General features: G+C 42.4%; 1 pseudogene; it reads left to right on the top strand.

Moving 5' to 3' along the window:
• The first annotated feature begins 30,860 nt into the window (after positions 1 to 30,860).
• On the top strand, positions 30,861 to 32,227 carry LOC138997718 (autophagy-related protein 13-like; annotated as a pseudogene).
• The last annotated feature ends 39,862 nt before the right edge of the window (positions 32,228 to 72,089 follow it).

Consider the following 72,089-nt stretch of genomic DNA (forward strand, 5'->3'; position numbering starts at 1 on the left):
ATTCTACCAATCCATGAACACAGTATATTCTTGCAGTTGTTTATTTCTTCTTATATCTCTTGTTTCAACATCCTGTAGTTTTCTGAGTACAGATCTTTTGCCTCCTTGGATAAGTTTATTCCTAAGTATCTTAATTTTTTTTTATTGCAGTGGTAAATGGGATTGTTTGTTTAGTTTCTCTTTCTGAGAATTCATTATTGGCGTATAAAAAAAGCCATTGATTTTTGGGTGTTGATTTTGTATCCTGCTACATTGCCAAATTCATTTATTAAATTTTTTGGTGGAGTCTTTAGGGTTTCCTATGTACAATATCATGTCATCTACAAATAATGAGAGTTTTAATTCCTCCTTTCCAATTTGAATGCCTTTTATTGCTTCTTCTTGTCTGATCGCTGTGGTTAGCACTTCCAGTACTATGCTAAATAAGAGTGGTGAAAATGGACATCCCTGTCTTGTTCCTTTTCTTAGAGGAAATGGTTTTAGTTTTTGCCCATTGATATGATGTTGGCTGTAGGTTTGTCATATATGGTCTTTATTATGTTGAGATATTCCCACTTTCCTGAGATTTTTTATCAGAAATGGGTGTTGACTTTTGTTGAATGCTTTTTTTGGGTCTATTGATATGATCATGTGATTTTTGTCTTTCAATTTGTTTACGTGATTTGTGAATATTGTACCAGCCTTTCATTCCTGGAATAAATCCCACTTGATCATGGTGTATGATCTTTTTAATATATTGCTGGATGCGATTTGCTAATATTTTGTTGAGGATTTTAGCATCTGTATTCATCATGAAATTGGCCTCAATTATCTTTCTTTGTAGTGTCTTTATCTGGTTTTGGAATTAGGATACTGCTGGACTCATAAAAAGAGTTTGGAAGTGTTCCTTCCTCTTGGATTTTCTGAAATAGTTTGAGGAGGACAGGTATTAGTTCTTCTTTGAATATTTGGTAAAACTACCCTGTGAAGCCATCTGTACCTGGGATTTTGTTTGCTGGGAGTTTTTTTGTTTGTTTGTTTTTTCTGCTTCTATTTTATCAGTTGTTATTGGCCTATTCAGGTTTTCTGATTCTTCCTGATTCAACTTGTATTTTTCTGGGAGTTTGTCCATTTCATCCACATTGTTCAGCTTGTTGGTATATAGTTAGCTGTTTATAATATTTTCTTACAATTCTTTGTATTTCTGTGGTGTCAGTGGTTACTTATCCACTTTTGTTTCTGACTATATTTATTTGGGTCCTCTCTCTTTGTTTCTTGATGAGTCTGGCTAATGGTTCACCAACGTTGTTTATTCTTTCAAAGAACCAGTTCTTGGATTCATTGATTTTTTGTAGTTTTTTTGTTTGTTTTGTCTGTATTTATTTACTTTTACTCTAATCTTTATTATTTCCTTCCACTTCCTCTGGGCTTTTCTTATTGCTCTCTTTCTAGTTCTTTATGTTTTAGTGTTAAATATTTTATTGGTGATTTTTCTTGTTTTTTGAGGTATGCCTGTGGTGCTATGAACTTCCCTCTCAGGACTGCTTTTGCTGTGTCCCAGAGATTTTGGGTTGTTGGGTGTTCATTTTCATTTGTTTCCAGGAAGTTTTTGATTTCTTTCTTGATCTTGTTGGTAACCTATTCATTGTTTAATAACATGCTATTTAGCCTCCATGTATTTCAATGTTTTTGGTGTTTTTAACTGTAGTTGATTTCTAATTTCATTACACTGTGATCTGGGAAGGTGCTTGAAATGATTTTAGTCTTCTTGAACTTTTAGAGACTTGTTTAGTCTCCTAACATGTGGTCTATCTTTGTGAGTGATCCATGTGCTCTTGAGAAGAATGTATATTCTGTTGATTTGGGGTGTAATGCTCTATAAATGTCAATTAGATCCATCTGATCCAGTGTGTCCTTTATAGTCCCTGTGTCCTTGTTAAGTTTTTGCCTGGAAGATCTATCCAGTGAAGTCAGAGGGGTGTTAAATTCCCCTACTATGACTGTATTGTTGTCGATCTTTCCCTTAAAGTCCTCTGGAAATTTAAAAAAATATATTTGGATGCTCCTATATTGGGTGCATGTATGTTTACCAGGGTTATATCCTCTTGTTGGATCAATCCATTTAGTATTATATTGTAACCTTTGTTGTCTCTTGTAATGGCCTTCATTTTGAAGTCTATTTTGTCAGATATGCATATTGCTACTACAGCTTTTTATTTTCGTTTTCATTTGCAAGGAAAAATTTTTTCTATCCCTTTACTCTCATCCTGTGTGTGACATTTGTTCTGAGGTGAGCCTCTTGTAGACAGCATATAGCTGGGTCATGTTTTTGTATCCATTCAGCCACACTATGCCTTTTGATTGGAGTGTTTAATCCATTTACATTTAGTGTTGTTACTGGTAGATACTTATTTATTGCCATTTTAATTCTGTATGCCTAGGTTTCTCTCTCTGCTTCTTCTTCTCATTACAGCAGTCCCTGTAGCATTTCTTGTACTGCTGGCTTGGTGGTAATGTACTCCTTTCACCTTTTTTTTTTTTGTCCAGAGAGCTCTGTATTTGACCGTATATTTTGAATGATAGCCTTGCTGGATATAGTAATCTTGGTTTCAGATCCTTGCTTTCCATTACCTTGAGTACTTCATGCCATTCCCTTTTGGCTTATAGAGTTTCTGATGAGAAATCAGGTGTCAGCCTTAGGGGAGCTCCTTTGTAGGTAACAGTATGCTTTTCTTTTGCTGCCTTTAAGATTCTCCCTTTGCCTTTAATTTTTGGCATTTTAATTATGATGTGTCTGGGTGTGGCTCTGTTTAGATTCTTTTTGCTTAGGGTTCTCTCTGCCTCCTGAACTTTTGTGACTTTTTCCTTTACCAGGTTAGGGAAGTTTTCTGGCATTATTCCTTAAAACATGTTCTCTATCTCATTCTCTCTCTCTGCCTCTTCTGTCACACCTGCTATTCTAATATTGTTACATTTCACATTGTCCCACATCTCCCTTAAGCTGTCCTCCTGTTTTTTAATTTTTTTTTTGTTCTCTGATTGAGTGATTTTTTTTATCCTGTCTACTAAATCTCTGGTTTGATCCTCAGCTTCCCCTAACCTGCTTCCTTCCAGTGTGTTCTTTACTTGTACTATGTCATTTTTTATTTCTGTTTTCATAGTTACTATACCTTTTCTCATGCTGTTGAGCATTTTTACCATCATTATCTTACTCTGTATCAGATAAATTTCTTATCTCCATTTCATTTATCTCTTCTTCTGGAGAATTCTCTTGTATTTTCATATGAGAGTTGTTTCTTTTTCTCCTCATTTGGGCTGCCTTTTTGGGTTTGTGACTAAGTAGTATATAGAGCTGCTATGCCTCTCAATCTCTAGTGCAGGAAAGTGTCAAATGTTGTTTTTGACTAATTATATCAGGCAGAGACTCAATGACTCTAGAGACCACCTCTGCCTACAGACTGATAAGATTATGCCTAGAATTGCCCTCAGGCAATTGTCCTCAGGTGTGGCGAGGCACTTGCTTCTGCCTGGAGGCTAAGTATTATTTTTAGTCTCTTAAGTGCCCTCAGGAACTCTGCACTGTTGGGCAAGGTATTTTCCAATAGGGTGGGTCAACTGTCTTTCCCTTTATAGCAAATATCTGAGGTCGCCTTTATAGCAAATATAGCAAAGGTCGCCTTTATAGCAAATATCTGTCTGAGAAAGATGACCTCCTAAGCATGAGGGAATGACTCAGCACAGAAAACCGGGGTGTCTGCCTTCTGAGCTCTAACCCCAGAGTCCCTGATCCTGGCTTCTGCTCACACAGCTCCTGTCCACTCTGCCCTCCCTCTCCTGGAGCACAAGATGGTGACTCCACAAGGAATTTTTTGTGTTGGCCCTTTAGGAGGATGTCTGAATTTCCAGCTTGTCTATCCCTGGCAGATAGAAACCCTGCTGCTTCTCACAGCCAGATGTTATTCAACCTTCCCAGTTCTGTTGTTCTCTGCTGGGGTCCCAGCTTGGAGATTCGATCCCAGAGTTCTCAGTGGCAATCCCTCACAGCTGAGATATCTCTCCAGAACTTCAGCTACTATCTGTGGGTGCCTGGCCAGCCCTTTTATACCTCTGCCTCTCTTACCAGTTTCTATGTGGTCTCCATTTTCAGTTCTTGGTTATCAGGGTTCTCTCAAGTAAGTCTTCCATTGCTTACTCAGGCAGTTTTTCTGTATTTTAGTTGTAATTCCTATTTGTTCCTGGGAGCATGTCCGTGCAGCATCTAATTGCTCTGCCACCATTTTTAATGTCTGTTCTATGTCAAGGAAGGTGACTTTAATTTCCATTTTATTCTTTATATTTATGTCCCTCCATTTTCCTCCCCCTCCCCCTCCGCCTTCTCCCCCTTTTTTCCCCTCCTTCTCTCCCTTCTCCTTCTCCTTCTTCTCCTCTTCCTCTTCCTCTTCCTCTTCCTCCTTCTTCTTTTTCCTCCTCCTCCTCTTATTATTCCTCCTCCTCCTCCTCCTCCTCTTCCTTCTTCATGTCAAAGAAGATGCTTTAACATTGCTTGTAAAACTTATACTGTTTTGGTGGCATTGAATTCATTAGATTTTTATTGTTTGGCTTCAAATGTTTCTGTTGAGAAATCAGCTGACAGTCTAATGGGAGCTCCCTTGTAGGTAACTAACTGGTTTTCTATAATTTGGTTGTAATTTTGAAGTGGTTTTGGAAGGAGGGAAGCAGAGTGTTTACTTGTTCTGCCATATTTACTAAAATTCTTATGTATGTTCCTTTATTAAATGATCCCTATTTGTAGTTTGAGAGAAAAGTGACAATTTACAATAATTTATTTCCCATTCATGAATTTGCTGTCTCTATTTTTTGTTTTATTTTGCATCATCTTCTGTAAAGCCTTATTTTTCAGCTAATAAATTGAACATTTCTTGTTTTGTTTTGACTCCTTATAGTTTTTCTTTTACTGTTATGTGTAATCTACATTTAATTAGTCAGATTGCCTTGTAATTATTGGGCAAAACTTGCTGTCTAGATTGCTCTGCAGGATACAGAGGGATAGCCATGTAATACATTGGACCCTGGGTTATAGCATGGGGATGCTTGCTGGAGGATCCCCTAAGAGACAGGATGGCCAGGTAAATGCAAGTATCTCTGTTGTCTGCATGCTCTCATGAACGTTGCTTGGGAGGCATTGTTTTCTAAAGGCTTGCTAGGTTCCTTTGGCTGCTGACATACAGAATTATCAGGTTCAGTTTGAGAGTCCAGGAAACCTTTCTTACATTTCATCTTTAGTTTTAACTCACTTCAATGCACTAGAAGTGCTGGATTTTAATCAGAAAACCTGGAGTCAGGCTCTGGCTCTTATTCCATAGCTTGGTGAGCCACCACTGATGGAGCCTTTGTTTCATTATCTTTAAAACAGGGAGATTGCCGAAGCCGGTTTGGCTCAGTGGATAGAGCGTTGGCCTGCGGACTGAAGGGTCCCGGGTTCGATTCCGGTCAAGGGCATGTACCTGGGTTGCCGGCACGTCCCCGGTGGGGGATGTGCAGGAGGCAGCTGATCGATGTCTCTCTCATCGATGTTTCTAACTCTCTATCTCTCTCCCTTCCTCTCTGTAAAAAATCAATAAAATATATAATTAAAAAAAATAATAAAAAAAAATAAAACAGGGAGATAAAAACTATTTTAACCAACTCATGGAGTTGTTGTAAAATATAAATAGATTGATATTTTTGACATTGCTTTGTAACAATCCTTTCCAATAGAAATAAACATGAGCCCCAAAAGTAATTTCTCTAAGTCACATTAAATAAAATTTGGAGAAATCCAGTGAAATTAATTTCAATGATTTTATTTAATCCAACATAACCAAAACATTATTATTTTAACATACAACCAATATGAAAAAAATTATCAAGGAGGATTTTTCATTTTTTTATCCTAAGTTTATGAAATATAGTGTATTTTATACTTATAGCACATCCCAATTTGGATGCTAAATTTTCATCAAATATACTTGATATGTGTTTAAATGACACAATATTTATAGTTGATTAAGTAGACACATCCCCAAATTTTCCTAAACTTAAAAAAAGCCATTTAGTAACTGATTAAGTATCGGTTTTTAAATTAAAATTAGTTAAAATATAATTAGCTTATAAATTAATTTTCTTAATCACATTAACCACATTTCAAGAGCTCAGTGGCCATATGTGCTGAGGCTGCCTTATTGTGTAGTGCCACTGCCTAAACTGTTGGGTCTACTCACCTGATAGGCCTTAGGAAGGCTCTCAAATCTCACTTTGTTTCACTTTGGGTCTCCACATGAAAGAAACAAATTTCCTTTTCCTTGACTTACAAAAGGACTTCCCAAAGAAAAGCCCCAGCTTTCCCCACAACTGGACAACAGATTGCTTCCATTTCAGTGATCAGAATTTATTTTGACTACGGGTAACGACACATTCTGAGAAGTAAATACATCTCTAAGAGTGGGTGAAAGAGGACCAAAATAGACTGAAATACCTATTTCTGACAGTAATGCAACCTGGAGTACAGGAAACAATTCGCCTAGGGAGCCCCGGAGAGGCCGGATGTAATGTGAGCAGAGGAGGAAGAAGCTCCAGGTGACGCTGTGCAGTGCCAGCAGCCGACTCTGATTCTGGGCCTGGCCAAGTCCAGCATCTCAGCGTGATGCTGGAGCAGCACGGGGCCAGGTTGTTGTGGGTCTGCGAGCAGAAGGGAGTCAGAGCATTGGGCCAATGAGAAAGCACACTGAACCCCAAGCAACTTTTAACTTTTTTTCCCATGAATTCACCCCTGGACTTAAAGTATTTATCTCCTTCTTCTTGTTTGAATCATAGAATAGGAACTTTTTTACAATTTTTCCTTTTCTCTATAGAAGATATTCTCAAAGAACCTACTGCATTCTGTCAGGTTGGACTGTTTCAACAAACATTTATCTTGTTTGTTGCCTATTCAATAAATATCATCTCCTCCGCGGTACCGGGTGCCAGTGGCTGCGCCTGCGCCTGTGGCCCGGGAGAGGGACCAGCCGCTCGCCCCACGGTCCCGGGTGCCTGTGGCTGCAGCCTGGGCAAAGCCGCCCGCCCATAGTCCTCTGGGGCTGCAGCGGCCTGGGTGAAGCCAGCCTGGGTCCTGGGTGCCTGTGGTGGGCCAGAGGAAGGGAAGACCGGGTCCCAGGTGCCAGAGACTGGCTGGAGGAGGGAATCCTGGTTCCTGGGTGCAGGGTGAGGCAGAGGCAGTTAGGGTTGATCAGGCCAGCAGGGGAGCAGTTCAGGGTAATCAGGCAGGCAAGCAGAGGTGGTTAGGGGTGGTCAGGCAGGCAGGCAGAAGAGTTAGGGGCAATCAGGCAGGTAGGCAGGAGAGCAGTTAGGAGCCAGCAGTCCTGGACTGTTAGAGGCAGTCGGATATCCCCCTAGGGGTCCCAGGCTGAGGAAACCCCCAACCCCCCCCCACCATGAATTTTGTGCACCGAGCCTCTAGTATCTTAATAAAATAGTAAGTAAAATAAAAAGTAAGTAACTGATACTCTCTGAAACCTAAGACTAAAAATACTTTCAATCCACAAAAACCATAATGGTCTGGCTGGATCCCTCAGAGTTACATTCAACTTTAAGAATAAATGACTCTGGCTGGTGGGCACATGGTGCTATATACAGATTCTGTAACTTAGAAATCCACACATGAAGCCTATATGCTCATGTTGACCAATGTCGCCCCAATAAAATTTAATAAAGAAATAAAAAAATAAGAATAAATGAGGAGGGTTAGAAGGGAGGAAATACTGAGATAGGAGATTACATATTTGGCTGCTCCAAATAGTCTCAAAGTTTCTAAATAAACTTCATTTGTAGGTTATGAAATATTGGATTTAAAAAGTTTATGGATTTTAAAATTACTTCTTAGTGATTTATCCTCCTTCCCAGGTCCGTGGCGCAGAGACCGGCTCCGTTTCCTCCGGATGAACAGCAGCGGGAGGTTTTGGTTTGGTTTGGTTTTCACTCCCTCATTTGCATATGGCGCTACAATCCCAGGCTCTGGACCAAGGGAGCAAGAGAGGAGACCAGAAGGTTCAAAGGTGCAAAGGAGCCTTTTCTTCGCTTCGTGGACCAAAGTCAGAAGAGGCGGTCTGCTGAATGAAGGTGGACACCCCAGCGGGAGCGGAGCGGGGGGGACCCCCCACCACTGGGGCGGTTGAAGCCCCGGACTGTACAAGTACCTTGTGAAAAAGTTACTGATTATAAAGAGAACGCTGATAAATTACAAAGGGCAAGTGTAACCAACATTGATGTGTCAAGTTAGGTCTTCATATTCAATGGAACATTAAGAATTAGTGGAAAAGATCCAAAATTGTTACTTAGATTTTCAAAATGTAAATAATTATTTTTGAATGAGTAATGCATGCACAGAGGGTAAAACTTTAAAGATTTTTAAAACTTTTATTGGAAATACCTATTGTCTTTTCACATCCCATTAGTTATTGGAATGCAAAGTTCACTTTCTTTTAAAAGCAGGCTCCTCGTGAAATACAAGTTAGCCTGTCCGATGCCAGGCCTGGGACGGAAGGCCAGCCCTCTGCCCTGCGGTGCGGTTCTAGAAGGTGGAATGACACCGGGAGTGAGCAGTGAGCAGGTGAGGGTGACCATGTAACCCATTGCACAGAGCAGGGACCGAGGCCTAGAAATAAGATGCAATTTAGACAATCACTAGAGAAACCCAGTTTGGAAAGCCAGCTAACCCCTCTGCCGTGCACCAGCTGCTTCCCTTCCTCGGCTCCTTGCCCAGGCCATTTCCTTGGACAGGGAGGACCCTGCAGCCCGGGTCGGGGCCGCTCACCGATTGCTCAGCACCTGCCTACAGAGGCAGCAGTGTTTCCCGGCTGAGGCTCAGGGTGGTTTCGGTTTTGGGGGAATCAAGTTCCTGTTGGCGAGCAGCACATTGAGACCTTTGTTCGTTCTCCCAATCACAGACTTGATCTCTGGGTCCCAGGGAGGGGGGTCAGTAATTGAAGAACATGCAAAGTTGCAAACTATTTACTCTTGATAAGAGAATCTAAAAGGAAGTTAACTTTTTACTCATTCTCTCCTGAAAGAATTAAGAAATCTTTTCAAGATCCAGCACCGAGGTTCTTGACAAAGTTTGTTACAATGACCGAATGTGAAGATTTTAAAATCTCTTCCCCCTCTCCCCCAGCAGGAATGGGGCAGCTCTCCCCCTCTCCACTTGCCTAAGCTCTCAGAGGAGCCACCTCCTGCCGCCTCCTCACCTCTGCACTCAGCCTTTCTGTGCCTGCTCCCCTGGCTGAGCTCGGGAAACGAAAACTGAAGCCCAGGTGCAGGCACATCACTGTTCTGCTAAAATAAAAGACTGGAGGGCAGGTGACGAGGTAAGTGCTGGAGCTGGAGCGGTGGAGAAAGGCCCGTTGGCCCTAACTTCTTCCTCCCCAGAGAGGGATGCCAGAGGTGTGGTCCTTATTGTCAGTATTTCTGCTCTGCTCCAGGCAACACATTTATTTTTTCTCCTTTTAATCTTTATTATTGAAAGTATTACATAGGTCCTCCTTTCCCCCCCATTAACCTCTTCCAACCCTCTCCCATCTCCCCCCACCCCACAGGCCCTCACCATCCCAAAGCCTGTGTCCATGGGTTATGCATATGTGCACACAAGTTCATTGGTTGATCTCTTACCCTGCCCACCCTCCCCCGCCTTCCCTCTGAGGTTTGACAGTCTGTTCGATGCTTCTATGTCTCTGGATCTATTTTTGTTCAACAGTTTATGTTGTTCATTAGATTCCACAAATGAGTGAGATCATGTGGTATTTATCTTTCTCTGACTGGCTTATTTCACTTAGCATAATGCTCTCCAGTTCCATCCATGCTGTTGTGAATGGTAAGAGTTCTTTTTTTTTATTTTACAGCAGCATAGTGTTCCATTGTGTAGATGTACCACAGCTTTCCATCCATTCATCTATTGATGGGCACTTGCACTGCTTCCAGATCTTAGCTATTGTAAATTGTGCTGCTATGAATGTAGGGCTGCATACGTCCTTTCTGATGGGTGTTTCAGGTTTCTTAGGATATATTCCTAGAAGTGGGATCACTGGGTCAAATGGCAGATTTATTTTTAATTTTTTGAGGAAACTCCACACTGCTCCACAGAGGCTGCAGCAGTTGCATTCCCACCAGCAGTGACTAGGGTTCCAAGTCAACAAACGACAAGTGCTGGCGAGGATGTGGAGAATGCGGGTCCCTATAGTTCGTGCTCCTGGCCACACATTCCTACAACTCTCGTCCTGCAGTCTGGTTGGAGCCTCTATGATTCCATGAGGCTCTAACTGCCTCGATAATTTAGAGGAGAACTGGGTTCTAGAAGCGGTGCTGTGGGCGATCACAGCCCCGAGCACGCTCACTTTTTAACAGTTCATGCTGAGCTATTTCTCCTCCAAAGGAAGATGGGGCCAGAGCTGTGCTGGCCATGTACCCGCATGTTTGTCTCCACCCCTTTTGGTACCTGTTACTAACCTACTTGGCTCCTCCCACTTTCAGCAAAACAAAGACATGAAAGAAAGCAACCATCAGGGAGGATCATTACTCTCCAGGCTTGCACCCAAGGAAGCATCACCAAAACTACCCGGGCAACATGGCTACGGCACCCCGGAGAGGAAGGCTCTTGGGTACATGCCACGGTGGTTTCTTACAGGGGCAAAGGTATTTGTTATCCAGGGCACTGCCGAGCTTTCTGCTCCCTGGTGTGCAGAGCTAATGCTAAAAGCTAGGACATCCTGGTAACCCTGGCCTGGGCGTAGGGGTGGCCCCATTGCCCCACATACCCACTTGCTATTTGGTCTCAGGTGGTTAACTTAACCTCCTTTCTTTCGTGTGTTACAATTTTATCATTGGATGTAACCTTGTCCAAAAGTCTGTGTCTGGCAACTGTGCCCAGGCCACATAGAACGGCAGAGATGCCCGGGAAGGAGGCTCAGCCCCAGAAGACAGGCGGCTGTCACTGCTCTTATCTCCCGCTTGTCCGAAGAGGCTTAACAGTGGAATCTGCTGTGGAGCAGGACCCTCACACTTGAGGATCAGGGTTACACCAGCCTCTCTTGGTCCCTAAAAGGAGGAGGATTTCTGGCTAATAGCTTGACCAGTTATATGAACCAAAAGCTGTCTTTAAACTTGGCATCTTTTCAGCCAGAAACAAACGTATCATTCATCCTGGACTGCCCTGAAGTGAGTAGAGAATGACTGTAATTTAAGGAGATGGTCCTCAAGTAAAGGAGCCACTTGGTAAATTTCAAGGGCTGCCTTGTTTGGGCTCTGCACCCCCCATCCCCCCTTTAATTTTCTTTTCCAGCCCAGTGTTGTTGGACAGTTTATCGCATTGGGCTCTACCTGGTACAGTTTGCTTCATCCGCAGCAGGGGCTGTGTTGGGGGACTAGCTCAGCGCTGGCAGCGGGCTGGGTCCTGCCAGGGCCTGCGGGCGGGTGGGCGGGCGTCCCGAGCAGTGGATGCAGCGCCCTGTGTGGCTCCGAGCTCCTGGCCCGCTGGGTGGTGCCTGGCCGGGCAGTGTAGCCAGCAAGGTCGAGGGTGGTTTCTGGTATGAAGTCTAAGGCCCATCTCCTCTATCCTTTCGGAGGGCCTCTCTCCACTCCACACTCTTCCCACTGGTGACTGGCCTCACACATCTTGCTGACGGGCATGGCTTGCAGCGGTTCTCAACCTGTGGGTCGCGACCCCTTTGGCAATCGAATGACCCTTTCACAGGGGTCGCCTGAGACCATCCTGCATATCAGATATTTACATTACGATTCATAACAGTAGCAACATTACAGTTATGAAGTAGCAACGAAAACAATTTTATGGTTGGGTCACAACATGAGGAACTGTATTTAAAGGGCCAGAAGGTTGAGAACCACTGGCTTAGGGGGTGGGTAGAGGGGCGGCAGCAGTGAGCGCTGCCTGAGTCGGACTCATCCATCCAGACCACGCAGGAGTGACCGGAAGCCCTGGCGGGGTCCTGAGCCCTGGGCTCTGCCAGGCTGACCCTCCGCCTCTGACGGCTTCTGCAGCAGGACTGCTGGTATATCTTCTTAAAAAAGCTGCGCTGAGAGCCTGCCCAGCTGCTCCGGGCCCTGAGGAGTTCCTCCCACAAAGCGCCCCGGCCAAGTGGATGGCTTCACGCCCAGTTTAAGGGCCAGTTCCGGGGATCGGGCTTGGAGCGCGAGGACTTGGGGAGGCTCCAGCGCCCCGGCGTGACCTGCCACCCCTGACCCAGGAGCCGCAGCCGCCCCAGCCTGTGGTCCAGGGGCTGCCGGCGGCCACCCCAGCGCCCGGTCCCCACCGCCTCCTCCCCGGCAGCCTTCTCCGCCCACCGCTCCTGCTTCCTGCCGCCCTGGCCAGGGCGCGGCCAGCAGCCTCCCCGCTGCGTGGTCGGTCCGCTCCTTGGTCTGTTTGCAGACGTCGCTGTTACTGTGGAGAACTTCCGTCTTGCGGGGTTAGCCCCGGGGCTGGTCCCTCTGGCTCCACAGGCCCTGCTGCAGGTCGGTGGGTTAGATGAAGACAGAGACTGGCCTCCTCGCAGTCCCCCAGGTTGGGCGCCAGGGCAGCGCTGGCAGAGGTTTCTCTCCAGGCCTCTTCCTGGGCGGGCAGAGGCCGCCTCCGGCCGGGCCCTCACGTGGCGTTTCTCTGTGCACAGGCCTCCCTGTGCCTGTCTCTTCTTATAGGGACACCACTCGTGTGGCTGAGGCTCCCAACCTAAACCTTCATCAAGCGATTTCCCAAGGCCCCGTCTCCAGCACAGCCACGCTGGGATCCATAGGCTGGCTTAGGCTCCGGGAGATGCGCGCTGGGAGATGCCAGTCAGTGTGGAGACGTTTGCAGTGTAGATGGTGCGGCCTCTCCCGTGCCGTGACCTCCCGAGCAACGATGTGAGCGCGTCACACACAGGAGGCAGGCGGGCAGGGCGTGTGTTCCCATCCCCGTGAGAGGGGGAAGGAGAGGAGCGGGGTCTCCAGGTTAAGCTCACAGACCTGCCCAGGTGGCCCTCGCAGCAGGTGCAGGATCTGCCAAAGGGACCTGCCCACACCCTCAGGCGCCAGCCAGTTTCATGTTGTTTGATGACTTAAAATGCATTTAAAACAGTTCATTTATCCATTTTTAGTTTATTTTTGTGTACGGTATAAGATGGTGGTCTAGTTCCTTTCCTAACTTCCTTCCTTCCTTCCTAACTTCCTTCCTTCCTCCCTCCCTCCCTCCCTCCCTCCCTCCCTCCCTTCCTTCCTTCCTTCCTTCCTTCCTTCCTTCCTTCCTTCCTTCCTTCCTTCCTTCCTTCCTTCCTTCCTTCTTTTTTGCATGTACCTGTCCAATTTTCCTAACACCATTTATTGAAGAGACTGTCTTGACTCTAATGTATCGTCTTGTCTCCTTTGTCAAATATTAATTGAGAGTAATGGCTTGGGTCGATTTCTGGGGTCTCTGTTCTGTTCCATTGATTTATATGCCCGTTCTTGTGCCAGTACGAGGCTGTTTTGATTACAGTGGCTTTGTAGTATAACTTGATATCTGGTATTGTGATTCCTCCAACTTTATTCTTCTTTCTCAAGATTGCTGTAGCTATTTGGGGTCTTTTTTGGTTCCATATAACTTTTTGGAGTGTTTGTTCTAGGTCTGTGAAATAGCTGTTGGTATTTTAATAGAGATTGCATTGACTCTGTAGATTGCCTTGGGTAGTATGATGTTGATTCTACCAATCCATGAACACAGTATATTCTTCCACTTGTTTGTATCTTCCTCTATCATTTTTTTTTTTTAACACCCTATAGTTTTCAGAGTACAGGCCTTTTACCTCCATGGTTAAGTTTATTCCTAAGTATCTTAAATTTTTTGTTGCGATGGTAAATGGGATTGTTCGGTTAGTTTCTCTTTCTGAGAACTCATTATTAGTGTATAAAAAAGCCATCAATATTGTATCCTGATACATTGCCAAATTCATTCATTATTCTAGTAGTCTTTCAGGGACTTTAGGGTTTTCTATGTACAATATCACATCATCTGTGAATAATGACAGATTTACTTCCTCCTTTCCAATTTCGATGCCTTTTATTTTTCCTTCCTGTCTGATTGCTGTGGCAAGGACTTTCAGTACTATGCTGAATAAGAGTGGTGAAAGCAGACATCCCCGTCTTGTTCGTTCTTAAGGGAAATGGTTTTAGTTTTTGCCCATTGAGTATGCTATTGTCTGTAGGTTTGTCATATTTGGCCGTTATTAGGTTGAGGTGTGGTTTCTCCAGTCCCATTTTTCTGAGAGTTTTTATCAGAAATAGGTGTTGGATTTTGTTGAATGCTTTTTCTGTGTCAATTGATATGATCATTTGAATTTTGTCTTCCAATTTGTTTATGTGATGTATCATGTTTATTGATTTGTGAATATTGTACCATTCTTGCATCCTCAGAATAAGTCTCACTTGGTCATAGTGTGTGATCTTTTTAATGTATTGTTGGATTTGATTTGCTAATAATTTGTTGTTGATTTTAGCATCTATGTTCATCAGGGATAATGGCCTGTAATTCTCTTTTTTTGCAGTGTCTTTATTTGGTTTTGGAATTAGGGTAATGCTGGCCTCATAAAAAGAGCTTGGAAATGTTCCTTCCTCTTGGATTTTTTGGAAAAGTTTGAGGACGATACGTGTTAGTTCTTATTTGAATGTTTGGTAAAACTCCCCTGTGAAGCAATCCAGACCAGGGCTTTTGTTTGCTGCGAGTTTTTTTTTTTAAATTTTTATTTTTTATCACTGCTTCAATTTCATCAGTTGTTTATGTTTAAAGTTTTCTGATTCTTTCTGATTGAGTTTTGGAAGATGGTATTTTTCTAGGAATATGTCCATTTCATCAAGGTTGTTCAGTTTGTTGGAATATAGTCTTTCATAGTACTTTTCTTTCTTTCTTCCTTTCTTTCTTCTTCTTTTTTTTTTTTTTACAATCCTTTGCATTTTTATGGGTCAGTTGTTACTTTGCCTCTTTCATTTCTGATTTTGTTTATTTAGGTTCTCTCTTTTTGTTTCTTGATGAGTCTGGCTAAAAGTTAATCAATCTATTTTATGTTTTCAAAGAACCAGCTCTTGGTTTTATTGATCATTTTGTATTACTTTTTAGTCTCCATGTCATTTATTTCCACTCTTATCTTTATTATTTCCTTCCTTCTACTTTCTGTAGGTTTTTCTTATTGTTGTCTTTCTAATTCTTTAAGTTGTAGGGTTAGATAGTTTATTAGATGTTTTTCTTGTTTTTTTGAGGTAGGCCTATAGGCCTGTGTATTTCCCTCCCAGGACTGCTTTCACTGTGTCCCAGAGGTTTGGGGATGTTATGTTTTCATTTTCATTTGTTTCCAGGAAGTTTTTCATTTCTTTCTTGATCTCTTTGGTAAGCCATTCATTGTTTAAAATTATTCTATTTAGCCTCCATGTGTTTGAATGTTTCTGAGTTTTGTTATTGTAGTTGATTTATAATTTTATGCTATTGTGATCTGAGAAGATGCTTGATGAGATTTCAATCTTCTTTTTTAAAAATATATTTTATTGATTTTTTACAGAGAGGAAGGAAGAGGAATAGAGAGTCAGAAACATCGATGAGAGAGAAACATTGATCAGCTGCCTCCTGCACACCTCCCTCTGGGGATGTGCCCGCAACCACGGTACCTTCCCTTGACCAGAATCGAACCTGGGACCCCTCAGTTCGCAGGCCGACGCTCTATCCACTGAGCCAAACGGGTTAGGGCCAATCTTCTTTTTTTAAATATATTGTATTGATTTCAGAGAGGAAGGGAGAGGGGGAGAGAGAGAAACATCAATGATGAGAATCATTGATCAGCTGCCTCCTGCATGCCCCCTACTGGGGATCAAGCCTGCAACCCAGGCATGTGCCCTTGATCAGAATCTCACCTGGGTCCCTTAGTTCACAGGCCAACACTGTCCACTGAGCCAAACTGGCGAGGGCTGATTTCAATCTTCTTGACCTTGTAGAGACTTAGTTTGTGTCCTAACATGTGCTCTATCTTTGAAAATGTCCCACGTGCACTTGAGGAGAATGTATATTCTGCAGCTTTGGGGTGAAATGTTCTGTAAATATCAACTAATTCTATCTGATCTAGAGTGTCATTTAGGATCACTGTTTTTTTGTTTGGAAGATCTATCCAGTGATATCAGAAAGTGTTAAAGTCCCCTACTACTATAATTGTATTGCTGTCTATTTTCCCTTAAAATCTTCTGGAAGTTATATATATATATAATATATGCTAATTAGACCAAGAGACCTTCTGGATGTCCTTCCAGACAAAGCCATGGTGGTGGGACTGAGGCAGAGGTGATTAGGGGCGATCAGGCCAACAGGGGAGGGCAGTCAGGGGCAAGCAGGCCAGCGGGGGGGGGGGGGGGGAGTTGGGGGTGATCAGGCCAGCGGGGGGGGGGGGCAGATGGGGGCAAGCAGGCTGGCGGGGGGGGAAGTTTGGGGTGAGTAGGCTGGCAGTGGGGGGCATTTGGGGGCAAGTAGGCCAGCAGGGCGGGAACAGATGGGGTCGAGCAGGCTGATGGGCGGCATTAGGGGGCGAGCAGGCTGGCGGGGGGGTATTTGGGGGCAAGCAGGCCAGCAGGTGGAGGCAGTTGGGGGTGATCAGGCTGGTGGGGGGGACAGGTAGAGGCGGTCAGACCAGCAGGGTGGGCAGTTGGGGGTGAGCAGGCCGGTAAGGGGGGCACTTGGGGGTGATCAGGCCAGAAGGGGGGGCAACTGGGGGCAATCAGGCCAGCAGGCAGAATGGTTAGGGGTGATCAGGCAGGCAGGTGAGCGGTTAGGTGCCAGCAGTCCTAGATTCTGAGAGGGATGTCCAACTGCTGGTTTAGGCCCGATCCCTAAACTGACAGTCGGACATCCCCCAAGGGGTCCCAGATTGGAGAGGGTGCAGGCCGGAGCTGGGGACACCTCCCCCTGTGCACGAATTTCATGGACTGGGTCACTAGTGTGCATATAAAGGGGATTCAAAACACCTACTACTTAAGCATTAAAGGGGATTATGGTTTAAATTTAGAGACTAGATCAAACTCATGAGAAATTATCACACAGTAACGAGCAATTTATAGTAAGTTCTAAACAATCACACAAGTCCAATGGTTCTCAAATAATGTGCATCAGAATCAGCCATTAACTTATGAAAGTATAGCTTCTCAGGCTTTATTCCTGGAGATTCTCAGTTTGGGCTTTTGCAACTGGGTCTTTTAACAAGTTCCAAGTCCAATAAAGAATAGTTGGTGAAGTTGGTAATCTGAGAAAGAAGAATATCACTATGGGCTGAGACCTCATGGAAGACCCAACACTGAGGACAAGGGGGAAGAGGCAAGTTCATGGAGCAAAGGCAGACAATCCAGGATTTTAACAGGAGGAAGTATTCATTGGGTAAATGCCTGGAGGGCTGTAGATTAATTCTACCTTGTGAGAGAGGGAAGATAAGACTGGTTTAATTCTTTCAGACAAGGGACTGGATAGAGAAAGTGATGTGTTAGAGAGGCAAATGTTGGTCTTGGATCTTATTTAGACATTCAGCTAATGAAGACCCTTAGGATAAATATGGGGGATGTTGGTGCCTATGTTCTTTTATTTACAAATATATTTTCATTGATTTTAGAGAGGAAGGGAGAGGAAGAGAGAGATAGAAACATCAATGATGACAGAGAATCATTGATTGGCTGCTGCCTGCATGCCCCACACTGGGGATTGAGCCCACAACCCAGGCATGTGTCCTGACTGGGAATCGAACCATGATCTCCAGGTTCATAGGTCATTGCTCAACCACTGAGCCATGCCAGCCAGGCGATGATTATATTCTTTCCCCCTCCTTGTCTGCTTAGAAAGGTATCTGATTCCTAGCACAATGCTCGGTGCACTGTAAACAAAACACTAAGAATAGCCAATTCACTTATGTCCCCCAAAGGAACTCACTCACCCAGAGGAAGCCTGAAAAATGATCATGTAAAATGTTATGCTTTTAAGAAGGTCCCTTATATTTCTCAGAGAGTCAATATTGTCTATTATGTCAGTTCCTATATGCTGTCTTTACTTTAAGCTATTTGTAGTTCTATTTAGTTTAAGCTTAGGCAAAGACACGGCAGCCCAGAAAACTAGAGTCATCAGAGACTCATTTGTTCTTTTCTCTAAATCATCTCTTTTTCATGATACCCACTCAGGACCTGATGGTTTTTCACTTGCATCTCCCTTCCTTCAAAGCCTTTCCAGTTCAAGGTCCTGCTTTTTCCAATGTTTCCACTCATTTTTAAAAAAATATATTTTTATTTATTTCAGAGAGTAAGGAAGAGGGAGAGAGAGATAGAAACATCAATGATGAGAGAGAATCATTGATCGGCTGGCTCCTGCACTTTCCCTACTGGGGATTGAGCCCGCAACCTGGGCATGTGCCCTTGACTAGAATTGAAACCGGGACCCTTTAGTCTGCAGGCTGATGCTCTATCCACTGAGCCAACTAGCTAGGGTCCACTCATGATCTTTTGACAGTATGTTTTTCTCCACTGGTCTTCCTTCCTGTTTCTGTTCTTTTTTGATGGAAGAGGGGAGAATGAGGAATTGGAACAGGAAAAAGAGATGGCCTGTTCTGGCTTCTTGAACTCTCTTGTGTTACTTCTCTCTCAATCTCCTACCATTCTCTGTGCATTCTATACCTTGCACACTCCTGCTAGTTTAATTTTCCTTAAACACCATGCACAGAGTTGTGGGAGAGCTGAGACGGGTGTATGTTGATGCAAAGATAAATGACTGTGCCTTGAAAGATAAAGCTAGAGAATAGGAAGAGGTACTGGGGAAAAGAGGAAGTGCTGAGAAAGTGATGGTAAACCCTGATAACAACAACAATAACAACAACAAAAACAGCACTAACAATAACAACTACTATGTGTTAAGTTCCTGATATGTGCCAGGCAGCGTAGTAACAGGTCACTTAATATTCACAATGCTCTTTTGTCTGTTGGTTATTTCATCACTTGTAAAAGAGGGATAGTAAGACTCAAAGAGGTTACACATATATCTCAAGGTCATACTGCTGGTATGAGGTACAGCTAGAATTTAAACTTTATCTTTTTTTACTGCATCATGGAGAAGTAAGCAGGATTTTTAATAAAAAAGATTTAAGCTCAAGATAGTATATTTTTAAGAGAAAATTTCCAAGATATGAGTATTTTAAAATCTAGATAATTTTACATATCCATATATTCACACATACATATATGCACAAATACACAAATCAAGAGTAAAAGTTATATATTTAGTTCAGTAATATTCTTTTACTTTACCTGATAATCTCAGAGTTGGAAGGAGCCACAGGATTCTGTAAGTCCAATGGCAGGAATTTCTCTCCAATATTCCTTATTCTACCTCTTCTCAGATATTTTCAGAGAAAGGGGAACTTGCCACCACAGAGACAGTCTGTTCCATTGTTGGACAGCTAAGACTTCTATGTAATTCCTTCTTTTAGGGTGCTCTTGAGAATGATCTCAGAGTTGTCCAACTATTCCTGCTTTCATAAGTCACACAAAATACATCAAATATTTGTTTCACAGGACAGCTCTTTGTGTGTATGTGTTGTTAAGAATTTTCACACACACAGACATACAAATGCATACCCCCCATACATTCTCATGCACTCACACATGCACACACAGAGCCTTAAAGGCTCCTCTTTTCCAGCTAAAACAACCCTAACTCCTGCCATTATGACTCATCCTATATAATAAAGAGCTAATATGCAATGGTTGTCACGCCCTCATGACATCATGCCATAACACTCAGACACTCAACAATGGAGAAAGAGGAATGGGGACCAGCCAGGCACAAATGAGCTTGCAAGAGAGGAATGGGGCCCAGCCAGGCTGCGGCCTGGGAGAGGGACAAGCCACCCACCCCATGGTCCTGGGCACCAGCGGCTGTGCCTGTGCCTGTGGCCCGGGAGAGGGACAAGCCGCATGCCCTGTGGTCCCAGACACCTGTGGCTGGGGCTGCGGCCTGGGAGAGGGACAAGCCGCACACCCTGTGGTCCCTGGCACCAGCACCTGCGCCTGTGGCCCAGGAGAGGGACAAGTCACCCACCCTGCAGTCCCAGGCGCCTGTGGCTGTGGCCAGGGCAAAGCTGCCTGTCCAAGGTCCCCTGCGGCTGTGGCCGGCCTGGGCAAAGCTGGCCCAGGTCCCGGGTGCCTGCAACTAGCCAGAGGAGGGAATCCTGGGTCCCGGGTGTGGGGCGAGGCAGAGGCAGTTAGGGGTGATCAGGCCAGCAGGGGAGCCGTTAGGGGCGATCAGGCAGGTAGGCAGAGGGGTTAGAGGTGATCAGGCAGGCAGGCAGGCAGGCAGGCAAGTGCTTAGGAGCCAGGAGTCCCAGATTGCGAGAGGCAGTCGGACATCCCCCAAGGGTTCCCAGATTGGAGAGGGTGCAGGCTGGGCTGAGGGACTGCTCCCCCGTCATGCATGAGTTTCATGCACCAGGCCTTTAGTATGATATAATTTTCATTTTGTTTATCATCCTTTTGACCAAACTTGGGCATAAAATTCAGTATAGAACTCAAAGATATGGTCAGACCAGTACACCTAGAGAGAGACTTTTCTTTTATTACTAAGCACCATGCTTTTGTTAAGACAGCCTAGGGTACATTAGCATTTTGTAAGCCAGTGATACTGTTGATGCATATTGTGCTTGCAGTCAGACAAGACCTAAAGGCTCTCAACCTAAGTTAAGGATTTAGAAGTAACCTTTTTTTTAAAATATATTTTATTGATTTTTTTACAGAGAGAAAGGGAGAGGGATAGAGAGTTAGAAACATTGATGAGAGAGAAACATCGATCAGCCGCCTCCTGCACATCTCCCACTGGGGATGTGCCCGCAACCCAGGCACATGCCCCTGACCAGAATCGAACCCAGCACCCCTCAGTTCCCAGGCTGATGCTCTATCCACTGAGCCAAACCGGTTTCGGCTAGAAGTAATCCTTTTGAATTTAATCTTGTTATTGCTCTACTGGCAAGAACTTTCTTGTTTGTGATTCTTTTATTAATGCATTTTCTCCCTAGCTTTGTGTAATCTGAAATTTTTGGTAAGAATATTTTAAGGTTTGTTCATAATATATTGTTGAATATAATTAATAAGTTTAACATTTTATAATATGATCTTGTTTTATTTACAATTCTTATTAGTTGTACAAAAATGATTCTGGAGATGTACTAAAATGTTAACCATCCTTATCTTGAAAATATCATATGACATATAATTTTTGATAGTTGGTTATATATTTTTTCTGGTTTAATGAATGAATTTATTTTTTATTGGAGTTCTTCTACTTGAACAGACTGGCATATTCCACATGTTTTCATTTTGAATATATGATGTCTTTATTATGTTTTAATTGCCATGTGTGTTGTGACTCTTTAATTTTATTCAAAACTCCTTGAGGGCAGGGGAATTGTCCCTCAGGGCAGCTGGCACAATACTGCATTGATTGCTTTCCCTTTAAATTAATTTGTCCTTCATCCAGTGCTTAGGTCATGGGCTTTATATGACTTTATCTCTTGTTCAGATCAGTATCTTAAAATGATGAGAGCATGATATTTTATCTATGGCCTACATTTAAATAAATTTGGCTGATTCATTTAATCCTGTATAATAAAAGCCTCTGTGCAAATCAACTGAATGGCCAAATGGCCGGTTGCTATGATGCGCACTGACCACCAGGGGGCAGGCACTCAATGGAGGAGCTGCCCCCAGCCCACAGATCTCAGGCCAGCCAAGGCAGGTGTGAGCGGGGCAGTTGACTCAAAGAAGGAGGCGACTGGCTGCCGCGGCTGGAGGTGGGGCCGGTGAGTGGGTGGCGTCAGGCTGGCCAAGGCGTGTGAGCAGGGGGCCCTGATCACCCACCGATCGCCCCACAGATTGGTCCTGTTTGCCAGCCAGGCCTAGGGACTTTACCTGTGCATGAATTTCCATACACCGGGCTTCTAGTGGTAAATAATTATTCCTCAATCTAGCCAATTATTTTGATTTACTATGGTTGGTTATTTACTATGTTGGATAATTGTACAATGTAAGCATAAATATAGCATAAATAATTGAAAAATGTTGGCGAGAGAGGAATGTTGGTGAGCCCTTCAAGTAATGAATTATTTATTTTTTTAAAATATATTTTATTGATTTTTTACAGAGAGGAAGGGAGAGAGAGAGAGAGTTAGAAACATCGATGAGAGAGAAACATCGACCAGCTGCCTCCTGCACACCTCCTACTGGGGATGTGCCTGCAACCCAGGTACATGCCCTTGACCGGAATCGAACCTGGGACCTTTCAGTCTGCAGGCCGACCCTCTATCCACTGAGCCAAACCGGTTTCGGCAAGTAATGAATTATTGAGACCAACACTATATTAAAAGTTTCTACAAAAGAAGATAGAGACATGACTCATGACTTCAAGGTGCTTTCAGCATAGTTGGGGATAAGACTCTACAGAACAAAAGAATGTCAGGGTGCACTTTGGGATGTTGGTTGGTGTTTGATACGTCTCAAGATTATTACATTTCTCTCTTCTGTAGAGCATTTGGTTAAGGAGGTCTGGGAATGGGTTCTGGTTCCTCCAATTGTAAACATTGAAACATAAACTGAAATACACATAAAAGCTACTCATATAAAGTTTTCATACATATTCCACATCTTTGTTTTACAAAGATGTAGAAACTACAGATTTTCTATAAGGTAGAAACACTTCATCATAGTCAGGTAATCTTCCCTAACCCCATCTGCCTTGTCTGACATGGTGTGTTCACCTGTGTCTGAGGCTCACAGCTTTTTCTCCCACCTTGTCCAGTGCTCCCTGATGGCCCATTCATCTGAGGTTTTTGGGAAACATGGGCCCAGCAGGCCCTTTGACTTACAGTGTCCTCATGCAGATCACAGGGAAACTGTTTGTGATAAAGCTTTGTGTGCTAACCAAGGGCAAAGACCATGAGGAGTTACTACAAGATTATTACATCTCCTTGTGATTAACTTTTAGCCCACTTGTTGTATCCACTGCTTCACTCTTAAAGATAAGGGGTTTTTTTTAAAAAAAAAAAATGCTGTTTTCTTCTTCATTTCTATCAATTGTTTTCATTCCCGGAAAGCCTAATCTTTCCTACAAAACATGATATTCTCTCTCTCTCTCTCTCTCTCTCTCTCTCTCTCTCTCTTCCCTCCCTCCTTCCATTCCTTTCTCTTGGATTATTTTATCATTCTATTTAATTCTCCAAGCAACAAAGTAAAAAAAAAATTACCTTTTCTTTAAAGATAAAAAATCTAAAACTGAAAGAGAAGAAGAATTTTTCTCAAGGTGACACAGCTAATGAGGGATTTAAGGAAAAATATTTTCACTCCAAAGTGAAACTCAATTCCTTGACAAAACAAGTACTAGACCTTCATGTATGTGTCTCTAGGACCTTGTATAGGTCTTAGCATGGGATGGTCACCAGTGCATTTTCTTTTAATTGATTCTTATATTGGATCCTGGAAGCCTGAGTTGGAGAGCCTCGGGGGTCATCTAAGACCTTGTACCAAAAAGGCAGGAGCCAACCTGCTAACCTGGAAGGTGGGTCTCAGAGACGTCCTTCCCAAGCTCCACTTGTTTCTCCCCATCCCCACACAGTCCTTTCCATGCGGTTCAAATCAGAGAGCATGTCTATTTGTCTTTTAAATAACTTAAATTTTTTCCTTTAAGTAAAATTAATGTACCTTCATTGTGAGAAATGTAAAAAATCAACTTAGTAAAGAGAAAAATTAAAAAGTACACATGATTCCACTAATGATATAATCACTGTTATCTCTACTTTTTCTTCCAGTGTTTCCTCTATGGAAATATTTTTAAACAAAAAATGCAATTATGTCGTACAAACTTTTATAACCAATTTTCACTAAAAACATATTGTAAACATCTTGCAATGCCAATGGTAATAGATGACTATCACCTTCAATAACTCAGTAGCTTTGCCTGTGCTGGATGGATGGGCAGGTAGATTATCATTCATCAGCTGCAGATTTACATTTAGATGACAACTCAAACGGTTTCTTGATGATGTCATTCATGCAGATATTTGCTAGCAGGAATCATTCAATCATTAAGTTTGTTTCACTTAAATCTAAACCATGCTATACATCCACAATGGACCATAGAGGAAGACATTATTTTTTTTTTGTGTGCAAATAACACATTAAATTTGACACATTATAGCAACAAGATGTATCTATTGGTTCAGAAAGTACAATTTCAAATGTGAACCATTACTCAGAATTAATTTAAGATGACTTATTAATTAATTCAGTTCCAATGGAGATAGCTTCTCATATATGGAAATGGGTTTTTACCCAAGAAAAATAATATCAAAACAGTAATATAATCTTATGATTAATAAACTGTAATGGAAATAATGTATTCATTTATTAATTTTATTTATTACTAGGAGCCCAGTGCACAAATTCATGCACATTGAGAGGAAATTAATTAGAAGAAATATTTTAATATCACTAGTCACCCTTTCTCTATACTAGAAGTGTCCACCAAATTCACGATTGATGATGACAGATGGAAACACACACGTGCGATTGGCACCAGCGAGAGCTTTATGTATATAGATAAACTTGCTTAATTAGACCTGCTTTCTGATTTAGCTAAACTTTTCCCAGCTCAGTGAAGCACCCCAACTTCTCTTTCAGGTAATTGTCAGAAACACAGCAGTAAATGCCAGCATGAAGCAGATTATTATTGTAGATCACCCAGGGAGAACAAAGGGTAAATATTTAACTGCAGCAGTGTTTGACTATATTCTGCACAGTGAGAAAACCTGAAGTCATTTTCAAGGTCCACCATTTCTTACTTCTTTGCAGTCGGGTCAAGTTTCTAAACTTTCTAAATCTCTGTTTTCCAGTTAATGAAAAGAAAATAGGATTCTACTGAGTCTCCTATATACTTACTCCAGGACTTCTGTGAGGATCAAATGAGATGAAGCACATGACAACGCTTCACAGACATTTGGTTAAACTGTAAAATGTTTGCACCTGGCTATAAAGCAAGTCATGTTCCTGGGCTGAAGAAACTCCAAGGAGGCTAGTCGCTAGGGAGAGGAAGCTGGTCGTTGCTACGTGATGTCATTACCCAGCACCCACAGCCACCATTTCTGGGCTGGGCTGGGCTGTGGGCTGCATTTTGCACCATGAGGTCTTGGCAGTTTGGCTGCGATTTGATGAGCTATTGCTCCAGGGTGGTGGCAGGGCCTGTGTCCCACTTGGGAGAAGCTGAATGTTGCTTTGTGGGCGCTATGTCCTCAGTGCTGTTTCTTTGTAAATGGCCAGTGCATGTCATGGCAGCTCCTGTGTTGAGCATCTGCCCCTTGGTGGTCAGTGGGCATCATAGTGACTGGTCGGACAGTCAGAGGGACACTTAGCATATTAGCCTTTTATATATAGATATTTTCTTCCTATATCTTTTGGGGAAAATGAGAAAATCATTTTCTACCTTAATTTTTGTGTATCAGTAAGAGTATAACTGGAAAAACAAACAAAAAGAGTGTAATACACAGAGCTAGTTATAAAAAGCTAGCCAGTTTGGCTTAGTGGGTAGAGCATGGGCCTGCAGAGTGAAGGGTCTCAGGTTCGATCCCAGTCAAGGGCGTATGCCCAAGTTTTGGGTTTGGTCCCCATTGGGGGGTGTGCAGGAGGCAGCCAATCAATGATTCTTTCTCATCATTCATGTTTCTATCTCTCTCTCCCTCTCCCTTCCTCTCTGAAGTTATATATATATATATATATATATATATATATATATATATATATATGTATTTAAAGAGATGAAACCAGGCAAAGGGAGGAGGAAATAACCCAGAAATTATTTATTACAGAAATAAACTATGGCAGAGAATAAAAATGAAGGAGCTGGCATTTCCAGAGTGCAGAGCACACTACACTGACTGCTGAGCTAGTTAGGGAAGGTATTGTGTACAGTGCAGTTACCATGGGAGAGGGTGACACTGAGCAGATACTGTAGCCCTGGGTGGACCACCCCACAGATGGTGACCTCGTGTAGAGGGCACCACATGGTCACCACTAGAAACATCAAGGAATGATCACTGTCACATGTGCTGGGAACTTCTCTCCACTTCTAACTTCTGATCTTCTACGAATGCCTCCTAATGTACAGAATTAATTTAGAAGGTAGCTGACATAGAAATTTGAACAGACTATAGAAGGATGGGTGTGAGCGTGACAGAAAATAGATAAATAACTAACCCATGGGGAAGACATCAGTATCTTCCTACCTCTTGGTGACAAAAAGACAGCTTCATGGCAAGACAAGAGCTCTGTTTCTGATTTCATTCGAGCCCTTGCAGTCCCACTTGGAACTCCGGAGGAACGGCAAGGGGCGGCATAGTGACCATCGAAAATGCCTTCCCCTCTCATACCCTGCATCAGCTGCATGAGAGAGGCAGGCACCCTGTTGTTTGGTTCTGTAGAGACGGGTGCAGGTGCTCTCTGCCATTAGTTGTGTCTAAGACAGAGAAAGGCTGGCAAGGCACAACATTGGGCAGCTGAAGGCTCTAGCTCCAGGCAACAAGCTTTGATTTCTTCCATTGCCCTAACCCAGTGGTCAGCAAACTGCGGCTCGTGAGCCACATGGGGCTCTTTGGCCCCTTGAGTGTGGCTCTTCCACAAAATACCGACTTCTGCCCATGGGCCATGAAGTTTCAATTGCACTGTACATGCGCGCCCGCACATGGTATTTTGTGGAAGAGCCACACTCAAGGGGCCAAAGAGCCGCATGTGGCTCGCGAGCCGCAGTTTGCCAACCACTGCTCCCATCCTCCTGTTCCCAGCCTCCTGAGATAGACCTGAAGCGAGCAATTCCAGGCCTGAGCTTGGGCAAAGCATAGAGCTTTGAGAGGAGGTTACTAGGCCCCAGACTTATGACCTTAACTTCTGAGTCCTCCTCTTCCACCATGATCCATACCCCACCCCCCAGAGCAACAATGACATTGAGTCTTAATGTAACTGTTCTGAATAACAAGGGTCCCAAGACAATCACACGTAATTCTCCTTACACAGCAAACTAGATGGGTTGTGGGGGTGGAGGGGGAGTGTGTCACAGACTTTGGTCCAAGCTGAGATGTCTATAAACTGAGCACTGGAAAGGGAGTAGGAAAACAAAAAAGAAACTTAGCTGTTCTCTTAGTTCTGAAATCTCATACATGGCTTTTGAGAGAATAAGTTACTGCAGATGCCTCAATTCATCTGTGTTATCATTTGGTGCATTCTGAGGGCCTACGATATGCCATTTATTCTTCTAGGGCCAGGGCACGCAGCGATGAACATTCACTGCAGAAAAAGCTCCATCACAAGCAAAGGCCTTCCTCCCTGCACTCCTGTGGATGCCCTCCCTGTGGTTTCTCCAAGCCCTTGAATACCTTATGATATAAAGGCAATTCCATTCTACAAATAGATATACTGAGACCTAGAGAGAATCATTGACTTCACAAGCTCACACTGGGAATTAAACACTCTATCAGAATGAGAACCCCGAGCGTTAGGCTCCTTTCTCCTCATTCTCTTACTCCACATCCCAGGTGTGTGGAACTGGGTACCAGAGTGTGGTCAAAAGGGTCTTTGATGGTGACCCAGTGGCTAGCACCGTTGACCTTGTACCATTGACTTGATGTCATTGGAATGAGCTATCCCCATTTACACAGCTGATGTCCCTGGAAGTCCATGAGGACAGACACCTGTGGGCATCACAATCCCTTCAGGCTGCATCTCCCAGTTTAGGGCCACTCTCTGGTTAGCTGAGGAGAGGTCTGCAGGTAGCTCTGCCTGGGAAAAACTGCAGGTTTGATAGGGAGTATATCCCAATGGGCAGAGACAACTGGCCGCTGTAGCACCAACAAAGGCTTGCCCTTTTTGTAGGGAGAGAACCAGTAGGGAATTCCTGTTATCATTGTGACCCTTTTCTTTGGGTCATGTGGTTACTGTAATTTGTCCAAGACAATTCTGGGCTGAGCTGTTTCTCAGAATGCAATCACTCAATATCTGGGACACCTTCAGAGGTCAGAGGAAGACTGTTGGTTTAAAATGGGCTTTCTCGACATATGAAAACATGCTCAAAGTCACTAATCATCCGAGAGATGCAAATTGAAATGACAATGAGGTACCATCTCACACCTGTCAGAATGGCTACCATCAACAAATCAATCAACGACAAGTGCTGACTAGGATGCAGAGAAAAAGGAACCTTCTTGCTCTGCTGGTGGAATTGCAGACTGCTGTAACCACTGTAGAAAACAGTATGGAGTTTCCTCAAAAAGTTAAAAATGGAACTCCCATTTGACCCAGTAATCCCACTTCCAGGAATATATCCCAAGAAATCAGAAGCACCAATAAGGAAGGATATATGCACCCCTATGTTCATAGCAGCACAATTTACAATAGCTAAGATTTGGAAACAGCCTAAGTCTCCATCAGCAGATGAGTGGATTAGAAAATTGTGGTACATCTACACGATGGAATAATATGCCACTGTAAAAAAGAAGGAACTCCTACCATTTGCAAAAGCATGCTGGACCTGGAGAGTGTTATGCCAAGAGAAATAAGCCCGTTGGAGAAAGGTAAATATTACATGATCTCACTCATTTGTGGGATATAATGAAGAACATAAGCTGATGAACAAAAATAAAACCAGAGGAAAAAAATATTTTAGAATATAATAGAACTAATCCTGTTATTTGCAGATTTTTATAGTTTCCTACAACTTTTGTGATATTATACTATGTTAGTACAGTAGTTTTGGTAATATTATTATATTTAAAATTTTTTTCTTGAAATATTAATGTTTATTTCAAGAAAAAAAATTTGATTTACATTAAACAAAAGAATATTTATTAAAAAAATACCGAAAAAAACCCCAAACAACAACAACAAATAAAATGGGCTCTCTCACTCTAAGCTGGCCTGGGACCTCATGGATTTCTACCCCATAATAATGGTAGGCCTGTCATTGGTGGGGTCCTGGGCAAATGACAGAACCTGGGAGCTCAACTTTAGGACTTCTCATGATTGCCCACTGAGGAGATGTTAAAGAAATGGTAGGGCTGGCCATCATGACTCTTTTCTTTAAAACATTAAAGCATATTGCTTGTAAGAATACTGAGGTTGTTGGCCACCCTGTTTGGATGCACCCTCAAAAAAATCTATCCTGAAGTTGGGTGGGCACATGGGTGTCTTGTACGACAGAGCTCCTTTATTGTGAACAGGTGTTGCATATCCAGCTGTTCTGTTAGCCAGGCCTGACTCCGTCAGCAAGTGCCACCAGGGCCAGTTGAGTCCAGGGCTTGGGGCAGGCAGCAGCACGGGCAGCCACCCTGGCAAGGGTCTCATGCCCTCTGGAAGCTCACGCCTCTTTGCAGAGAGCTCAGAAATGAATAAATAAATGGTGGAGTAAAGGGACAAATTAATCTTGCTCCTGATGAGAAAATATGCTCTGGCTTATGACAACTTTACTGAAAGACTCTGAGATTTGTCTACTGCTAAGACATTCTCTGATAACCTTCCTTTTTCAAATGATCACAATGGGAAGGAGGGAGCACTGAACCACAAAATCCATAGGAATTCAGAGAAGGGAAAAAGCATTATGTTGAAACTTTAAAAATATGTGGGACTTGAAGGAAATGTTTATTTTAGATGGCAAAAAGATTGGGAGAAGTTATTCCAGGCAGGAAGAACAACAATAAAAAAGGCATGGAAGAAAAAACATGCTAATGTGAAGGGTAAGAGATCAGGTTGACCAAAGCATTTAGTGTTGCTGGAAACCAAGAGAACAAAGGTTGTGTAGGAGATGTTTCTGATGAGTGGTGGATCTTTAAGTTAGATTCGGGTCATTTATTTTAGTGTCTTTAGTGCCTTGCCCAGACTCTGACACAGAATAAGCATTTAACAACTGTTTAATTACTGAGTGAATAAATACATGAGTGGATGAATGAATGCATGAATGAATTGGGTCTGGAAGAATAGTAATGCTATTGACCAAAATGGAAAGTTTAGACATGATAAATTATAGGTAATGGTAGAAAGTTCAAACAGAGATTTACTATAGGAAGTTATCTGGAATTAAGAAGATGTGACTAGCCCTGGCCAGGTGGCCTAGCTGGGTGAAGCATTGTCCCATGCATCAAAAGGTTGTGGGTTTGATCCCTGGTCAGGACACATAGGTAGGTTGCAGGTTTGATCCCCCACTGGGGCGCATATAGGAGACAACAAATATCTCTCTCTCTCTCTCTCTCTCTCTCAAAAATAAATAAATAAATAAATAAATAAATAAATAAATAAATAAATATGAAAACAAATACTAACATTGGTGGTGCCCGGAAGCGGCAGGCCGAAGGGCTTAAAGCAGGAGTGATCGCTTGAGTTGTGAGGAGAGTTAAAGAGCTCCGGCTGATATGTGTGTGCGATGACTCGCTCAGTCTTAAGAGCAAATACCTGGGGGTCTTCGATCCACGAGCCTCCTGAGGGGTGAACTGTCTGTCTGCGACCCTGGCTGTCACTGCTGCTCCAGAGTGCAGAACCCTCAGCCTAGAGGTGCAGCTGGCTGGCCCCAGGTTCCTGCCTCTGTAAGAGAGCCTTGAGCCACTCTTTGTGTTGCAGCTTCGCAGGTGAGGGTGACTGTTGACTAGTGAAAAAAGGGACCCAGCGTTCACAACTATCTTCTTACTGGCAGTGGAACGACCTTAGGAAACCTGTGATCCGTTCTCATTAAATAAATCTCTGGATTCCCATAGGCAATGGAAACTGATCTCAATTCCCTCAATTCCCAGGACAGAAAGGACCTGGACAAGTTCATTAAGTTTTTTGTCCTCAAGACTGTTCAAGTGATTGTCCAGGCTCAACTTGGCAGGAAGATTTGTACTCGTTCATCTTCATCCCCAGTGGGTTCAGATTGGTTCAATTTAGCAATCAAAGACATTCCAGAGGTTACACATGAAGCAAGGAAGGCACTGACAGGGCAATTTGGTGTCTTGAAATGAATGAAAAGTGTGATAAAGAAATAAAAGTTTCCTACACTGTATACAACAGACTGTTGTTGCTGCTGAAGTCTCTCCTGGCTATAACGAGGGTGACACCGGCTTATAGACTCTCCAGGAAACAAGGTCATGAATATGTCATATTATACAGGATATATTTTGGTGAAGTTCAGCTGAATGGCTTAGGAGAAGGTTTCCAGACAGTTCATGTGGGGACAGTGGGCACCCCCATGGGCACCATCACTCTTTCTTGTGCTTACAGAATTAACTTGGCATTCATGTCCACAAGGCAATTTGAGAGGACCCCACCTATCATGGGGATTATCATTGATCACTTTGTGGACTGTCCCTATCCCAGCTCCTCGCCCATGCACCCCTGCAATTACAGAACCGCTGGTGAGGACACTGGAGTAACGTATCCTTCTGTGGAAGATTCTCAAGAAGTGTGTACCACCTCTTTCTCCACCTCACCTCCATCGCAGCTAATGGTTCCAGGGAAGGAAGGTGGGGTACCTCTTACTCCCTACCAGCCTGCTCATGGTACCCGGGCTGATCAGGAGAGATTGGCAACCTACACCCCTTCTGACGGGGCCCACTGTGCTACCACACCTTCTAGCAGCGAGGACACTGAAACTGTATTGAACAGTAGTGAGGGACAGGCCTCTCCCCATGATGTCCTGGAGACCATCTTTGCCAGAAAAGTGGAGGCTTTTGTCAACAAACCCATCAACCAGGTGACACTGATGAGTTTGGACATACCCTTTGCCATGTTTGCTCCCAAGAATTTAGAACTGGAAGATGCTGATCCCATGGTGAATCCTCCAGAGACTGAATCTCCTCTCCAGGGCAGCCTACCCTCTGATGGCTCCAGTGGTGGCAGCAGTGGCAATACCCATAAAGACTTTGTCATGATTGACTTCAACCTGGCTTTTTCTAAAGACGATATTCTTCCAATGGACTTGGGGACCTTCTATTGTGAATTTCAGAACCCCCCTCAGCTGAACAGCCTCCCCATAGATATCAGGGCACAGTCTAAGGCTGAGAACTTGGACTCACTACCAGAGAAACTGGCTGTGCACAAGAAGAACGTTTGAGAATTTGATGCCTTTGTGGAAACTCTGCAGTAAAAGTTAGTGTCCTCAAGTACCAGCAGCTTCCCCTTTTTGTGGTCCCAGGAGACAGAGAGCCTCCCATTCATCAGCTGTTCCCATTCCTTGTCCTGCTCCAAGCCAGGTGGAGGGGAGGCTGGTTTCCCCCGTGGGGACCCAGAAGTCCCTGCTCTTGCCCCTCCTAGAGATTTCATGGCAGCAGTCAGGCCCTGTGAGAGCATTTGAGAGGACTCATCCTCTGGCCTTGGATATGGGGAGACTCTTTGTAACAAAAGGGCCCTCTGCAGGTAGAGCCTGCTGCTTCTGTTCACAAAGGCGGCCCTCTCGTTCTTCCCACAACTGGCCCCTTGCCTGTTACCATTACCACCAACCATTTGACATTCCAGCTGGTGGCCCAGAGATTGGTGTGGAGGCAGAGAGAGGAAGGAGACAGTGCTGGGAGGAAGGAAGGGCTCAGGCTCTGTGTAGTCCCCTTTGGTTCTGGTATCTTCCTCTCTTCCTCCCTCTGCCCCTGTACTTTTGGCAATATGACAGGCCTTCTGCCCTAGATGAGAACTCGAAAGTCAGCCATTCCCACTCTTGAAGGTTGTGCCAGCCCCACCCTCACAGGGGGTCTGAGCAGCCCTGGCGGCTGCCTGTGCTCAGCTCCTCAGCTACATGGAAATCAAATCCTGTGTCTCTAGGGTTAGAGTCACAGAAGTTCTCTTCTCTTCCCTCCTCTGTTGCTGCTCCTTGGTTCTAGAATAGGGTAAATATTTATTACTTTCAGAGAAGCCAGATATTTTATAGAGAAATTATGTTTGAGGTTAGATGTTTTCAGTTGGGGAAGGTGAAGGGCCTCTTCCTGGGGCAGGGGCTGTTCCTGGAGGTTCCCCAGATTCCAGGTTGCTGCTCTGGGGGTCTTCCTTCCCACATATGGAAGGTGGGAGCCAAGAACAGGGCTGGTGAGGGCAACAGACCTCCCAGACTTGCCGCATTTGCACTGACAATAGGCTTTACCTTGGACACCTACATGTTCCCGGCAAGAGCCTGGATCTCTCATGGCACCTGAGGTAACTGGCTTTGTTCTGGCAGCCAAGGAAGCCATGTATGCTGTATGTGGTGACCCCTGGAGTCATGCCCAAGGGCATTATATGTTCCCACTGGTGGGCCTGGGGAAGTCCAGACAGGCCCCTCCTGGGGTACTTACTTCTGTTCCTCAGGGCTGTGTTATGGGCCCTTTTCCTCCTTTCACCTGGGCCTGGCCACCACCCTCCTTTAATCCCATCATCTGTACCCTGTCCTGAGGTTTTCTGGTTCCTTGTTGAGAAACTAAAGCTGGCACATGATTGACTTAACCCTTCGGGTATTGTTATTTGGGTAAGTCAAGTAAGTGCCTGGCCTCACCCTCCTAGGCTGTCCCTCTCCCAGCCTAACTGGTTGTCTTGGCCGTGGAAACCTAGGCTGCCCCTTTCCTCCTGACCCACCAGGGGTATTCATTGGCAGCAGCTGGAGCACATGACCCTCAGTTGCTTGTAGTAAATGCATGCGATATTGTTTCCATTGATGAAGCTGACCTCTGAGGGCTTGAGTGGGCGCTGATGCTGTCTCCGTTAGGCTGAGCCCTGCTCCTGTGCATATGTTCTCTGCCACAAAGAAATGTTCCCAGCAGTGGTGTCCAACTGGCCCTCCTATCTTTGGGCCAGAGCACACCCAGGGCCTGCTAAACCAATTCACAGCCCAGTGGATTATCCTCATGGCCTCAGTGCTGAGAAGGGTGGAGGCCCATTGCCAGTTATCTGTTGCCTTCCTCCTCACCCGCCCCCCTCCCCAACCCGCCCCAATGTCTCAGTCACTGCCCTTTTGAGGCCAAGTGTAGAAGGTCCTGAGTGCACAGACTGAGTAGAAGCCTTTGGCCTTGATGTCCTAATTGTTGGCCTGTGCAGGCAGCAACCTTTCTTCAGGACCCCATCAGTGAGAGGCCAAGGTATCTGAGCCCTGACTTGGAGCTGAGCTAGGGAGAAGCAAAGCAATGGTCAAGGCTGGCCTTTTCCCCTCAGCTCTGTACAATGAAAGGTGTAAGCCTAGACTGACTTCTGCAGCACTGGGGGGCGGGGCTGGGACCAGCCATCTGTCTCCAAGGGGCAGAGTCCCTCCCTCCTCCAGTCTACCTGGTTTGTATATACTGAGTTAGACTCTAAAATGTGTTCAGATTTCCAATAAATTCTTTTCTATACTTTAAAATAAATAAATAAATAAATGAATATCCTCAGGTGTGAATTTTAGAAAAGTGTGTCTAGATGTGGAGATTTATGAATCATTATTACAATGGTAACTAGAGACATGAGTCTGGATAAGCTCTTGAGGACAGTTAATGTAAAAATTGAAAAGCAGAGGCAAGGACTAAGCAGTGGGATTTGTGCCTAAGGGAGTGGTAGGGAAAGAAGACAGAGTAGAAACCATAACATTTAGAGAACAAGGAAAGTAATGTAAAAAAAACCTCAATACAGAGAATTTTTTCTTTTGAAGTGGGAGGAATGGCTGTGGCAAAGTTCAGAGACTGAGTAGGTGGAAAAGGTGGGTTCTCATTCCCTAGGTAGCCAAGGGAAGTACAGGTAGAGGGAGAAGCCAGGCAGGGTATAGCTGCAGAGCATTCTGACGGAGAACCCCCAAGACAGACAGAGAGAGGACAGGACCTTGTCGGATGGGGCCAGAGAGATTGTTCTGAGTAAGGGAATGATCTGCAAACTTGAAGTTTGAAAACCCATGGACGATCTTTTAGGGCCAGGGGTGGGATGCAGTCTCCTCAATCAGAGAAGCTGACCAGGAGCAAAGGAATAGAGAAATGCAGAAGCAACTCATACTTGGGGTTCAGGTTATAAATTAGGCTGAGACCAGAACTGAGAATATCACATTCAGAAGATCTTTGAGGATGAATCTCTCAGCTATAATTTAAGTAGCCAAGTCAATTAAGGGAGAACTCAAAAGACAACAACTAGAAAGAAAATCACTAAAAAGTTTTTCAATTTAAAAAGGAAGCCAGGACTTTTATTTGATGGATCGTTGACTACAAAAACCCTGAAGGATTTTTGAAACCTTTGGTTATCAATGGTTTTCCCTGTGATGGTGGTCATCTTGAGAGAAAGCAGGAGAGAAGGGTGCCAAGGAGACCACACCCTGAGTCACTCCTAGCGTTAGAGTGGAAAGCACCTGAGGATAGAGGTTTGTTTCAAAAAAAGAGGAAAGAGACAGTTGAGAATTTTTGAGGCTGAAGAAAGTAAGAAAGGGATGAAGATAGGCAGGCAGGGAGGTAGGAAGGACGGCTGTGTAGGGACCAGTTCAGGATCCTGAAGGTTGAGCCTCGGACCTTGCATACAGAGAATGTGGTTCGCAGTGCGGTTTCCTCAGAGTTTTGAAGTCCCATAGATCCAGAGTCAAATTCTGCCCTTTCTGCTCACCAGTTGTGCTCCTTGGACAGATTATGTAATCCTCAGTTTCTCACGTATAAAATGACTTAAGAACAATAAAACCAACAACAAAAATAAAATAATCTACCCCTTAGAGTTCTTGTGAGAATTAAATAAAATAATGCACCTATTATAGAACTTAACATTCAATAAATGGTAGTTTCTTAACAAGACTATCTTAACTCTTTGGACCCCAATGGTCCTGTTGGATAAACAGACCCTGGACACGGGAACATCTCTGTGCCAGGTGGTAGAAGGGCATGTCGCTTGTTTTCCAGAAGGATGGGCAACCTATGGGGTGCCATTTAAAGCCAAGACACTCAAATGAGACCCAAAGGAAAGAAATCTGCTAATGAGTCCATTAAGATAAAGAGGTAAGAATGTCAGCTTCGGACCATCTGTCTTGTTCTGGCAGCTCATGCTGTTTAAACCCCATCCCCTCAGCCTCATCCAAAACTTGCCAACGCCATTGATTGGTGCTACTCTGAGTGGGCATACATTATCCCAAGTGTCAACTCGTCACTGTTTGCTTAGCTTACATGAAATCACAGCTACACAAAAGTCAATGTGTGAAATCTTTGTATCAACGTGTATGAAATAAAAAGGTTCTTGCTGGCAGGTGCAGGTTTTTAGACAGATTAAAACTGACAAACTGGCATGGTTCACGAGGAAGGCAATGATCAGGTCCAGGGTTGTCCCAGGTTTTGGAAATGGCATGCTGAGGAAAGAAATGCGTTGCTGCCAGTGGGTAAAGAGAGGCTTGTTTATAACAAAGGGCTTGGGTGTACACAAATACTGATAGCTTCTTCTGAAGAGCTCATTTGTTTATAGCGGGGTTAGCTTGGTGTCTTTTCCCCTGGGAACCAAGACAAATAAAGGGTTAATGATTTGAGCAAGGTCGCAGTGGCTAGTGGCAGTGCCAGGACAGAAGGGAGGAGCTTGGACCCACTTCTCCCAATCACCGGAACACTCTGATGCTCAGATGGAGAGGCACTCACCTTTTGCCCTCTGAACAACTTCTCACTCCAAGAAATGATGGAGGGAGCTCTCCCTGTGCGATAGTCACACGCCTCTGACTGGATTCTACAGAAGACTGATCAGGGCAGAAATCGGCAAGTTTTGCACAACACTGTTCTGTACTTAAATCTGGAAGACACTCTTGCAATGGACAAAATAGCTTTTACTTAAGGCACACCTTCAATACAGATAATGGTTAATTTAATAAAGAAGAAAAAGCCACTTCTATTTATGACATACAATTGCATTACATGTACATATATACAAAGCACCTACCACTCCATAACTGTGGCCAAATCTTCTTTTAATTTTGACTCCTCAAGCCTCACAGCATAATTATGGACCATCTGCTTGCAGCACTCTTAGATTGTATATGCTTCAAGAATGCAAATTCTTGTTTTTTAAATAGTAGCCAAGAAAGGTAAATATCCTACTGCTGAAAAAAAAAAATAATCCACTCCAAACAACTGAAAAACCATCGATACCACATGTGTGCAAAAACCTAAGAGAAGTCATCTTTGGCAAATATGGAAGATGAAATAGTGGAAAGAGGCTGAGAACTAAAATCAGACTTGAGTTTGAATCTTGCCCCTACAACTCATTGGTGTGAGATTTAAAAAATAATTTTCTACAACTTTTTCTGATCCTGTAAAATTAGAGTAAGACTGTTTTGTGAGGATTCGTTGAGAAAAGGATTATGAAAGGTCTCACATTTTGCCTCAAACATAATAGAATCTCAATGCAGGTTTGTTCTCCTTTGGGTCATCCATCATTAAGAATAATTATCTGCATCTCCACCTCTATCCATTAGAGGGGATATCATAGGAATACTATGATCAGACTTTATTATTTGGTTTTAAATAGATGCACAAATATTTTCCAGTTCTAAATCCTTCACTTCTCACAGCAATGGAGATCCAACCAAATAAACAAATTAGATCTTTGTTACCATTTGGCCAGGATTCATGAGTATGCCTATGGGTTGATACACCATAGAATCTTCTATTGGCCCCTTTTGTTCCGGTGTTCTATTGCTGCTTATCTGAATCACCCCAAAACTTAAAACAACAATCATCTATTTTAATCACAAATTTGCAGTTTGGGTAGGGCTCAGTCTGGAAGGCTCATCACTGCTCCATGAGACATCATCTGGAGCAGGTCAACTGGGGGCTGAAGAATCTACTTCCAAGAAGACTCACTCACATGGCCAGTAAGTTGATGTTTGACTTTGGCAGACAGCTTAGCTGATGGCTCAAGACCTCAGGTTTTCTCCACATGGGCCTCTCTATGTGGTCTAGTCTTTCTTACAACACAATGATTGGCTTTCAAGCACAAACCTCCTGAGAAAGAGAGAACCAGGTAGAAATGATGTCGCTTTTTAAGATCCAGCCTTAGAAGCTGCAGTGTCACTTCTCTCATATTCTATCAGTAGAGGCAGTCACCAAGTTCTGCCCAGTTTCATGGGGAGGGGTGAGAGACTCTATTTCTGGGGAGTGACAAGTTTCTGAAAGGGTACCTGGGATAGGAAATATTGTTTTGGCTATTTTTTGGAAAAACTCTCCCCTACTCTTTTCCCAGTTCTTTTGATTCTCATCCTGGTTCAAATATTTATTACTAACTTGGACTCTTCTGCTCCTTTCTATTTGCTTTTTCATTTAGTCTTTCCTTACTCTCTTCTATATTGAATTCCACTGTAAGAGTAGGAAGGAAAATCCGGATTATTCCATACCTTACCCCTTTATAAAAACTTCTTTAACTGGAGTCAGTTGGACCTAGGCTCAAATCACAGTTCTGCCAATAAACTTCACATTTGTAAAATGTGCTCAGCAATTCTTAACTTGCAGAGTAGCTATGAGAATGAAATGATACAATATAGGTAAAGTGATTGGACCAGAGTGGATTTTAAATGGATGTGATTTTCTTTCTCTATTTTTCAATAAAGTAGCTTATTTTAGCATCTGTTTTTGAGGACTGTCCTTCCAAAGCATGTTATGAACTTCATTCTCCAGAGTCTGCAAACTGCAGTGGTTGGTAAACTGCAGCTCGCGAGCCACATGTGGCTCTTTGGCCCCTTGAGGGTGGCTCTTCCACAAAATACCAGCTCTTCCACAAAATACTGACTTCTGCACATGGGCCACGAAGTTTCAATCACACTGTGTGTGAGCACCTGCACGTGGTATTTTGTTGAAGAGCCACACTCAAGGGGCCAAAGAGGCTCATGTGGCTTGCGAGCCGCGGTTTGCTGACCATGGCTCCAGAAAAACACTTTCCACCACATTGCTAGTATTCCCAGCAGGTACAACATGCAGGGCAATCTCACCTGTGAATGCGTGGCTTCATTTCACTAACCACAGAAACCCACATGGTGAGTTGGTGTCACCAATCCATATGGTGGATTTTCTACAATCTTTCAGTCTTAATTTAAATTATGTGTAGCCAAGTTGGCTCAGTGGTTGAGTGTTGACCTACGAACCAGGCGGTCATGGTTAGATTTCTGGTCAAGGCACATGCCCAGGTTGTGGGGCTTGCAGTAGGCAGACGATCAATGATTCTTTCTCATTATTGATATTTCTATCTCTATCCCCTGGTCCCTGCCTCTCTGAAATTATATATATATATATAAATTGTGTGTAATATATGCATAGAAATGCATCCTTCATTACATTCCTTTGGAGATATTGTGCACTGTGGTTGTATTCCACAAATTCACACTGGACAAGGCAGATGTCAAAAGCAATGTTGCCACAATCACTAAGAGCATCCAGTAATTTCCCTCTCAGTCTCCTTACTCTGTTATAAGTCTGTTATAGGTCTCCAATCAATTAGGGCATTTTTGTTATTTTTTAACACTTTACCTAATCATTTCACTTATTAATTCCATTAAATGTATACCTTTCAAATTAGATATCCATTTAGCAGATGCTTTATTTAATCAATCAATAAGAACTTCCAAGAATTGCATTCTACCTATTTCCAATAATTTGTAGAGTCTTGGGGAGGTCATCTATGTCAGAAGCAGCAGATCTATGGCAAGTAAGCCAAGTAATTAGAATTAACCACTTAAGAAGTTATACACACTAAGAATAGCTCAACATTATAGCATGCTCAATTTTCAATGGAGTTATATTGAAGCTATTTTTATTCTAAGATAAAATTTGCTTTAATGCTGATATAGCCCCACGTCACCTGTAAGCTACTTGCCTGCAGCTTCTCTAATGACATTCTGCTATTTCATTGTTATGCAAGTGTTTAAAAATCTGAAAGTCCATGGAGACAGATAGCTTGGTCATCCACATTTAAAGATTGATGTAGCTATGCTTACAAAAGCCTGAGGGTAGAGAAAGAATTCCCTCTCTTATCCACTTCACAAAGCTTCAATTATAGTTTAAATTTCTATTCTACTTTTATTTTTTCCATAAAACCTTTCCTAATTTAACTCCATTCAGGTTCATTGTTTTATTCATTCCATAATATGAATAGCTACCATTTAAATATTTATTTAGGTTTTCCTGTCAAATCCCGTGCTGTGCATTTTGCATTAACTACCTATTTACTCCTTACTCCAGAAAAACAAACAACTAAATAAAATGGAGGTGCACAATCTATCAGATACAGAGTTTAAAACATGGTTATAAGGATGATCAAGGAACTTAGGGGAAGAATAGATAAATTCAGTGAGAACTTTAACAAAAAGATAGTAAGCATTATAAAGAACATAGAAACCATAAAAAATAACCAGTGAAAAATGAAAAATAAAATAACTAAAATAAAAAATACACTAAAAATAATCAACAGCAGATTAGATGAAGCAGAGGATCAGTGACTTAAAAACAAGGTAGTAGAAAACACCTAATCAGAACAACCACAACAAAAAAAGAGAATTAAAAAATTATGATAATTTAAGGGATAACTGGAACAATTTCAAGTGTAACAAAAGCCACATCGTAGGGGTACCAGAAGGAAAATAGAGAGAGCAAGGGTGAGAGAACTATTTGAAGAAATAATGACAGAAAATTTTCCCGCTCTGCTTCTCAATGTCCTGGTAATCACTGCAAGCCCCTCGGAGAGAAAGCTGCCCTCGAGTTCCGACCGATGCCAGAAAGTGCTGCTTCTCCCGTATGAGTCTGGGTCCCTAGAGACTCGCCTGGACTGGAGCTTAGAGCCTGAGACTCCCTCCCGATTGAAAACGACAACCGTGCCCTCAGCTGCCAGCCCGCTCCGCATGCACCTTCGCACCTTAGTATTTTACTTCTGCACCACACCTCCTCTGAGTCTCGCAGATCCAAGAACAGCAGCCTCCTTATCACCACATCCTCTGCCTGAGGAACAGCAGCTGTACGTGAAGCCTCCCCCCACCAGCCAGAAGAGCCACCTCAACTGTGAACAGCACCCACCAGAGGAGCTGCTGCCAACTGAGGAGCAGCTGCTACCACAACCGCCCGAGGAGCAACCACATCCCAAGGAGGCACTGCCACCCAGGGAGCAGCCACTGAACAACTCAACATCTAGATATGTCAGTGAGATCAAACATGGGTAGGCAAAAAAACCCTGAAAGGAAAGAAAAGGAGGACTCTCCAGAAAAGCAGCTAAGTGATACAGAGGCATGCAACATGACAGAAAAAGAATTCAGAATAAGGGTCCTAGAGTGCATAAACCGGATGGAGGAAAAAATCAACAACTTATGCAAGAAGCAAGAAGAAACAGATGTAAAAATCAACTACTTATGCAAGAAGCAAGAAGAAACAGATGAAAAAATCGATAACTTATGTAAGACCCAAGAAGAAATGAAGAACAATATAGCTGCAATAAAAAACACCATTGAAAGCATCAACAGTAGACTAGGAGAAGCAGAGGACCGAATTAGTGAATTAGAAGACAAGGAAGCAAAACACACCAAATCTGAACTGCAATTGGAGAAAAAAATTAAAAGACAGGAGGAGAGCCTAAGGGAGCTTTGGGACAACATGAAACGAAACAACATATGAATAATAGGGGTTCCAGAACAACAGAAAGAGGAACAAGGATATCAAAACCTACTCAAAGAAATAATATCAGAAAACTTCCCTGAGGTGGGGAAGAAAAAAGTCACACAAACACAGAGAGTCCGAAACAAGGTGAACCTGAAAAGACCCACACCAAGACACATCATAATTACCATGGCAAATGTTCAGGACAAAGAGAGAATCTTACAGGCTGCAAGGGAGAGACAGAAAGTTACATACAAGGGATCTCCCATTAGATTATCAAATGATTTCTCAACAGAAACACATCAGGCCAGAAAAGAATGGACGGAAATTTACAAAGTGATGCAAAGCAAAGGACTGAATCCAAGAATATTCTATCCAGCAAGGCTATCATTCAAAATTGAAGGGGAAATAAGAAGCTTCACAGACAAAAAAAGGCTAAGGGAGTTTATCACCACCAAGCCAGCCATGCAAGAAATGCTAAAGGGACTGGTGTAAAAAGAAGAAACAAAAAGCTCAGAAAGAAAACAGCCACACAAAAAAAGAAATGGCTACAACCAAGTACCTTTCAATAATAACTTTAAATGTAAACGGACTAAATGTTCCAACCAAAAGACATCGAGTGGCTGAATGGATAAAAAAACATGACCCATACATTTGCTGTCTACAAGAGACCCACCTCATTAGAAGGGACTCACACAGACTGAAAGTGAAAGGATGGAAAAATATCTTTCAGACAAATGGAAAGGAAAAGAAACCTGGGTAGCAATACTTATATCAGACAAAATAGACCTCAAAGTGAAGGCCATAACAAGAGATAAGGAAGGCCACTTCATAATACTAAAGGGATCAATACAACAAGAAGATATAACCCTGACAAACATATATGCACCCAATGCAGGAGCACCTAATACATAAAAAAACTCCTGGAAGATATCAAAGGAGAGAACGATAACAATACAATCATAGTAGGGGACTTTAATACACCACTGACATCACTGGATAAATCCTCTAGACAAACAATCAGCAAAGAAACAGCAATCCTAAATGACTCACTAGATCAGATGGACTTAATTGACATCTTCAGAACACTTCACCCCAAAGCCACGGAATATACATTCCACTCAATTGCTCATGGGACAGATTCAAAAATAGACCACATATTCGGTCACAAAAAAGTCTCCCCAAATTCAAGAAGATTGAAATCATACCAAGCATCATCTCAACCATGATGGCATAATATTAGAAATAAACTACAATAAAAACAACCTAAAATACTCAAATACTTGGAAGCTGAATAGCATGTTATTAAATATTGATTAGGTTACCAATGAGATCAAAGAAGAAATTAAAAGCCTCCTGGAAACTAATGACAATGAAAACACAACAATCCATAACCTATGGGACCCAATAAAAGCAGTCCTGAGAGGGAAGTTTATAGCTCTACAGGCCTATCTCAAAAAACAAGAAAAAATGGTAGTAAATCATCTGACTCTACAACTCAAAGAATTAGAAAGAGAGCAACAAGAAAACCCCAGAGTGAGCAGAAGGAAGGAGATAATAAAGATTAGAGCAGAAATAAATGACATAGAGACCAAAAAAAAAAAAAAATAGAGAAAAATCAATGAAACCAAGAGCTGGTTCTTTGAAAGAATAAACAAGATTGACACACCTCTAGCCAGGCTCACGAAGAAGCAGAGAGAGGACCCAAATAAACCAAATCAGAAACGATAGAGGCGAAATAACAACAGACCCCAGAGAAATACAAATTATTGTTAAAAAATACTATGGACAGCTCTACTCCAACAAACTAGACAACCTGGAGGAAATGAACAAATTCCTAGAAAAATACAACATTCCAAAACTCAATCGGGGAGAATCTAAAAATCTCAATAGGCCAATAACTATGAAAGAAATTGAAGCAGTAATCAAAAAGCTTCCAGAAAACAAAAGCCCAGGACCAGACGGCTTTACAGGGGAGTTTTACCAAACATTCAAGGAAGAACTAAAACCTATCCTCCTCAGACTACTACAAAAAACTCAAGAGGAAGGAACACGTCCAAGCTCATTCTACGAAGCCAGCATCACCCTAATACCAAAACCAGGTAAAGACAACACAAAGAAAGAGAATTACAGGCCAATTTCCCTCATGAACATAGATGCCAAAATCCTCAACAAAATGTTAGCAAATCAGATCCAGCAGTACATCAGAAAGATCATACACCATGACCAAGTAGGATTAATCCCAGGGATGCAAGGATGGTACAATATCCGCAAATCAATAAACGTGATACATCACATAAACAAATTGAAAGAAAAAAACCACATGGTCATATAAATTGATGCCGAAAAAACATTTGACAAAATCCAACACCCTTTCTTGATAAAAACTCTCAGCAAGGTGGGAGTAGAAGGATCATACCTCAACATAATAAAAGCCATATATGACAGGCCCACAGCCAACATCATACTCAATGGACAAAAACTAATACCATTTCCCCTAAGAACAGGCACAAGACAGGGATGCCAACTCTCACCACTCCTGTTCTACATAGTACTGGAAGTACTAGCTGTTGCAATCAGACAAGAAGAAGAAGTAAAAGGCATCCAAATTGGAAAAGAAGAAGTAAAACTGTCCTTATTTGCAGATGTTATGACACTGTACATAGAGAACCCTAAAGACTCCATCAAAAAATTATTAGACTTAATAAATGAATTCGGCAATGTAGCAGGATACAAAATTAATGCCAAGAAATCTTTGGCACTTCTTTACACCAATAGTGAACTTACAGAAAGTGAGACTAAAAAAGCTATCCCATTTACCATAGCACCAAAAAAATTAAGCTACCTAGGAATAAACTTAATTAAAGAGGTAAAAGACCTCTACTCAGAAAACTTCAGGACATTGAAAAAAGAGATAGAGGAAGACATAAACAGATGGAAGAACATACCATGTTCATGGATTGGTAGAATCAACATCATTAAAATGTCCATACTACCCAAAGCAATCTATAAATTCAACGCACTTCCCATTAAAATATCAACGGCATACTTCACAGATCTAGAACGAACTCTCCAAAACATCTGGAATAAAAAAAGACCCTGAATAGCTGCAGCAATCCTGAGAAAGAACAAAGTAGGTGGGATCTCAATGCCAGATATCAAGCTGTATTACAAAGCCACTGTTCTCAAAAATGCCTGGTACTGGCACAAGAACAGATATATAGATCAATGGAATAGAATAGAGAGCCCAGAAATCGACCCGAACCAATATGCTCAATTAATATTTGACAAAGGAGGCAAGAACATACAATGGAGCCAAGATAGTCTCTTCAATAAATGGTGTTGGGAAAATTGGACAGATATATGCAAGAAAATGAAACTAGACCACCAACTTACACCATACACAAAAATAAACTCAAAATGGATAAAGGACTTAAATGTATGACAGGAAACCATAAAAATTCTAGAAGAATCCAAAGGCAACAAAATCTCAGACATATGCTGAAGCAATTTCTTCACTGATACAGCTCCTAGGGCACTTGAAACTAAAGAGAAAATGAACAAATGGGACTACATCAAAATAAAAAGCTTCTGCACAGCTAAAGAAACTATCAACAAAACAACAAGAAAACCCACTGTGTGGGAAAACATATTTGCCAATGTCATATCTGATAAGGGCCTAATCTCCAAAATTTATAGGGAACTCATACAACTTAACAAAAGGAAGATAAACAATCCAATAAAAAAATGAGCAAAGGATCTAAATAGACACCTTTCAAAAGAGGACATTCAGAAAGCCAAGAGACATATGAAAACATGCTCAAAGTCACTAATCATCCGAGAGATGCAAATCAAAACAACAATGAGGTACCATCTCACACCTGTCAGAATGGCTATCATCAACAAATCAACAAAGGACAAGTGCTGGAGAGGATGTGGAGAAAAAGGAACACTCGTGCACTGCTGGTGGGAATGCAGACTGGTGCAGCCACTATGGAAGACAGTATGGAGTTTCCTCAAAAAGCTGGAAATGGAACTCCCGTTTGACCCTGTGATCCCACTTCTAGGAATATATCCCAAGAAACCAGAAACACCAATCAGAAAGGATATATGCACCCATATGTTCATAGCAGCACAATTCACCATAGCTAAGATCTGGAAACAGCCTAAGTGCCCATCAGTAGATGAATGGATTAGAAAACTGTGGTACATCTACACGATGGAATACTATGCTGCTGTAAAAAAGAAGGAACTCCTACCATTTGCAACGGCATGGATGGAACTGGAGAGCATTATGCTAAGTGAAATAAGCCAGTCAATGAAAGAAAAATACCACATGATCTCACTCATTCATGGATAATAAAGACCATTATAAACTTATGAACAATAATAGATACAGAGGCAGAGCTGCCTCAAACAGATTGTCAAACTGCAGTGGGAAGGCCGGGGAGGGTTGGGGGGCAGGAGGGAGGGGGGTAAGAGATCAATCGAAGGACTTGTATGCATGCATATAAGCATAACCAATGGACTTAAGACACTGGGGGGTAGGGGAGGCCAGGGGATTGTCAATGGTGGGGGGGAAAAAAGGACACATATGTAATACCCTTTGTAATACTTTAAGCAATAAATAAGTAAGTAAGTAAGTAAATAAATAAATAAATAAAAAATCAAGTTAAAGAAAATTTTCCCTAGCTGGAGAAGAAAATGGACTTACAAAATCAGGAAGAACAAAGAGTGCCAAACAAGATGAACTCACAAAGGCCCACACCATGACACATTATAATAAAATTGGCAAAGGTAAAGCGCACACACACACACACACATACACACAGTCTTTAAAGAAGCAAGAGAAAAAAAAATAGTTACTTACAAGGAAGCTCCCATAAGATTGTCAGCTGATTTATTAAAAAAAATAAAAAAAAATAAAATTGCCAAACAGAGAAAAAAGGCATAAAATATTCAGAGTATTGAAAAAAAAACCTACAAATATGATTACTATAACTGTGAGGTTATCATTTAAAATAGAAGGAGAAATAAAGAGGTTTCCAGACAAGAAAAACTAAATACCATTACCACCGAATCATTATTAAAGAAATGTTAAAGACACGTCTTTAAAAAGAAGAATGGGGGGGAAAAGAACATAAATATAAATAATAAAATGGCAATCACTATGTATCTACCAATAATCACTTTTAATGTAAATGGTTTAAATGCTCCAATCAGAAAATATAAGATACCTGAATAAATAAGAAAACAAGACCAATACATATGCTGTCTACAAGAAATCTACATCAGAATGAAAAACACACAGAGACTGAAAGTAAAGAAATGTAAAAATGATATTTAATGCAAATGTAAATGAAATAAAGTAAAAGCTGAGGTAGCAATGCCTTGTATTGGACATAATTTCAAAACAGAGACTATAAGAGAAAATGAAGAACATTTCATAATGATGAAGGAATCAATCCAACAAGACAATATAACCCTTATAAAGAGTTATTCACCCATGATAGAAGCAGTTATAAGAAAGTATTATGAAAAATTATATGCCAAAAATTTGAAAATCTGGAAGAAATGGATAAAATTCTTAGAAATATGCAATCTTCTAAGACTGAGTGAAAAAGAAACAGAAAGTCTGAACAGACCAATTACTACTAAAAAAATTGAATCAGTAAAACAAACAAAAAAGTGCCAAAAAAATAAAAGGTTCTGGATTGGATGGCTTCATAGGTGAATTTTATTAAACATTGAAAGTAGAATTCAGATTTATTTATTTAAAATTATTTTTAAAAATTCAAAAGGAGGAAAGGCACCCAATCTCATTTTATGAGGCTAGTGTTACCTTTATTCAAAAACCAAATATGTTATAACAATATATAGGCCAATACACCTAATAAACATACATGCAAAAATGCTAAAATATTAAAAAATCAAATTCAGAAATATATTAAAAATATTACATACCATTCTCAAGAGAGATTTATTCCAGGGATGTGAGATTGGTTCAATATTCCCAAGCAATTAATGTGATGCACCACATAAACTAAATGCAGAGCAAGCTGGTCCACATCAGCATGTAGCAGTTTAAAATTGGGAGGGATACCCAATCACAGTGGCTCAGTGGTTGCGTGTCAACCTATGAATGAGGAGGTCACAGTTTAATTCCCAGTCAGGGCACATGCCCAGGTTGCAGGCTTGATCCCCAATAGGGGACATGTATGAGGCACCTGGTCAATGATTCTCTCTCATTGATGTTTCTATCTCTCTCTCCCTCTCCCTTCCTCTCTAAAGTCATTAAAATATATTTTAAAAATATTTTTAGGATATCTCAGTTGGGGTGGTCCTCTCTAAAAAGTGAGGGGCTCCAGCCCTATACCAGGCCCCCAGCCCAGGGTATCAGTGCCAGAGAAAAAGCCCCCATAACTTCTGACTGTAAAAACTAGCAAAGATTATGGCTGAGTGAGACAGAGGGCTGCTGGAGTACCAGGCAATTCCTCTTACAGGGCCTGTACGTGCACTTACTTGCACTCACCCCCTTTAAGCTCCAGCATTGGGCAGCAGCTTGAAAGGCACTGGGGATATACAGAGAGGAACTGAATTTTCTGGAGTCAGGGTGAGAGCTGGAAGGGCAGCTTTCTTGCAGACAGAAGTGCTTGAAGAGCATTGTTTTCTTCCTGAGCCCTCCAGCAGACTGGTATCATATCTGAGTTTCTATCAACCTGGCTATCATTGTTCAACCCACCATGGTGATTTCATGAGACCTCGCTCACCACACTGTTTCTATGGGCTCTTCCATAAAAATGGCCTGTTTTGGCTCATGTTTCAGACTTTTCTAAAATCTCTCAAACAAGCAGAATATAACCTGGCATGCCCTTTACCTCTCACTAAGTGGCCCCAGGCCCAGCATTAGTGGCAGCCAGCCTTGGTTTGCAGCTTAACCTTTCCTGTGCAAATCCAAGCCCAGCGCAAATAGTAGCTATCTGAAGACTGCTTTGTAGCTCAGGCCAGGTGGCCCTGGGCAGGACACAGGTAATGGCTGAACTTGGTCTGCAGCTCCCAGGAAGCCTCAGAGCCAGTACACCAGTGGACAGCTTCAGAACACATTGACCACCTCCACAGTGACACACTCAAGGGAAGAACTCAATGGACACTGGAGCCCCAATGAAGTAAATCCTGCTCTGTGGAGTGGGCCCTTGTACAGCTGATCCTTCACAATGGTTGGAAGATAGTGGTGGGTGGTCACAGCCAGTCCTTGCAGCTGATCAGCTGACCAACAGCAATCAAGGCTCAATGACAACAGGAAGGTGGACACAGCTGGCATGGAGGGGCACACTTGGAGGGCTCAGTTTGAGTGAATGGGGGAAGCTGTGCCACTGGACCCTGCAGGACACCTACTACTTTAGCCCACTTGACCAAGCTTGGCGATGTAGTAGCTTGGCCTAATACATAGAAACAAACACAGGGAGGCAGCCAAAATCAGGAGACAAAGAAACATGTCCCAAATGAAAGAACAAAACTCTAGAAAAGAACTAAACAAAATGGAGATAAGCAATCTATCAGATACAGTTTAAAACACTGGTTATAAGGATACTTAATAAACTTCAGGGAAGAATAGATGAAATTAGTGAGAACTTCAACAGTATGAAATATACATAAAAATATATATAAAAAAGCATTTAGAAATGAACAATACACTAACTGAAATGAAGATTAATTTACAGGAATCAACAGTAGATAAAATAAAGCTGATAATCAAATCAGTGATTTGGAATATAAGGAAGCAAAAAAACACCTAATAAGAACAGCAAAAATAAAAGATATCCAAAAAATGAGGGTAGTGAATGCAGCCTCTGGAACAGCTTCAAGCATACATTAACTTCAGTGTAGTACCTGAAGGAGAAGAGAGAGTGAGCAAAAAATGAAAAAAAAAAAAAAAAAACTTTTTGAGAAAAAAAGAAAAGTCAGAAAACTTCCCTAACCTGGTGAGGTAATAGACTTAAAAGTCAAGAGAGTGTAGGCAGTATCAAACAAGATGAACCCAAAGAGGCCCACACCAAGGCATGTCATAATTAGAATGCCAAAAATTAAAGACAAAGAATCTTAAGAGCAGCAAGAGAAAAGCAATGAGTTACCTACAAGGGAGCTCTCATTAGACTGTCAGCTAATTTTTCAACAGGAACTTTGCAGGACAGAAGGGATTAGGACAAAATATTCAAAATGATGAAAAGTAAAGACATACAACCAAAATTACTCTACCTAGCAAGGCTATCATTTGGAATCAAAGGCTATGTAAAGAGATGCACAGACAAGAAAAGACAAATGTGTTCATCACCACCAAACCAGAATTACATAAAATGTTAATGTGTCTGTTTTAAGAAGAAGGAAAAAAAAGGTAAAAAATATGAACAATAAAGTAGAAATAAATACATATCTACCAAAAATTGAATCCAACAAAATAAAAAGAAAACAGGTACAATAGAAACAGACTCATAGATACAGAGAACATTTTGATAGTTGCCAGATGGGAGGAGGTATACAGGGGTGGGTAAAATAGGTGAAGGGATTAACAAGTACATATTGGTAGTTACAGAATAGTCATGGGAATGTAAAGTAAAGCATAGGGAATATACTCAATAATATTCTAATAACTTTATGAAATCATATGGGTACAAGATTTATCAGGATGATCACTTAGTAAGTTATACACTGTCTAATTAATTGGGTGTACATCTGAAACTAATATAATATTGTATGTCGACTGCAATTAAAAAATAAAAAATATTCTTAAAAATAAATGTTTATGTCTCTTGAAAAGGTAAAAGTAAAAAATAAAAAGAAATGGAAACAAAAGTAAATAAAAAAGTTAAAAATCTTTTCTATGTATTAGCAGTAACCATCCTATATAATAAAAGCCTAATATGCTAAGTGTCCAGTCGGCCAGTCGACCATTCAACCAATCAAAGCATAATATGCTAATGATATACTAAGGCTGCTCAACAACTTGCTATGATGTGCACTGATCACCAGGGGGCAGACGCTCCAACTGGTAGGTTAGCTTGCTGCTGGGGCCTGGCTGATTTGGATTGAGTGAGGTATGCTGGACACGACCTGGAGCCCTCCTGTGGTCCCTCCCCAGCTGGTCAACCTCCCTTGTCCCTCCCCAGTCCCAAACATGCACTGGTGGGTCCCTCAGCCTGGCCTGCGCCCTCTCACAATCTGGGACCCCTCAGAGGATGTCTGAGATCCGGTTTCAGCTCAATAGCAGAATGGCCAGTCACTATGACACACACTGACCACCAGGGGGAAGACGCTCAATTCAGGAGCTGCCCCCTGGTGGTCAGTGTGTTCCCACAGGGGGAATGCCACTCAGCCAGAAGCCGGGCTCATGGCTGGTGAGTGCAGCGGTGGTGGTGGGAGCTTCTCACTTGTCCACAGCAGTCAGACATCCCCCGAGGGCTTCTTGACTACAAGAGGGCGCAGGCCGGGCTGAGGGACCCCCCCCAAGTGCACAAATTTTGTGCACCAGGCCTCTAATTAAATATATAAATAAATCCTATGGGAAACTAGTTATGTACTTCCAGTCTCAAAATTCTACTAAATGACAGAAAAAATGCCCACCTAAGGGATATCATTTTAATGTAAAAATATCCAGGATAGAAAATAAGAGATGATTTTATAATATTCCAGAAAGAATGAAGGGGCCACCAACATACGATTTGGAATTTGAATGGCATCAGACCTTAACAGCAACATTGGAAGGTATAAGAATATAGAGCAGTGCTTTTAAAATTCCAATAGAAAAATGTCTCCAGAAATTCCCTTCTAGTTGCTAGATGGGATGCTGCCTGATTCATGAATCTTTTAATAAAGCCAATTAAATCTTTAAATTAAAAAAAGAAAAATATCTCCAAATTGAATGCTAGCCTCAGTTCAACTATCAATCAAGTATGAAGCAACAATAAAGATTATTCAGTCATTGTTGTTCCTGAAAAAAATGTTCCTTTTGCTCACTTATAAAAGCAAGCTTAACAGAGTGCTTCAGCATAAAGAAAGAGCCAGAACAAAGAGATCCCAGTGGACAGAAGTGAAAGGAATCCCCAATACGATGGTGAAGGGAATCCAGAGATGGTAGCCTAGAGAACAAATAGAACAGAGAGATGGTGGGCTCCAGAGGAATTTCTCTAAAGGGGGAGAATTATAACTAACATTAACTACCTGAATATATATATATATATATATTCCTCAAAAAAACTTTGTAAAGCCCTAGCTGGTTGGCTCAGATGACAGATTGTGGACTGAAGGGTTCCCGGTTTGATTCCTGTCAAGGGCACATGCCCAGGTTGCAAGTTCAATCACCAATAGGGGGCGTGCAGGAGGCAGCCAACCAGTGATTCTCTCTCATCCTTGATGTTTCTATCTCTCTCTCCCTCTCCCATCCTCTCTGAAACGAATAAAAATATTTTAAAAAAATGTTTACAAAACAACCATTTGCAAAAAAGCCATCATTATTTTCATTTTATACAGATGACACTGAAGCTCAGAGGTGAGTGAACTTGTCTAGTGTCATATTGCATGTGTTAGACCTGGAGCTGAAAATGAGGTCTGTGTGTCTTTTTTTTTCCCCCCAATCTTTAATTTCTTTATTGATTAAGGTATTACATATGTGACCTCATTCCCTCCATAAACCCTCCCCCCACTCATGCCCTCACCCCCCTGTTGTCTGTGTCCATTGGCTGGGCTTATATGCATGCATACAAGTCCTTTGGTTGATCTCTTTGAAGTTTATTTTTTTTATCATTTCTTTTTCTTTTTTTATTTTAATCTTTATTGTCAAAAGCATAGGTCCTCCTTTTTCCCCCATTAACCTCTTCCAGCCCCTCCCCCCTACCCTCCCAGGCCCTCACCACCCCATTGTCTGTGTCCACGGGTTATGAATATATGCATACAGATTCATTAGTTGATCTCTTCCCACTCACCCTCCCCTGCCTTCCCTCTGAGTTTCAACAGTCTGTTCATGCTTATATGACTCTGGGTCTATTTTTGATCATCAGTGTATTTGGTTCATTAGATTCCACATATGAGTGAGATCATGTGATATTTATCTTTCTCCAACTGGCTTATTTCACTCAGCATAATGCTCTCCAGGTCAATCCATGCTGTTACAAATGGTAGGAGTTCTTTTTTTATTACCATATAGTATTCCATTGTGTAGATGTACCATATCCACTCATCTGCTGATGGCCACTGAGGCTGTTTCCAAGGTTCAGCCATTGTAAATTGCGCTGCCATGAACATAGGGCTGCATATATTCTTTCTGATGAGTGTTTCGGGTTTCTTAGAGTTTCTTATGCCTGTGATATTGCTGGAGCCTTACAAAGACATCAATATGAATGAATTTTCAACAATTTTGAAGATTTATTAACAGCTAACACAATGCTCAATAAAGTGTGGTGTAGCCATAGAGCTAGAAAAATGTGAAGGTCCATTCACTCTCTTATTAATTCAACAAACCTTGGAATGCTTACTATTTATTTAGCATGTTGCTGAACATAGAAGGTATAACTCTTCTTCAAAGACTAATTATCTGGTCAGGATCCCCTGTTCAGAATTGCATGTCAGCCAATCTGACACAAGTTTTAATGAATCACATGTTTTAATCATAACATTTGTCCAACTTCCAAATAGCTAGTCAAATACAGGATACATTTACTAATGGGGGCCCCCTGCTTTGCACAATTCTAGACACTTGTGGTGTCGTTTGAGGTTCATTTTTCTTTTCACTTAACATCTCATTGCTTACTCCACTGAGAGTCTTGTTACAGGTATTCAGAAAACCTTTGGAATATATCTTTTTAAAGTTAAAGAGTACAATAGTTATGGGGGGAATGAGGTCCAGGGTATGTTCTTCCATCTGTTTATGTCTTCCTCTATCTCTTTTTTCAGTGTCCCTTAGTTTTTCTCATATAGGTCTTTTACCTCCTTAGTTAAATATCTACACTAATAAAAGAGAAACATGGTAATTGGCTTACGACCGCTACCCTTTTCATTGGCTAATCAGTGAGTATATGCAAATTAACTGTCAGCCAAGATGGCGGCCGGCAGCCAGGCCGGAATCAGCGGAGCCAAGAGGCCTCCCGGCCTGGGATCAGCGGAGCCGAGAGGCCTCCCGGCCACCTGAATCAGCGGAGCCGAGAGGCCTCCCGGCCCCGGGATCAATGGAGCCGAGAGGCCTCCCGGCCCCGGGATCAATGGAGCCGAGAGGCTTCCCGCCCCGGGATCAATGGAGCCGAGAGGCCTCCCGGCCCCGGGATCAATGGAGCCGAGAGGCCTCCCGGCCACCTGGATCAGCGGAGCCGAGAGGCCTCCCAGCCCCGGGATCAGAGGAGCCGAGAGGCCTCCCGGCCCCGGGATCAATGGAGCCGAGAGGCTTCCCGCCCCGGGATCAATGGAGCCGAGAGGCCTCCCGGCCCCGGGATCAATGGAGCCGAGAGGCCTCCCGGCCACCTGGATCAGCGGAGCCGAGAGGCCTCCCAGCCCCGGGATCAGAGGAGCCGAGAGGCCTCCCGGCCCCGGGATCAATGGAGCCGAGAGGCTTCCCGCCCCGGGATCAATGGAGCCGAGAGGCCTCCCGGCCCCGGGATCAATGGAGCCGAGAGGCCTCCCGGCCCCGGGATCGGCGGAGCCGAGAGGCCTCCCGGCCACCTGAATCGGCGGAGCCGAGAGGCCTCCCGGCCCCGGATCGGCGGAGCCGAGAGGCCTCCCGGCCCCGGGATCAGCGGAGCCGAGAGGCCTCCAGGCCCCGGGATCAATGGAGCCGAGAGGCCTCCCGCCCCGGGATCAGCGGAGCCGAGAGGCCTCCCGCCCCGGGATCAGCGGAGCCGAGAGGCCTCCTGGCTACCTGGATCAGCGGAGCCGAGAGGCCTCCCGCCCCGGGATCAGCAGAGCCTGATGGAAGCCCTGTGTGTTTATGCACCCTGGGGGTGCAGAGGTCCTGTCCTAGGCAGAGGCCTATGGCGAAAATTTCGACTCTGAGAAGCAGCCTATGGGCTGGAAGGCGGCTCCTCTGACCTCAGTGCTGGAGAAGACCATTAAGCAGAAAACTAAAGAAACCGATTTTACATCATTTCCCAGGTGGAGAACAGTTGGCATGTAAGCCCCTGACCAGTGCCCAGCCTCTCCTCTGTCAGTCTATCTCACTCTTAGGTACCATGTTCTTTGTTCTGTCTTAACTGCAACTCATTTTTAAACTAGATTGCTTTTAAAAGAAGACTAAATAAAGTTTCCCTTAAGTTATTTAGGTGGTGCTGGGGCTGCTGGGGCTGCTGGGGGCCTGATAGAAGACACAAATACACAATGGGGGGCCTGTACCCAGCAGCCCCAAGGCCCGCCACCTTGGTGCTGGGGCTGCTGGGGGTATCAGAGACACAAACCTGCAGGCCCGGCACCCAGCAGACCCAAGGCCTTTGTGGCAGAACTAAGGAGCAGCAAGCCAAGCCGTAGGAAGCAGCAAGCAGGTGGGCAGTAACAAGGGAGGGGTCCCGGACTGCAAGAGGGCACATGCTGGGCTAAGGGACCCCCCACCCATCCCCAGTGCACGAATTTCGTGCACCGGGCCTCTAGTCCTATATAATAAAAGCTTAATATACAAATTTTCCCCTCAGGCGGGAGTTCGACCACTCGCTATTATGTGTGCTGACCACCAGGGGGCGGTGCAGAACATGGCAGGTATAGGCGATGCAGCACTGGCAGTGGTGGCAGTGGAGGTGCTGTGGGCCCCGATGTGCCGAAATGAGAGTGGGACAGCGGCGGGATGGTGGAGCAGGTGAGCAGGCGGTGCCAGTCCAAGGTGGGTGCTGGCGGGGACCCCGATTGATTGTGCCACCACCGCCCTGCTCCCAGGCCCTGAGGGAGCCGGGTTGGGGGCTGGCCCTAATTGATCACCCTGCAGACGACGACCAGTGGCAGTGGCAGGGGGCAAGGCCAGTGAGTGGGCAGCACCAGGCCAAGGTGGGGGTGCCAGGTGGGGCTGTGGGGCTGTGAGGCTGGGGTCATGAGCTGGGGCTGTGAGGCTGGGGGCACGAGCTAGGGCCCGATCTCCACAGGCCACCCCAAGGGACCCCATCTGTGCACAAATATTGTGCACCTGGCCTCTAGTATTATAATTTTTTAAATTTATTTTTTCCATCACCTTTAATCCCCTAAATGCCCTCTTCTACCTCCATCCATCTCCCCCCACCACAACCATCCCTGTCCATAGTTCTCTCTTTTTATTCTTTTTTCTCACTCAACTCCTCCAACCCCATCCCTTCCTCAGAGCTGTCTGCTCTCTGTAAGTCTGTCTCTATTTTGCTTGGTAGTTCAGTTTGTTCATTAAATTCCACATATGAGTGAAATTATATGGTACTTGTCTTTCACCTAGCACACTATTCTCCAGGTCCATCCATGCTGTCCCAAAAGGTAAAATTTTCTTCCTTTGTACAGCTGAGTAGTAATTCTATTGTGTAACTGTACCATAGCTTCTTTATCCACTCATCTACTGATATACAAAAAGAAACTAAAATAAAATAAAACAAACATAAAAATATGATTAGTTAGATTAGGAGGAAGTCATGTCCAATATGACTGAAGTCCTTACAAAAAGTGGACACTTGGACATAGACACATGTACAGGGAGAGCACCATGGAAGAGGAAGGCAGAGATCAGTGTGATGTATCTACATACCCCCACCTTCCCCTACCTTCCCTCTGAGGTTTGACAGTCTTATCATTGCTTCTCTGTCTCTGGATCTATCCCTTTTCATCTGCCTATGTTGTTCACTATATTCCACAAATGAGTGAGATCATGTGGTATTTATCTTTCTCTAACTGGCTTATTTCACTTAACATAATGCTCTCCAGTTCCATCCATGCTGTTGCAAATGGTAAGAACGCCTTCTTTTTTACCACACCGTATTCCATTGTGTAGATGTACCACCATTTTTTAATCCACTCATCTGCTGATGGGCACGTAGGCTGTTTCCAGATCTTAGCTATGGTGAATTGTGCTGCTATGAACATCTGGGTGCATATGTCCTTTCTGATTGGTGTTTCTAGCTTCTTGGGATATATTCCTAGAAGTGGGATCACTGGGTCAAATGGGAGTTCCATTTTTAGTTTTTTGAGGAAACTTCATACTGTTCTCCACAGTGGCTGTACCAGTCGGCATTCCCACCAGCAGTGCAAAAGGCTTCCTTTTTCTCCACATCCTCTCCAACACTTGTTTGTTGATTTTTTGATGATAGCCATTCTGACAGGTGTGAGATGATACTGCATTGTCGTTTTGATTTGCATCTCTCGTATAATTAGTGACTTTGAGCACGTTTTCATATGTCTTTCCGCCTTCTGTATGTCCTCTTTTGAAAAGTGTCTATTTAAGTCCATTGCCCATTTTTTGATTGGATTGTTTATCTTCCTTTTGTTAAGTTGTATGAGTTCCCTGTAAATGCTGGAGATTAAACCCTTACTGGTGATAACATTAGCAAATATGTTCTTCCATGCAGTGGGCTTTCTTATTGTTTTGTTGATGGTTTCCTGTGCTGTGCAAAAGCTTTTTATTTTGATGTAGTTCCATTTGTTTATTTTCTCTCTAGTTTCCATTGCCCTAGGAGCATTATCAGAGAAGAAATTCCTTTGGCATATGTTTGGAATTTTGCTGCCTATAGATTCCTCTAGTATTTTTATGGTTTCCCGTCTTTCGTTTAAGTCCTTTATCCATTTTGAGTTTATTTTTGTGTATGGTGTAAGTTGGTGGTCTAGTATCATCTTTTTGCATGTATCTGTCCAATTTTCCCAACAACATTTTTTGAAGAGACTGTCTTGACTCCATTGTATGCTTTTGCCTCCTTTGTCAAATATTTATTGGGCATAGTGGTTTGAGTCGATTTCTGGGTTCTCTATTCTATTCCATTGATCTATATGTCTGTTCTTGTGCCAGTACCAAGCTGTTTTAAGAACAGTGGCTTTGTAATAGAGCTTGATATCTGGTATTGAGATCCCACCTACTTTGTTCTTCTTTCTCAGGAATGCTGCAGCTATTTAAGGTCTTTTTTTTTATTCCAGATGAATTTTTGGAATGTTCGTTCTAGATCTGTGAAATATGCTGTTGGTATTTTAATTTATTTTATTTTTATTTTTTTAAATTAAATCTTTATTGTTTAGATTACATTTGTTCCTCTTCCCCCCCCCCCATAACTCCCTTCCTCCCAGTTCCCACCCTACCCTCCTCCCTCACTCCCCACCCACTGTCCTCATCCATAGGTGCACGATTTTTGTCCAGTCTCTTCCCGCATCTCCCACTCCCCTTTCCCCCCCAAGAATAGTCAGTCCATTCCCTTTCTATGTCCCTGATTCATTATAATCACCAGTTCATTCTGTACATCAGATTATTTATTCACTTGATTCTTAGATTCACTTGTTGATAGATGCATGTTAGTTGTTCATAATTTGTATCTTTACCTTTTTCTTCTTCCTCTTCTTAAAGGATACCTTTCAGCATTTCGTATAATACTGGTTTAGTGGTGATGAACTCCTTTAGCTTTTCCTTATCTGTGAAGCTCTTTATCTGACCTTCAATTCTGAATGATAGCTTTGCTGGATAAAGTAATATTGGTTGTAGGTCTTCGCTATTCATCACTTTGAATATTTCTTGCCATTCCCTTCTGGCCTGCATAGTTTCTGCTGAGAAATCAGCTGACAGTCGTATGGGTATTCCCTTGTAGGTAATTGATTCTCTTTCTCTTGCTGCTTTTAAGATTCTCTCTTTGTCTTTTGCTCTTGGCATTTTAATTATGATGTGTCTTGGTGTGGTTCTCTTTGGATTCCTTTTGTTTGGGGTTCTCTGTGCTTCTTGGACCTGTAAGTCCATTTCTTTCACCAGGTGGGGGAAGTTTTCTGCCATTATTTCTTGAAATAGGTTTTCAATATCTTGCTGTCTCTCATCTTCTGGTACCCCTATAATTCTGATGTTGGTGCCTTTGAAACTGTCCCAGAGGCTCCTTACACTATCTTCGTATTTTCGGATTCTTTTTTCATTTTGCTTTTCCGGTTGGGTGTTTTTTGCTTCTTCACATTTCGAATCTTTGACTTGATTCTTGCGCTCCTCTGGTCTGCTGTTGGGTGTTTGTATAATATTCTTTATTTCAGTCAGTGTATGCTTAATTTCTAGTTGGTACTTTATCACAACATTGAGGGTCTCATTAGATTTCTTGAGGCTCTCATCAAGTTTATCGGCAGTTTCTAGCAAATTATTGAAAGCCCTCAAAAGTGCGTTTTTTAGCTCTATATCCTCCATTTCTGTCATGTTTTTTTGTCTCCGCAATTTTTATGCTTTCTTGGTGCACCCCCTTGTGGTCTTTGTGCACAGTCTTGTTGTAGTTAAGCCTTAATTGTTGTCAGTAAAGATACAAATTATTGCTGATACAATTGTTGTCAGTAAATTGACCTCCAGGCTAACTGGCTATGAGTCAGCTGTGTCTTCAGTGGGAGAGCTTCTGTGCTGAATCTCTAGGGTGGTGCTTATCTAGCCTTTGTCTGAGGCTATCTGGCAAATGCCTCTGTGCAGGGCTTCAGTGGGGCGGGTCCCAGGGGATCTACAGGGCAGGTGGAGCGAGCAGTTATGGCTGCTCTCAGTTCCGTCCCCAGCTGCTCTGCAACCGCTGCAAACCTTGGAGAGAAAGCTGCCTTCCCGCTTCTCCCGTTTGAGTTTGGGTCCCTAGAGACTCGCCTGGATCTGGAGCTCAGAGTCTGAAACTCCCTCCTGATTGAAAACAACAACCGGGCCCTCTGCCGCCGGCCCACTCCACATGCACTCTGCACCTTAGTATTTCACCTCCGCACTGCGCCTCCTCTGAGTCTCGGTATGGATTTCTCTCTTCTTCTAGTTGTAGAATCTCTCCTCAGCCAGCCTTCCTGTGGTTCTGGGTGATGTCCGTTCCGTCTTTTAGTTGTATTTTTGAAGTGGTTGTTCGAGGCAGCAAACTCCAGCGTTAACCTATGCCGCCATCTGTGTTCTCGCAGTTGGTATTTTAATGGGGATTGCATTGAATCTATAGATTATTGCTTTGGGTAGTATGGATATTTTGATGATGTTGACTCTACCAATCCATGAACAGGGTATGTTCTTCCATCTGTTTATGTCTTCCTCTATCCCTTTTTTCAGTGTCCTGTAGTTTTTCTCATATAGGTCTTTTACCTCCTTAGTTAAGTTTGTTCCTAGGTATCTTAATTTTTTTGATGCAATGGTAAGTGGGATTGCTTTTTTAGTTTCACTTTCTGTAAGTTCACTATTGGTGTAAATAAATGCCATAGATTTCTTGGCATTAATTTTGTATCCTGCTACATTGCCAAATTCTTTTATTGTCTAATAATTTTTTGATGTAGTCTTTAGGGTTCTCTATGTACAGTATCATAACATCTGCAAATAAGGACAGTTTTACTTCTTCTTTTCCAATTTGGATGCCTTTTATTTCTTCTTCTTGTTTAATTGCAATAGCTAATACTTCCAGTACTATGTCAAACAGGAGTGGTGAGAGTTGGCATCCCTGTCTTGTGCCTGTTCTTAGGGGAAATGGTTTTAGTTTTTGTCCATTGAGTATGATGTTGGCTGTGGGTTTGTCATATATGGCTTTTATTATGTTGAGGTATGATCCTTCTACTCCCACCTTGCTGAGAGTTTTTATCAAGAAAGGGTGTTGGATTTTGTCAAATGTTTTTTTGGCATCAATTGATATGACTATGTGATTTTTATCTCTCAATTTGTTTATGTGATGTATCATGTTTATTGATTTGCGGATATTGTACCATCCTTGCATCCCTGGGATAAATCCTACTTGGTCATGGTGTATGATCTTTCTGATGTATTGCTGGATCCAATTTTCTAGAATTTTGTTGAGTATTTTGGCATCTATGTTCATGAGGGATATTGGCTTATAATTATCTTTCATAGTGTTGTCTTTATCTGGTTTTGGTATCAGGGTGATGCTGTCTTCATAGAATGAGCTTGGAAGTGTTCCTTCCTCTTGAAGTTTTTGGAATAGTCTGAGGAGGATAGGTTTTAGTTCTTCCTTGAATGTTTGGTAAAACTTCCCTGTGAAGCCATCTGGCCACGGGCTTTTGTTTGCTGGGAGCTTTTTGATGACTGCTTCAATTTCTTCCATAGTTATTGGCCTATTGAGATTTTTAGAATCTTCCTGATTGAGTTTTAGAAGGTTGTATTTTTCTAGGGATATGTCCATTTCCTCCAGGTCGTCTAGTTTGTTGGAGTAGAGTTGTTCATAGTATTTTTTAACAATCCTTTGAATTTCTGTGGGGTCTGTTGTTATTTCGCCTCTTTCATTTCTGATTTTGTTTATTTGGGTCCTCTCTCTTTGCTTCTGGGTGAGCCTGGCTAGAGGTTCGTCAATCTTGTTTATCCTTTCAAAGAACCAGCTCTTGGTTTCATTGATCTTTTGTATTGTTTTTTTGGTCTCTATGTCATTTATTTCTGCTCTGATCTTTACTATCTCCTTCCTTCTGCTTACTCTGGGCTTATCTTGCTGCTCTCTTTCTAATTCTTTGAGTTGTAGAGTTAGATGATTTACTATCATTGTTTCTTGTTTTTTGAGGTAGGCCTGTAGATCTATAAACTTCCCTCTCAGGATTGCTTTCATTGTGTCCCATAAATTTTGGCTTGTTGTGTTTTTATTGTCATTAGTTTCCAGGATGTTTTTAATTTCTTCTTTGATCTCATTGGTAACCCAATCATTATTTAATAGCACGCTATTCAGCTTCCAAGTGTTTGAGTTTGTTTGGATTGTTTTTATTGTAGTTTATTTATAATATTATGCCATTGTGGTCTGAGAAGATGCTTGGTATGATTTCAATCTTCTTGAATTTGGGGAGACTTTGCTTGTGACCCAATATGTGGTCTATTTTTGAAAATGTCCCATGTGCACTTGAGAAGAACGTATATTCTGTGGCTTTGGGGTGAAATGTTCTGAAAATTTCAATTAAGTTCATCTGATCTAGTGAGTCATTTAGGATTGCTGTTTCTTTGCTGAATTTTTGTCTAGAAAATTTATCCAATGATGTCAGTGGTGTGTTTAAGTCCCCTACTATGATTGTATTGTTGTCAATCTCTCCCTTGATATCTTCCAGGAGTTTTTTTTTTTATGTATTTGGGTGCTCCTGCATTGGGTGCATATATGTTTGTCAGGGTTATATCCTCTTGTTGTATCGATCCTGTTAGTATTATGAAGTAGCCTTCCTTATGTCTTGTTATGGCCTTCACTTTGAGGTCTATTTTTTCAGATATAAGTATTGCTACCTCAGCTTTTTTTTCATTTCCATTTGCCTGAAAGATATTTTTCCATCCTTTCACTTTCAGTCTGTGTGAGTCCCTTCTAATGAGGTGGGTCTCTTGTAGACAGCAAATGTATGGGTCATGTTTTTTTATCCATTCAGCCACTTGATGTCTTTTGATTGGAGCATTTAGTCCATTTACGTTTAAAGTTATTATTGAGAGGTACTTGTTTGTAGTCATTTCTATTTTTGTGCCTGTGTTCTTTCTTACTGTTTTATTTCTTCTTTTTATAGCATTCCCTTTAGCATTTCTTGCATTGCTGGGTTGGTAGTGATAAACTCCCTTAGCCTTTTTTTGTCTGTGAAACTCCTGATTTCACCTTCAATTTTGATTGATAGTCTTGATGGATAGAGTATTCTTGGATTCAGACCTTTGCTTTGCAACACTTTGTATACCTCCTTTCATTCTCTTCTAGCTTGATGTGTTTCTGTTGAGAAATAATTTGATAATCTGATGGGGGATCCTTTGTAGGTAACTCTCTGTCTCTCTCTTGCAGCCTTTAAGATTCTCTCTTTGTTATGAAGATTTGCCATTGTAATTAAGACGTGTCTTGGTGTGGGTCTTTTGAGATTCATCTTGCTTAGGACTCTCTGTACTTGTGTAACTTTTTTCTTCCCCATATCTGGGAAGTTTTCTGTCATTATTTCTTCAAATAGATTTTCTAATCCTTGCTGCTCTTCTTGACCTTCTGGCAGCCCTATTATGCATATGTTACTTCATTTCATGTTGTCCCAAAGCTCCCTCAGGCTCTCCTCCTGCTTTTTAATTTTTTTCTCCAGTTGCTTTTCAGATTGAGCGTGTTTCTCTACGTTATCTTCTAACTCACTAATTCGGTCCTCTGCTTCTTCTAGTCTACTGTTGAAACCTCCCATAGTGTTTTTGATTGTAGCTATATCACTTTTCATTTCTTCCTGATTCTTCCATATGTTTTTGATTTTCTCATTCATCCAGTGAATGAATTGTACAACCATTACTCTGAATTCTTTTTCTGTCATGTTGCATGCTTCAATTTCACTAATTTCAGTTCTTGGCAACTCCTCATTTTCTTTCCTCTGGGGGTTGTGTCGTCTCCCCATTTTGACTATCACCAGAAGGTTCAAACGTCAAGTTGCGTGGGCGTGGGCTGTGTGCAGTGGGAGCTTCACACCACCCTAGTGTCACTGAAGAGCTCTGACACTAAGATGTGTGACTGTCCTGGGTTGGTGGGAACCAGGCTCACCCAGAGGCAGTGTTACCAGCACTCAGTGTGGTCTCGTGTGCGCACCTAGAATCAGGGACCTTGCTTGCACCACGCTGACACAGAGACCCCCCTGGGGTGTGTTGAAAATCAGAGCCCCCTAGCGTGTGCCAGCAGTCAGAGTTCCCCAAGAATCCAGTATCTCAGCCTCGCACTGAGATTCAGGGTCCCTGTGTGTGCATGCACCAAGAATTGGAGTCAGTGGCTCTTAGTGTGAATGCACTGGGAATCAGTGATCCCAGGTGCACATGATAAGAAAGAGTCAAGTCACTGGTGCTTAGTGCTGCCTCCCACCTGGAGAACTGGGGTACCGGTCAGCTTGGGGGACTTCAGTGAGCGCTTGCCCAGAATCAAAGTCAGGTGGCACTACCGCCCTGCATGGGCTTCGGGTTTGGTTGCCTGATTGCCTTGCAGGGAACAAATTCCCAGTGTCTGAACACTCCTAGGCTCAAGTTCCTGCAGAGGTGCTGCGGGGAACAGATTCCCAGTGTCTGCAAGTTCTCAGGCTCAAATTCCTGCAGCGGCTCATGCTGTGCGAGGGGCGGGTCTATCAGTTACTATGGCGCTGCCCTTGAGCCTGTGGGGAGAGGGATGGGCTCTGTTACTCAGAGAAATCTGCTGCTGGGATGTCTGGATTCTTGGTGTCTGTGAGTCTGTAGCTGTGGTTGCAGGTCTCTATCCCCAGTGGCTGCAGGGTCCTAGTTTGCGTCTGAGACCAGACTGGGTAGTGTTGAGGCCAGGATCCTAGTCTCAAGCAGCTCTGTTTCTCAAGATGGCATGGCCTTTGTGCCTGCGCTGGCCGCCCAGGAGTGTCGCGCTGGGAGTGGGGCTCCGCCGTCTAAGACTGCCCAGTTTGGCAGCCCCTTGGAAGACCTGCAGAATCTAACTGTCCCTAGCTCATACACACACACACCACACACGTCCACACACTCTATTGCTCCTTCGATCTCTCACACTCTCTCCCTCCCTACCTTCCTGCCAGTCGCCATCTTCCCTAGACCAGGTCTGTGTGTCTTTAAGGCCCCCTCTCCTTGACCACCTCTAAGTCAGGGTGTGGCTTTCCTGCTGTTCACCCCACCACTAGGTCCACAGTTCTTGTGATTGAAGTCTTTACATGTGTTCACAGGTTGTAATGAATCTTTATGCTCATTTCTTTCTGTAGTGGCCTTTCTGCTCCTTGGATGAAGAATTGTGAAAGCAGGAAGTATTTGGTCGATGGCCCAGGCTTTATTTACTCCACAGGAAGCACCTCTGGGTAGCGCAGTGTGGAATTGACACAACGTGATTTGAGGGCTAACTCTTGTCTTCCCCCCTTCTTATCTGTGCAAACGTTGGTCGAACCAATCTTGCTGAATCCTTATCCTCACTTTTAAAATGATGGTTGGTTTTCCTAGAGTGGAAGTTATGCAAGTACACGCGTGTAAAGCACATAAATATGTACAGCACTTGCATGCCGCCCTTGAAGCTTCTGCAGAGACTGGTTGTCCGAGGGTGGGGAGTCACCTCTGCTAATGAGTCCTGGGAGAACAGGCCCCAGGTAAGCATCTGACAGACTGCAAGGTCACTCCTCCCCGGACCCTCGGGTTCAGACCTGGATTCCTGCTGGGGCAGGGAACCAACCAAAAAATGCCGGAGCTGCTCCTTCCCTGAACAATGGGAACATGGAATGGTGTGACTGGCGAGGGGCCAGACAGCTGTTCTTCTAGTCCTTGGAGGATAGCAATGGTCTCCCATTGCAAGGAGAGATTTAAGTTAACCCTGAAGCATTTCCTGAGTATAGGCACTGCGAGACGCTGGAATGTAAGGTTAAGGAAAGACAAGCTGGAATGTCCTTTCTTTTTTTTAAATGCTGAAAAAGATCAACAACAACAAAAAATAAACAACCTATTTGAATGTTAGGTTGCTTAAAGGCAGAAGAACGGGTTAGCTTCTTTCAGACCCAGGAGTTAATATTCAGAAAAGAGATCTGCTGCTCGTCTCATCTCACCTTGCATAATAGAAATTTCTTTTCTCTGCTCCTGAGAAGGCACAGCTGCACTACAGCCTCTTAATCACCCCCTCACCTCTCCTCTTCCCCAAACATCTGGTCCAGCTATCAACACTGTTTCATGGGTGGGCTCACTTCTTGTCCTGGGGGTTCTTCAGGAAGCACAATTCTCAAAAGCAAGAGCCTCACATGTAAGAAAGCTTCAAAAGTGCAAATGCACCAGAGAATGCACATGCGTGTGCTGCAGGAGCCTCCTTCACGAGCTTGACTTCACAGAGAGCACTGAACTGCGGTTTTAATTTGCAATGACCAAGTTAAGCTTTCCATCAATCAATCAGCAACCAGCAAATACAAGTTTTCTTTTTTCAGCTAGATTCACAAAAGCCTTTCTCTGTGTTATCTCCTTCCTGCCAACAGAGAGTACACGTAATCAAAAGTCATTGGGAAATGCTCCAAACAAAATGGAAACAACTTTTGAAAGGTGCAACATGTGTGAGCTCTGGCCCACCCCAAATCATGAACCTTCAGAATCATAGGAGTCGCCAACACAATGGTGAAGGGCATGCCATTTCTCTACACAATCTGCTAAGAATGTCAAGGAAATATGAAACCCCACAAAGTAACTTGCAAGTCTACCTCATTATTTTTCAGTGTTTTTAACCCTCTCAGTGTCTCTGAGGCACTAAATTTGTTCAGGTGGATGATGACAACAATGTGTATTTCTACAATTTAACTGAAAATTCTCAGCTTCCAAGGCTTGACACTCCCCCACCCCCAATCTAGATTGAAGTAATTGTTTTAGTCCATGGACAAATGCCATTCGCTTGGCCCTCAAAAGTAACATTAAAGCAGGGATTCTTAACTGGCCTCTATGGAGGATTCAGGAGTTTTTGAACCTATTCAAATTATGTCCAAAATATCACGTCTATATGTACTTTTCTGGAGGAGATAGTCTAAAACACGGGTCCTCAAGCTTTTTAAACAGGGGGCCAGTTCACTGTCCCTCAGACCGTTGGAGGGCCGGACTATAGTTTAAAAAAAAAAACTATGAACAAATTCCTATGCACACAGCAGCGACAAAAACACCCGACGGGCAGGATAAATGTTTTCGGCGAGCCGCATGTGGCCCGCGGGCCGTAGTTTGAGGACCCCTGGAAAGCTTTCTTCATATTCTCATGGAAGTTTGTGATTGCAAATTCTAAAGAACAACTGCATTTAAGCAAACTCTCTTCAATCATTTTCCCCCTCCCCCAGATCTTCCCTGCCACAGGCCACATAGGTCTCTTGTCCTCAGCTGCTGAGGAATCTTTCCTTTGTGGCAGGGCAGCATCAGAGCAGCAGCAGCAGCAGCAGCAGCAGCAGCATTGTCAGCAGATGAGCCAGAGGCGGTCTCATCAGATGCAGGGTGGTAGGGAGAGGCTCTCGATAGTCTCCAAGGTCTCTTTCAATTCCACGGTTCTAGGACTCACTGAACTTTGGGCCAGAAATGAGAACTTTGGGCTATACAACAGGTATTTTATTCCTGCTTTCCTTTTAAGGAAATGCTATTTGCATGGCCTTTGTGGCCTTCATGGGACTAAATCTGACAAGCAGGAGATGTAGTGTTTTGGCTCTAGGTAATGGCCAGGGTCTCTGGGCCAGGGGCTATGGAAATAAGTGGATAGATGAGCTGCACAAGAGGCAAAGCAGGTGGTCCTAGAAAGTGTGGGTGATGCTGGAATGACATCCCAGAGCAGAAAAGTGCCTTTGTCCTGTTTGTGGAAAGAGTCTGTGTAAGGGTTTTGTTTTTTTGTTTTTTTGGAACCATTTTTAAAGAACTGAGGGTTTGAAAAGAGGGGTTGGGGGAGAGATGGTGATGGAGTAAATGGATCTTTCTCCCACCTCCTCCCAGAATCTAACTGGAATTAGAACTAAATTGGGGGACTTTCACCCTGAAATGCCAGCTGGGGATTGGATGAAGAAGAAACATTTAAACAACTGAAGGACAGTAGGTCCCTTAAGACTGGCCCCCATGTTGCTAAAAAGCAGACCTGGGAGCTCGGCTTTGGCTCCTCCCATGGGCAGACAAGCCCCGTGAAAGCATCTGCAAGCTGTGGATTGCTTAAAGCTTTTAACAGTGCACTGAGAGCCAATGTGGACAGCTGCTGACATTGGTTGGCACAAACGCACATCCCAGGAGGCCCCAAACCAGCATCCAAAACAGTTAGCTTCAGACGACATAAGAGCAGGATCCAAAGGGCAACCCAAGCAGGCACTGAAATTTGGCAAGAGGCCCTTCACTCCCCGCCCCCCAATATTTTCCTTCTTATTGCTTTGGTATTATTATTCTTATTATTATATTTTTATCTCTTATTTTTTCATATCTCTTATCTGTCTCCTTTTTTACTTACTCCATTTTTCTCTCTTTTTATTCTTTCTTTTGTTTTAACTCTCTCTTCTTTTTACCTTTTCATAGTTTTTTCTTTTTCTTTTTTCTTGTCTTTTAAAAATATTTTCCTTTTCCTACTCTTTACTCTTCTTTTTTTATCCCTGCTTTCCGTCCAGAATTTTTTCTGCCCCCTTTCTCCACTAGTATTCTTTAAAAATTTTTTATTAGCATTATTATATTTTTCTTACTTTCTTTTTTGTTTATAATTCTTGTTCTTTTTTCTCATTCATAATTCTCATTTCTTTGGTGGATGTTTTTGCTGTTGTTGTTGGGATATTTTGTATGTTCTTGTTTGCTTCCTGGTTTTATGTTTTGCTCTTTCAGCCCCGGTACAAGAGCTTGCATGACATGGTTGGAGTTGAGCCTCACAATTAGCCAGCCTGAGAGAAGATCCCACTCATGAATGGAACAATAAAAATGAAGAGCCAATTACAATAGGGGAACCCAAAAACCCACAAAAGCGTAACTCCTAGAGCATCCAGCTCAGGATGTCAATGATATCGCACTATCATTGACACAGGACATGTCCTACAAAAGCCCACCCCATGGAGACTGAGAGTCATAGCAGGTATATCTAATACACAGAAGCAAACACAGAGAGATAACTAAAATGGGTAGGCAAAGAAATAACCCCCAAATTAAAGAAAAGGTAGAATCTCCAGAAAAAGACCTAAATGAGAGGGAGAAAAGCAATTTATTAGACATATAGTTCAGCGTAATGGTTATAAAGATGCGAAAGGAGCTTAGTGAGAATTATAAGGAACTTAGTGGGAACAGCATCAGCACAAAGAATGATTTGGAGATCACAAGTAAGAACTGGTGGAAATGACGTATTACTATATCTGGCATCAAGAATACCCTGGAAGGATTAAAAGCAGGCTTGATGAAGTAGAGTATCAAATAAGTGATTTGGAAGAAAATAATGCTCAATTAGAGCAGCAAAAATAAAAAAGACTTAAAAAGCATGAGGGGAGTTTAAAGAAATTTTGGGACAGCATGAAATGGAACAACAGTCATATCCTATATGATAAAAGGCCAGGGATCATAAGCGTAATGACCAGAATGATCATTCGACCAGTTGCCATGAGGTGCGTTGACCACCTCTTGGTCTCTCCCTCCCAGTCCACCAGCGGCGGCTCACAGAAGCAGGCAGGCGGGGCGGCTCACGGCTAGCGGCGGCAAGCGGCACTGAGCTATGGGCACATAATTTCGTGCACTGGGCCTGTAGTAATAACATAATAGGGGTACCAGAGGGAGAAGAATAGGAGCAAGGGACAATGGAAATATCCCTTAGAGAAGAAATAATTTATTTGAAGAAATAATGATGGAAAACTTCCCTAACCTGGTGAAGAAAAAATTGACACACATTCAGGAGTCCCAGAGAGTCCCAGTCAAGAGGAACATAAAGAGACCCACACGTAGACACATCATAATTAAAATGGCAAACGTTAAAGATACAGGGAGAATCTTAAGGGCAGTAGGAGAGAGACAGTTACCTACAAGAGAGCTCCCATAAGGCTCTCAGCTGATTTCTCAGCAGAGATACTACAGGCCAGAAGGGAATGGCACGAAGTATTCAAAGCAATGAAAAGCAAGCATCTGAAACCAAAATTACTCTATCAATCAAAGATATAATTGAAAATTGTAGGTGAAATAAAGGGTTTCCTAGACAAAATAGGATAAAGGTATTTATTAACACCAATCCAGCATTGCAAGAAATGCTAAAGGAATTGTTGTAAGAAGAAGAAGAAGAAGAAATAGAGGAAGAGAGGAACATAGGTATAAAGAAAAATGTCACAATATAAGTACCTATTAATAATAACCCTAAGTGTAAATGGATTAAATGCTCCAGTAAAATGACATAGCGTAGCTGAATGAATAAGGAAACATGACACATACATATGTTATGTAGAAGAGACCCACCTCAGGATAAAAGATTCACACATGCTGAAAGTAAGGAATGGAAAAAATATTCCATGCAAATGGATGTGAAAAAACACACAAGGTAGCATCAATTATATCTGACAAAATATATTTCAACACAAAGGCCATAAAAGAGACAAAGAATGTCAGTACATAATACAAAAGGTATTGATCCAAAGAGAAAATATAACCCTTGTAATCATATATGCACCCAAAATAAGACCACCTACATATATAAAAAACACTCTTGATGGACTTTAAGGGAGAGATGGACAGCAACTCAGTAATAGTAGAGGGCTTTAACACCCCACTGACATCACTGAATTGGTCTTTCAGACAAAAAAATAAACAAGGAAACAGTGACCTTAAAAGACTCACTAGATCAGATGGATTTAATTGATATTTACAAAACATGTCACCACTAAGCAACAGATTATACATTCTTCTCAAGTGCACATGGGACATTCTCAAAGATAGATCACATGTTAGGACACAAAACAAGTCCCTATCAGTTCAAGAAGATTGAAATCATATCATGCATCTTCTCATATCACATCGGCATATAGCTAGAAGTAAACTACAATAAAAAAATCTCAAAAAAATTCAAACACTTCGAGACTAAATAGTATGTTAGTAAACAACGAATGGGTTACCAATGAGATCAAGAAAGAAATCAAAAGCTTCCTGGAAACAAATGAAAATGAACACACAACAACCCAAATCTATGGGACACAAAGAAAGCAGTCCTGTAAGGGAAGTTAATAAATAGCTTTACAGGCCTACCTCAAAAAACAAAAACAAAAACAAAAACATTCCAAGAAAAAAATCAAATAAATAATCTAATCCTACAACTAAAAAAAATTAGAAAGAAAAGTCCAGAGGAAGTAGAAAGAAGGAAATAATAAAGAGCAGAGCAGAAATAAATACCATAGAGACTAAAACAAACAAACAAACAAAACACCAAAAAAACAAAACAAAAATCAAATCAATAAAACCAAGAGCTGGTTCTTTGAAAACATAAACAATATTGATGAACTTTTAGCCAGACTCATCAAGAAACAAAGACCCAAATAAAATAAAAAATGAAAGAGGTGAAGAAACAACTGACACCACAGAAATACAAAGGATTGTAAGAAAATACCATGAGCATCTATATGTCAACAAACTGGACAACCTGGGAAAAATGGATGAATTTCAGGAAACAAAAAATATTCCAAAACTCAATCAAGAAGAAACAGAAAACCTGAATAGGCTGATAATAACTAAATTGAAGAAGTAATAAAAATACTCCCAGAAAACAAAAGTCCTAGACTGGATGAATTTACAGGCAAGTTTTACCAAACATTCAAAGAAGAAATAACACCTCAAACAATTCCAAAAAATTCAAGAAGAGGGAAAACCTCCAAGCTAATTTTATAAGGCCAACATTATCCTAGTTCTAAAATCAGATAAAAACACTACAAAGAAAGAAAGTTATAGGCCAATATCACTAATGAATATAGATGCCAAAATCCTCAACAAAATATTAGCAAATCAGATCCAGCAATATATTATAAAGATTGTACACCATGACCAAGTGGGATTTATTCTGGGGATGAAGGCTGGAGCAATATTTGCAAATCAATAAATATGAAAACATCACGTAAACAAAATGAAAGATAAAAATCACATGATAATATGGATAGACACAGAAAAAGCATTCGGTAAAATTGAACACCCATTTCTGATAAAATCTGTCAGCAAAGTACGAATAGAGGAATCATGCCTCAACATAATAAAGGTCATAGATGACAAACCTACAAGCAACATCATACTCAATTTTTACCACTTTTACCACTCTTATTCAACATAGTAGTGGAAGTCTTAGCCACAGCATTCAGACAAGAAGAAAAAATAAAAGCCATCCATACTGGAAAGAAGAAAGTAAAACTGTCACAAATATATTGTACATAGAAAACCTTAAGACTACCAAAAACCTACTAGATTCAATAACTGATTTTTGGAAAAGTACCAGGATACAAAATCAATGGCATTTTTATACAATAATAATGAACTCTCAGAAAGAGAAATAAAAAAAAAATACAATTGCAATGAACAAAATGGGATACTTCAGAATAAATTTAACCAAGGAGATAACAGCCTGTACTCAGAAAACTACAGGACATTAAAAATACAAACAAGTGGAAGCATATACTATATTCATGGATTGGAAGGATTAACAACATTAAGATGTCCATACTACCCAAAGCAATCTATAGATTGAATGCAATTCTATTAAAATGCCATTAACATACTTCACAGATCTAGAATGAATATTCCAAAAATTTGTATGAAACTAAAAAAGATCCCAAATAGTCACAGCAATCTTGAGAAAGAAAAGAGAAGTTGGAGGCATCATGCTACTGATATCAAACTATACTAAAAGCCATAGTAATCAAAATGGTGTAATAATGGCATAAAAACAGATACACAGATCAATGGAAAAGAATAAAAAAAAC

This window comes from Myotis yumanensis, unplaced genomic scaffold, assembly GCF_028538775.1.
Source record: "Myotis yumanensis isolate MYYU_CA2020_CCGP unplaced genomic scaffold, mMyoYum1.0.hap1 SCAF_19, whole genome shotgun sequence".
Lineage (NCBI taxonomy): Eukaryota > Metazoa > Chordata > Mammalia > Chiroptera > Vespertilionidae > Myotis > Myotis yumanensis.